This window comes from Lissotriton helveticus, chromosome 11 (assembly GCF_964261635.1).
Source record: "Lissotriton helveticus chromosome 11, aLisHel1.1, whole genome shotgun sequence".
NCBI lineage: Eukaryota > Metazoa > Chordata > Amphibia > Caudata > Salamandridae > Lissotriton > Lissotriton helveticus.
Window position 1 is genome coordinate 1,167,576,896 of NC_136072.1, and position 72,089 is coordinate 1,167,648,984.

General features: G+C 43.2%; 1 long non-coding RNA gene across 2 annotated transcripts; it reads right to left on the minus strand.

The window, feature by feature from the left end:
• Positions 1-6,108: 6,108 nt before the first annotated feature.
• On the minus strand, positions 6,109-59,084 carry LOC144791609 (uncharacterized). 2 transcript variants are annotated; one of them, XR_013602436.1, is made up of 6 exons: positions 58,986-59,084; positions 48,951-49,013; positions 48,652-48,847; positions 40,931-41,103; positions 23,419-23,507; positions 6,109-6,231 (listed from the first exon to the last, which is right to left on the minus strand). It is a non-coding gene; the product is annotated as an uncharacterized LOC144791609 (long non-coding RNA). The 2 variants fall into 2 exon arrangements; XR_013602437.1 differs by lacking the exon at positions 40,931-41,103.
• Positions 59,085-72,089: the final 13,005 nt, after the last annotated feature.

Consider the following 72,089-nt stretch of genomic DNA (forward strand, 5'->3'; position numbering starts at 1 on the left):
ATAAAATTCAATTGAAGAAATCCATGTAAGTTGGGTGAAAACGTGGTATGCATATTGTCACAAAATATGTGAACAGACTAGAGATTGCGACAGTGATGCCTGAGGCTATATGGCTCACGTGTTTTCAAATGATCTACTTTTCAGAAGTACTTGCCTGAAGTTTGAGATCCGCTGAGACTGAAATCAGATTAATTTATAACATTGACATGATTAGACTGTATCTGCTTATAGGGTCAATATTTACTTCAAGAGTTAGAACCAGAATTCTAATTTATGTGGTGGCATATTGAGAAAGCGCCTATCAGGACAGTAATTGTTTACAGCAGGAGTAATAGTGGTACACTATTTGGTATTTCAGTGTTATTTATCCTCTGAGCCTTTATCACAGCATTGCTTTGCTTGCTATTCCAGAGTCACATCTTCTAAAGGTCACTTCCTGTTTGTTAGTTTGTTGTGTGATTGCTTCTGTAAAGGAATGTTGCAGGTCACCCTGAGATGAAGCACCTCTAACATCATCAGGAGACAGTCGATGCTGCGAGAAGGGGAAACAGCCTTTACAACGCAACCATTACAACGCAGGCATTTACCCCGCAATGCCATTGTAGTGAAAAAAGTGTGTAGGAGTGTGTAGAAGGTGTTGCATTGAACTCCAACACCTTCCCTACTATTGCACACACTGGAGTTGGAATAGAAAATTAATTTATTCCAACTTCCAGCACTCCCCCGACGGCAGGTCAGGGTAAAGTTTGGCGCTGCAACAGCATGCGGGGTAATGGCATGCGTTGTAACGTCACATAACCGTGAGAAGAGAATGTGAGGCCGTTGGATGAAGGAGGCTTGAGAGACTGGACTCAACAGCGAAAACATGAGTGTTGGAGGTGAGTAGACACAGTTTAATGAGGTAACCCTGAAAGAATCCCTTATACAGCCTGGAGTAACCTAGGAATTAAGAGTGACCTGACGGCTGTCTAAGAAGTCTCCTCAAAGATTCATTTGTTTAGTTCTACATTTAAAATAAATATATACATTTCATTTACATTAATATTTAACTGAAAAATATGTTAATAGACTTTTTCTAAGTAAAACAAACTTTTTTATATAGTCCTAAATATTTACCATATGAAGATCTCTGAACTGTGGAGTCTACCAATGGTAAGGTATAAGGAAAAAATAACACAACTTTATTAAATCTGGATAAAAATATTAAAGAAATTGTATGTTAAATATTAACGTAAATTAATTTTGCGTGTTTATGTTAAATGTAGAACAAAGGAAGAACATGCCTCAGCTATTAACTTAATTAACTTAATTTTGAACAAAAAATTACATTAATTTAAATATATCAAAATAACTGTAAAACACTCAAGCAAGATTTCATTAAGTATACATTCCCTCCTAAAATAAAAAATAAAAATTGAGTATGCATTAAAAATGGTGTATATAATTAATTAATAGTAATTTTTACTATTTTATTAAAATGTTATCATAAATCATTTGTTACGCATTAAAGTTTATTAAACAATGTCATAATTAAGTAATACCTTTTTACTATTTTTTGCAACATTGTTATAATAATTTATATATATTTTAATTATTTTTAATTATTTTAATATTCTTTCCTTTGTGATTTTATTTGAAGTCCCTGCCTCTATTGATTTCTATGCAAGTGTATTTCAGTACCAGTGGCTGGCTTTTTATGGTGATGGACTTGTTTCAGCTCTGAGCTGGAGTAATGTACTGTCATTTTGGGTCCCTTTTTGGCTTTAAGATCTTTAGAGTAGCAGTTTGTGATCACCAATGGACTTAGGGGCTGATTTACAAACCCCTTGCGCCACCGGTGACTCACTTTTAAAATGGAAAAAAGTGACGCAAATGCGGCGCAAGGAGTTTGTAAATAAGCCCCTTACTCTTTTGTGGGTGTATATAGCTTCCCCCAAATCTCTCAATAGCCCTCCCTTAACCACTCCCTACTCCTCCCTAAGCCCCTCCCCCTTAGTAGTAATATTCACAAATTTCCAGCCACACCCCCAGTGCCGCTCACATTTACTCCTAAAACGCATACTCAGGTGTGCAGGGACTCTACAGTTGGAGCAGGGATCTCCTCACAGAAAAAGTTAGGACAAGCGGATGTAGAGCCTCCACATGTTTGTTAGGAGGAGGTGGAACCTCCAAGCGTATGTTTCTTTAATAGTACTCTGTGGTGCTATTGTAGTACTACTAAACAAACCACAAAGTGCAGTTTGTGAATAGGCCCCATTGGGTATGTAAAAAAAGCAGGATGTGGAATTTCAAATTTTAATGTCTGTGGATAGCAGCGGCTAAGGATGTTGTGGTGTCGGATTCCATGAAGATATCGTCACAATGATGACAAATTCAGCCTTTATTCTATACACCTCATCCAACAGTAATAAGAGTCAAACTGCGGTTCCAACTTCAATGTTCTCCCTCAGTGTTTTCTCTAACATATTTACATTCTAGGTGTCAGAGTTGCATTGAGCTATGTTAATCTCTATGCCAGACTTCTCCCTTAATAAGCAAACCACACAATAGTAAGTGAAACCCTCACCCACACCTTGAACAGATAAAAAGTCAATATTTTAACATTAGAACTAAAATATTCTATGTAACACACAAGTACATCGTAACAAGCTGGTTCCAGGGGGATGCTTCAGGAAAGCATAAAAGAGGAAGAGCAACATAACAACAAATTGACTACTCCACACCTCACTACACAAAATCTTTGAGATATGTTGGTTTCCTTGTTCAGTAAGTATTGAAAGAAGAGGACACCTATGACTAAAAAAAGTTTAGATATATAGGTGCAAATATAAGGGTAATGCTGATCTAAAGGAGAAGTAACATAAAATTGTCCTGAGGAAGGTGGTTAAAATCATTCATAGACCGCCGAAACGCGTCGACGCTGTATTGGAAGTTAAATTTATAAGTGGTCAACACCCATGAGGGAATCAGGAAATGTCACCAAACCTTTGTTGAACCAACTGTGTATAAATTAACTGTACATAAGACAGATTTTATTGTCTTTTTAGTTGTAATTTCTCCTGCACTATTGTATGTTGTCGTCAGATCATCATTTTTATTATGTTTGTTTATTGATTTGTTGTATAAATTATTGTGTATTGAAATATGTGTTTTTAAACCCGTTGTTTTAATAAACTACTTCATATATACATATGGTTACATATATATATATTTGATTTTAATTTTTGCCGACAACCCACTGGTTTGTGAAGTTTTCACTATAGATCATCAGAACGTATGACTGCAACTGAATGACCCATGGTTTAGTGTGTGGATAGGACCTCATAATACAAACTCTTTTACCTTAAGGGATAAATTTGTGTTTACTGAACGTATACTGATGCTCCATTCCCTTTGGGTCAACTAAGGAGCACCTCTCATTTTTTTTGAGGTTTCCTTGTTCTCCATTACTTCCCCTCTGTCTTAATGGTACATTTGTATGTGACCCCATGTGTTTCTCCCTACTTCTTCAGACACTGGCTTACTAGAAGGAGAACAATTTGGCATTTGGTTAAGAACAATCACCTTGCTCTTGTTCCACCTGCGACCATCATGTGTCTTGATAGCATTCCTGAAACTTTTAATCACTTCCAGTCTCTTAGTAAATTTGGACCAATCAGTGCAACCATTAGGCGCTCGTGCTTTTATAAAATCAACCACCTTGACCTCCACATTCTTCACTTTCTTATTCATGTCAAACATTTCCTTTGTCTTCTTGTGAGCAATAATCTCCCTCTCTCTGCATTCTCCTTGTGTATTATCCACACAGCAATTGTTCCAGTACATCCAACCAGGACACATTTTAGTTGAAGGAGATCTTCCTTTAAACAATTTGAATGGGAATTTGCCAGTGGAGGCGTGCAGGGACAAACAGTGACCAGATAACCTGTTAGACAACTCTTTCTTCCAATCAACATCATTTACTCTTGCCAACTGTATTCCTTCCTTTAATGTTTTGACAACTCCCTCTATAGCACCATTCGGTTCAGGGTGATACAAAGCTGATTTCTTGTGCACAATTCCACATTCCTTCAGAAACGATTCAGTCTCTTGAGAACAAAACTGTACTCCATTGTCTGTAAGTAAGCATTTTGGAAAGATTTCATGTTTAAAAATGTTCTCTAAAAACCTTATCACTTCTAAGGAAGATATATCATGCACACACGATACCTCGACCCATCTAGAATATAGATCTATCAACACCAATACTTAAGGAGTGACATGTTCACCTCTTACTGATCCCAAAATACCCATGGCTACTTCTTCCAATGGATATTTTGGTAATGTTCTGTACACCATGGGCATTTGATTTGTCTTCAAACCTTTATCACAGACTACACAATCTATGCAGTCTCTAATCATGCACTCCACATCATGATCAAGCGCCGGCCACCAAAAACCTCTTTGGAGCCTCCCTTTGGTTATGACAATACCCATGTGACCTTCATGAGCTGGCTGTAATAGCTTCCATCTCAGATTCTTAGGTGCAATTAACCTTGTCCCTCTCAACAAGAACGCTCTGTTGACTGCAAGTTCATTAATTATCTTCCCCCATTTTCGTTTGTATTCTCCTAATCCAGCTGTGTTTGGTTAACTTGAGTTTACTACTTGTATCACCTGCTTCATTTCTTCATCGGAATGAAGTTCCATCGACCCTTCAACTTCACTTATTGTGCCATCAGTGGCCTCCCACACACTCACTACTTCTTCTTCATCTATGTATTCTTTTCCCTTCAAGTCCATATTCATCTTAATAATAATCTGGACAAGCAATCTGCAGAAACATTGCTTGCACCATGAACATATTGTACAACAAAACAAAAAACTTGTAAATTCACAATCCATTTCCTGATACGTAAAGAGATTGAATCATGCTTCTTACTGGTGAATACTTCTACTAATGACTTATGATCCATTGGAACAGTGAATTTGATTCCCCAGAAAAACTGTTTGAATCTATTGATGGCCCAATGTACTGCAAGTGATTCCCTCTCATTGACGGAATAATTACATTCAGCATCCCTCAATGTCCATGAGACACAGGCAATCAAATGTTCCATACCATCTTTGGTTTGAATGAGACAAGCCCCAAACCCTTGGCACTGGTATCACACCCCTCCTTGGTGTCGCTCTCTGGATCATAAACCTGAAAGGAAGGTGCATTATTCAATTCTTGTTTAACTTTCGCAAACTCCTCTTTGCACAAAGTATCCCACACAAACTCTGTCCTTTTTTTGTAATATTCTTATGTTGAATGTTTTGCTGGCAAAGTCTTTGATGAATCTATTATAATATTCCACCATGCCAAGAAATGATGACAATTCCTCTTTCAAGGGATTTAATTGTCTCTACCAGTTCTTCAAGTGGTTTGATTCCCATTCTTGCACCCTTAGATCCCAGATAACTGACTTCAGCAACACCAAAATTGCACTTTTTAGCCTTGAGTGTAAGTCCCGCATCCTGCAATTTGCTAAGGACTCTCCTCACCCGATGATCATGTTCAGAATTAGTGTTTCCATAGATAAGAATGTTGTCCTCATAACACTTTACTCCAGGTAAGCCTTTCAAGATTCCGACCATGATCTTTTGGAAAACTGCAGCTGCAGAAATTAAACCAAATGGCATTCTCTTAAATAGATATACCCAAAATGATGTTATAAATGCTATAGGATCTTGAGAGTTGATCACTTGGCAACGTTGTGGATGATTTGGCAGCTGAGACTGACTCATCAATATTCAGCCCCCTGTCTCATGTTGCTGTGAATAACTGGCCAACTGATGTTGAGGCACCAATATTCAGTCCCACTTCCAATGCTTGGGGCAAAATCTGAGACTGCATAAACCCCATGCATGTAGGTAGAGATCCACTAATGTTCTATTCAAAAAGAAGACCTAAGTTGTCAAGCTCATATACCCTACATCTCAAGACCATGATGAACTGAAATGTACGCAGAAAACCACATAGGTGCAAGCTCTTAAGGTTTGGATGAGAGCATGTAAGGCAAAAGAAGATGCCAAGAAACCCCAAGGTTTGTAAGCAAAAGACATCAACATGATTCTCTGGTAGCAAATATGGTGGCTACCATGAATTCCTGACCCTCAAAGCTTTTGCATTGATGAGCAAAATGATGGAGTATACATCCAGAGAGAGAGGTTACTCTCCCAAGGTTTTCCAACATCCTTGTACCAAACCTTTGGACACAAAACAGAGCAAAGTCAAATTCATCACAATGTCAGGAAAATACTTTACAAACACTGGCATGTATTGAAAACAGAAGACATCCTGAACCGGTATGTGGGCTTTTACCCAAAGGTCACATTTAGGGGCAGCCACTCATTGAGAGACAATTTAAGCTGGAATTCCATCACAACTACACTACCCAGAAACACCACTCAATGGGGGAGTTTCATTTTTGCAAAAAATGTAACAGCGACATTGCTATTAGCTTAAATATTCCCAACTAGGGAATTAGAGATTAGGAAATTCTTAGCCTGTAGCACAGAATTTGGTGTATACTGTTCCAGTTGTCCCTGCAGTATGATGTATATAGGGAGCACAATACACAAAGTCGTGAAATCTGTGCTTGAACACATTAGGGTCGTAAGACAAACCAAGCAGCAATATCCTGTGGCCAGGCATTTCGCTGAAACACATTTCAGCAATGAGAATCTACTTTGTTTTGTGGTTGTAGACAATACCATGTCCAGTATCAGGTGAGATAATAGAGAAAAGGCACTACTAAAATTGGAATCAAGATATATTTTGATACCCTGACAACTTTTGGTTTAAATTCCGACGAGGAAATGGCAGTAAATTGGAACTGATTGCCTGTTTAGGAATCTATATGTCTCCTTTGTTCTGACTCTATGAGTGTTCTGTTTTCAACCCAGTTTTAATCACAGTAACTTTTGTTTATTTCACCTAGGTCTCTGAACATTGCCTCTGATGAGCATAGTCAGAACTTTACGAAGAGCACTTGCATAAAGAGCACCCACTTGGGAGAGATTTCAAGCAGATGCATACTTTGCTTTTCTGCTCTGGTGGTACTCTATGTTTAGTCGGATAGATCCCATGCGTCACCTGCTAGGTCCTTTATCTGATCTGACTTTTGTTATATCACGTCCGTATGCCATGCAACTTTCTCAGATTTTTGGTGTCCCTTGCAATAATGCCCACTTGGCCTTGATTGAACAGTACCTAGCTAGGAACCTGTGCAGCATAACCCAGAGGATTATGCAACCTTTCTAGTTTACGCTACTTTGTGTTGACCATACGCACTCTGTGGGCCACCTTGGTGTTTTGACTTAGACTGTCGCAATCTGAGTGGCCTTTGCTCAGCTGGGATGTTATGAGATTGTATTCACTTTTACTAAACTGTAGTATTTTTTTGTATTTTGTCTCTCTCATCACACACCTGAACTATCCAACATGGCGTCCATCTCGCACCACACTACAAAGCCAATTTAAGCTGGTAACAGACACCCCTGACAGCGTGTTAGTTATCATTATTTTTAGACAAGCAAAGATTGGCACATATAGTCAGTTGTTTCAGGTGTTTCAGTAAGATGTATGACACTACAACGCATGCCTTTACCACGCATGCTGTTACAACGCAGTTTTTACAACGCATGCTGTTACAACGCATAGCGCTTTGGGGTGCTGGATAGTGAATAGTTTAATTTACTATTCCAACTCCAGTCCCCGTGGATTGTAGGGAATGTGTTGGATAGTAAATTAAATCTATTCCCTATCCCAGAGCGCCCCCCAGTGCAATGCGTTGTAATGGTTTTCGTTGTAAAACCTGCGTTGTAATAGCACTGCGTTGTAAAAGTTTTGTTGTAAAGGATGTTTCCCGTTTCACTTGCACTGCTCTGACAGTGTACTTTTGGGTCGTATTTTCGGGTACCCTGGAGAAATATTTGTAATCCATTATTGCAATGCAAATGAATTGCTTATAATATGTACACATTCACCTTGAAACATGGTAGGGTATGATACCTTCACTGATAATGTATACTTTAGCAATGTACTATGTCTACCAAGTCCATTCGGATTGCATTATTATTTGGGAAACTGCAGGAGCGTCTGTTCGTATATTCAGGTGTGGAGGTTTTACTTAACTTATAATACATACCGTGCATGGTAAAGACATGTGTGATCAATGCATCTGTGGGGAAAAGGCTGCTTGGAAAGGGCTCGTATGATAAAGTCTTATGTTGTACTGACATACATCCCTCCATGGAATTGGGAAATACCTGTGCAGGACCAGATGTATTGAAAGGTATTCCTCACAGTACACCCTTTCCTATGGAGTTAAATGCACACATTTGCCCTCTGCGCTGAGCAGATGGGAAAGGTGCAGTGGGGCTGGTGTGAGGCAGGGGTTGAATGCCGTTGTTGGGGACGGTGGAGGACGGAAGGGGTGCACGTTAGCATCCTTTCCTTGTGCCTTGTATGCTGTTTCGGTGGGAGCCAGCGAACTGCAATGCAGCATTTTCCTAAGGCAATTTTACCAGCCGGATTTCCAGCCCCCCACCTCAAATAGTGCTGAAAAGAAATGCATATGAGAAATCTGTTCCACACAGCTCGTTATCAGGACCTCAGAGTCCTATTTACAAATTGACTTTTTCTTAAAAATTGTATAAAGTGCTCAGAGGAGAAGCAGCCTTTTTACTGCTGGCAGAGACGTTATTGTTTATTGACCACAGTGGCACCTCTTGGGGTCAAACTCCTTGAGCTCATCCAAGCTACTACCAGGAAGAGCTAAGGTAGAAGAACACCTCATGTGAGTCACCTCTATTCAGGAAAGGTTGTTTTGGGGACAGGGAGGCTCTATTACTCTGCATTAAAACCCTTACCCTTTGTTTGGGTCCAACTAGGGACTTCCTTAAAATGTTCATTCAAAATATGTATTCATATGTCTGGCATGTCACCTTTCAGCCTTTTCACAGGGCTTTGAGACTCAGGGTATATGTGTACAGAATGTTCACCAACATAGTCAACTAGAATTAACATATCCCAAGAGGAGGAGATTATGACGTTTCATGTAACAAGGTCGAGACATGTTTTATTGTGAACTACTTTCTTCACTATGTAAATGTTAACTTCCCCTGTGGCACTTCATACAGGGATTAGCACCTCGTAGGCCCGTGGGCTGGGGGGCAGGGGGGCAGGGGGTCATAACCAGTCTGCATGGCTTCCCTGGTCCTGTAGGCGACATCCTATGTACCGGAAACGTGCTTATTTCCTCCAAACTTCTCAAATTTCATAGGATATTAGGATGTGTGCGTCTACATGAACTTAACTCTTGTCCCAAGATGACACAACTTGAACAAAGAGTAGCCGTGATGAAGGATGTGCTGTTTATTAAATGGTCCAAACATCAGGGACTTGCAAAGCTAATTAAAAACCCGTTCATGTTTAAGGTCAAGACCCCTACAGCCAGTGCCTGACGTCTCTTGTGGGGGAGCCTGTCACCTTTATAAAAGTGTTGAGGAAACTTGCAGACCATGAAGTAATTGATAAAAGTAAAGGCTCAGAGATGTTACTGAAACCTCACTTATTAAGGAGCATGTACCGCAGTTGTGTAAGAAATATGTCTGCAGATGGGAGCGCGGGAAGTCGGGGGCTTTCTATCTCAATCCAGCACTCGCCTGATAAATGCTTGTCCCCCATTACAGCTGAAAATGGATTTTTATTTCACATTTATTGCCGCTATCCGCAAGCATTTTACCGCTCCGGATGAAATAAAGGACTGTTTTATCACACTGTGGCCGGAAGGACTTTTTTTCATTATCTGCACTTGTCAGGAAATCCGAGCTTTATGGGCCCCTCGCGGGGCCTAGAGGGGGTGTTTCTTTAACATCAGGCCAGGTACAGATTCAAAGGCAATAATATTTACTATTCCTATCCTAAGATTCCTCCTTGGACAAGTTATAAGCCGGGAGATACTTCTAAAGTGATATTCTAGCGCATGCATCTTTCTGCTGTGAGGTTTACCTTTTTCTGCTTCGAAACATTATAGGAAATATTAGTTCAGAAAGAATGCACACCACATATGTCTGGTCTCTCAGGAATATGTGGGGGAAAGAAGAAACATGTCTGTTGAGGCCCTCTCTCTCCCAGGGGTGACATGTTTGACAACAGTGCCCCCCTCACGCCAGGGTCAGCAAAGAACTGGTGTGGGTACAACTCTCCAATGGATAGACCCAGTGGTGTTTGGGATTAGAGGAGCTATACATTCAGAGGCACTCATTTATGAAAAGTGATGCATCGCTGTGAGAAAACAGCGATGCGTCACTTTTCATTGCGCCCTCCTTGCGACATGCTCAATGCTTCATATTTACAGTATGACGCATCATGTTGCAAGGAGTTACAGATACTCAGTATTTCTGACGTATCTGTAGGTGCAAAAATGATGCATTGCTGGGGTGTGTCACAACAGTGACGCAACTCCAGCAATGAGTCATTGCAAATGGGCAAGTCCCAAGTTAAATGTGCCTGCGTCAGTCTTACACCTGCCATGAGGCAGTCGTAAGATATTGACACATTTGCATCCTAAAAGTGGTGCAGTGAAATCTCATAGATTTCACTGCATCACTTCTATGACCCTCTCTTACGTCGGAACGTCCACCCTGCATACATTATACCTGGCGCAGGGGTTAACAAAGTGACACATCTACCTAGATGTGTCACTTTGTAAATATGACGCAATATGGCGCATTTTTTACACCGCTGGTGCATCACAAGAAGTGACGCACCGGCGGCGCAAAAGGGACGCAAGGGCCCGTAAATAAGCACCAGAGTGAGGGGCAGAGTGCAAGCAGAAGGAAAAAGTGGCATGGTTAAAAGTATCTCCTGGTGCGCTGTGTATCAGTTTTTATTCTGGTGCCCCAAGTGCAAAGGAATAAAAAGCAGAGGCGGGCAAGAGGTTTAGAAAAAATGCCCCTTTTATAAGGTCAACATGTTCTGCAATAGTATAGTAACTCTGCACATATAATAAAGAAACCGGCCTCAAAAGGTCAAGCCAGGAGGTACAGAGATGGCCCACAGTATAAAGTTGTACAAAAGGGGGTGGTGATGGACGGAGCATCTGAACCAATCAAAAACTCACACCCAGTCAAAAGATCTGGGTTTGATACATCACCGTTCTTTAGCCCACTCTGCCACCCCAGTTCAGACATGGCTATATGCAAATCAGTCTGACCCTGTGCATCATGGGAACAGTCCAGCCCGAACTGCCAAGCCATGCCTTCCCTGGACCGGAAACAAGCTTCCGAGGACCGGTTTCTGGCATTCCAGCCGTCTTCAGCCCGGCTTGCTTGAATCCAGTGGCAAGGTGAGCAAGGGACTCACGTCTGAGCACACCCTGCCACACTTATGGCGGCCAAAAGCAGTACAAAAGGGGGTGGTGATGAACGGAGCATCTGAACCAATCAAACACTCACACCCAGTCAAAAGATCTGGGTTTGATCCAACACCGTTCTTTAGCACACTCTGCCACCCCATTTCAGACATGGCTATATGCAAATCAGTCTGACCCTGTGCCTCATGGGAACAGTCCAGCCCGAACTGCCAAGCCATGCCTTCCCTGGACCGGAAACAAGCTTCAGAGGACCGGTTTCTGGCATTCCAGCCGTCTTCAGCCCGGCTTGCTTGAATCCAGTGGCAAAGTGAGCAAGGGACTCATGTCTGAGCATACCCTGCCACACTTATGGCGGCCAAAAGCGGTACAAAAGGGGGTGGTGATGGACGGAGCATCTGAACCAATCAAACACTCACACCCAGTCAAAAGATCTGGGTTTGATCCATCACTGTTCTTTAGCCCACTCAATATGCTCAGACTGATTTGCATATAGCCATGTCTGAACTGGGGTGGCAGAGTGGGCTAAAGAACGGTGATGGATTAAACCCAGATCTTTTGACTGGGTGTGAGTGTTTGATTGGTTTGGATGCTCCGTCCATCACCACCCCCTTTTGTACCGCTTTTGGTCGCCATAAGTGTGGCAGGGTATGCTCAGACATGAGTCCCTTGCTCACTTTGCCACTTGATTCAAGCAAGCGGGGCTGAAGACGGCTGGAATGCCAGAAACCGGTCCTCGGAAGTTTGTTTCCAGTCAAGGGAAGGCATGGCTTGGCAGTTCGGGCTGGACTGTTCCCATGAGGCACAGGGTCAGACTGATTTGCATATAGCCATGTCTGAACTGGGGTGTCAGAGTGGGCTAAAGAACGGTGATGGATTAAACCCAGATCTTTTGACTGGGTGTGAGTGTTTGATTGGTTCGGATGCTCCGTCCATCACCACCCCCTTGTGTACCGCTTTTGGCCGCCATAAGTGTGGCAGGGTATGCTCAAACGTGAGTCCCTTGCTCACTTTGCCACTGGATTCAAGCAAGCCGGGCTGAAGACGGCTGGAATGCCAGAAACCCGTCCTCGGAAGCTTGTTTCCGGTCCAGGGAAGGCATGGCTTGGCAGTTCGGGCTGGACTGTTCCCATGAGGCACAGGGTCAGACTGATTTGCATATAGCCATGTCTGAACTGCGGTGGCAGAGTGGGCTAAAGAACGGTGATGAATTAAACCCAGCTATTTTGACTGGGTGTGAGTGTTTGATTGGTTCGGTTGCTCCGTCCATCACCACCCCCTTTTGTACCGCTTTTGGCCGCCATAAGTGTGGCAGGGTATGCTCAGACGTGAGTCCCTTTCTCACTTTGCCACTGGATTCAAGCAAGCCGGGCTGAAGACGGCTGGAATGCCAGAAACCGGTCCTCGGAAGCTTGTTTCCGGTCCGGGGAAGGCATGGTTTGGCAGTTTGGGCTGGACTGTTCCCATGAGGCACAGGGTCAGACTGATTTGCATATAGCCATGTCTGAACTGGGGTGGCAGAGTGGGCTAAAGAACGGTGATGGATTAAACCCAGATCTTTTGACTGGGTGTGAGTGTTTGATTGGTTCGGATGCTCTGTCCATCACCACCCCCTTTTGTACCGCTTTTGGCCACCATAAGTGTGGCAGGGTATGCTCAGACGTGAGTCCCTTGCTCAATTTGCCACTGGATTCAAGCAAGCCGGGCTGATGCCAGAAACCGGTCCTCGGAAGCTTGTTTCCGGTCCAGGGAAGGCATGGCTTGGCAGTTCGGGCTGGACTGTTCCCATGAGCACAGGGTCAGACTGATTTGCATATAGTCATGTCTGAACTGGGGTGGCAGAGTGGGCTAAAGAACTGTGATGGATTAAACCCAGATCTTTTGACTGGGTGTGAGTGTTTGATTGGTTCGGATGCTCCATCCATCACCACCCCCTTTTGTACTTCTTTTGGCCGCCATAAGTGTGGCAGGGTATGCTCAGACGTGAGTCCCTTGCTCACTTTGCCACTGGATTCAAGCAATCCGGGCCGAAGACGGCTGGAATGCCAGAAAACGGCCCTCGGAATCTTGTTTCCGGTCCAGGGAAGGCATGGCTTGGCAGTTCGGGCTGGACTGTTCCCATGAGGCACAGGGTCAGACTGATTTGCATATAGCCATGTCTGAACTGGGGTGGCAGAGTGGGCTAAAGAACGGTGATGGATTAAACCCAGATCTTTTGACTGGTTGTGAGTGTTTGATTGGTTCTGGTGCTCCATCAATCACCACCCCCTTTTGTACTGCTTTTGGCCGCCATAAGTGTGGCAGGGTATACTCAGACGTGAGTCCCTTGCTCACTTTGCCACTGGATTCAAGCAAGCCGGGCTGAAGATGGCTGGAATGCCAGAAACCGGTCCTCGGAAGCTTGTTTCCGGTCCAGGGAAGGCATGGCTTGGCAGTTCGGGCTGGACTGTTCCCATGAGGCACAGGGTCAGACTGATTTGCATATAGCCATGTCTGAACTGGGGTGGCAGAGTGGGCTAAAGAACGGTGATGGATTAAACCCAGATCTTTTGACTGGGTGTGAGTGTTTGATTGGTTCGGATGCTCCGTCCATCACCACCCCCTTGTGTACCGCTTTTGGCCGCCATAAGTGTGGCAGGGTATGCTCAAACGTGAGTCCCTTGCTCACTTTGCCACTGGATTCAAGCAAGCCGGGCTGAAGACGGCTGGAATGCCAGAAACCCGTCCTCGGAAGCTTGTTTCCGGTCCAGGGAAGGCATGGCTTGGCAGTTCGGGCTGGACTGTTCCCATGAGGCACAGGGTCAGACTGATTTGCATATAGCCATGTCTGAACTGCGGTGGCAGAGTGGGCTAAAGAACGGTGATGAATTAAACCCAGCTATTTTGACTGGGTGTGAGTGTTTGATTGGTTCGGTTGCTCCGTCCATCACCACCCCCTTTTGTACCGCTTTTGGCCGCCATAAGTGTGGCAGGGTATGCTCAGACGTGAGTCCCTTTCTCACTTTGCCACTGGATTCAAGCAAGCCGGGCTGAAGACGGCTGGAATGCCAGAAACCGGTCCTCGGAAGCTTGTTTCCGGTCCGGGGAAGGCATGGTTTGGCAGTTTGGGCTGGACTGTTCCCATGAGGCACAGGGTCAGACTGATTTGCATATAGCCATGTCTGAACTGGGGTGGCAGAGTGGGCTAAAGAACGGTGATGGATTAAACCCAGATCTTTTGACTGGGTGTGAGTGTTTGATTGGTTCGGATGCTCTGTCCATCACCACCCCCTTTTGTACCGCTTTTGGCCACCATAAGTGTGGCAGGGTATGCTCAGACGTGAGTCCCTTGCTCAATTTGCCACTGGATTCAAGCAAGCCGGGCTGAAGTCGGCTGGAATGCCAGAAACCGGTCCTCGGAAGCTTGTTTCCGGTCCAGGGAAGGCATGGCTTGGCAGTTCGGGCTGGACTGTTCCCATGAGCACAGGGTCAGACTGATTTGCATATAGTCATGTCTGAACTGGGGTGGCAGAGTGGGCTAAAGAACTGTGATGGATTAAACCCAGATCTTTTGACTGGGTGTGAGTGTTTGATTGGTTCGGATGCTCCATCCATCACCACCCCCTTTTGTACTTCTTTTGGCCGCCATAAGTGTGGCAGGGTATGCTCAGACGTGAGTCCCTTGCTCACTTTGCCACTGGATTCAAGCAATCCGGGCCGAAGACGGCTGGAATGCCAGAAAACGGCCCTCGGAATCTTGTTTCCGGTCCAGGGAAGGCATGGCTTGGCAGTTCGGGCTGGACTGTTCCCATGAGGCACAGGGTCAGACTGATTTGCATATAGCCATGTCTGAACTGGGGTGGCAGAGTGGGCTAAAGAACGGTGATGGATTAAACCCAGATCTTTTGACTGGTTGTGAGTGTTTGATTGGTTCTGGTGCTCCATCAATCACCACCCCCTTTTGTACTGCTTTTGGCCGCCATAAGTGTGGCAGGGTATACTCAGACGTGAGTCCCTTGCTCACTTTGCCACTGGATTCAAGCAAGCCGGGCTGAAGATGGCTGGAATGCCAGAAACCGGTCCTCGGAAGCTTGTTTCCGGTCCAGGGAAGGCATGGCTTGGCAGTTCGGGCTGGACTGTTCCCATGAGGCACAGGGTCAGACTGATTTGCATATAGCCATGTCTGAACTGGGGTGGCAGAGTGGGCTAAAGAACGGTGATGGATTAAACCCAGATCTTTTAACTGCGTGTGAGTGTTTGATTGGTTCGGATGCTCCGTTCATCACCACCCCCTTTTGTACCACAGTATAAAGTTGACAGTGTCTCAGCCTTTTAGGCTTGAGAGTGAGGTGAGCAATTCAGTTACAGGTAAGACTGCCCTTCATTCGCCCTCCAGCACAAGTATCACACCATTTGACACAAGCATACATATTTCACCTTAGAGGTAAGCATTGTATATTTTTTGGCATGTTGTCCTAATTCTTAAAAATACTCCTTTTTTTATCCTTTAGATTGATGGCGGACCCCGTGAACTTTATACTGTGGGGCATCTCTTGTACCTCCTGGCTTACCTGTGTGAGGCCGGAATCTGATTTCAATATATGTGCAGAGTGAGAATACCATTTTGGTCCTGAGTAATGTCTATGAATCCTAGACGGGGTCTATAGGTAGAAACATGTTGACCTTTTTAAAAGGGGCATTTTTTCCAAACCCCTTCTAATCCCCTGCTTTTAAATCTTATCCATTTTATCCACTAGGGGCACCAGAATAAAACTGGTGCATGGTGCACCAAGAGATAGTTTTAACCATACCACTTCTGCATCTGCTTGCACTCTGCCCCTCACTCTGAATTTATAGCTCATCTAATCTAATACACCTCTGCTCCTATCCATTGGAGAATTGTAGCCCACATCAGTACTTTGCGGCCCTGGTGTTAGGAGGGAACCCAATGATGAAACATGTCACCCCTGGGTGAGTGAGGGTTCTAGTCCTAAGAAAAGCTTCTTCCAACAGACAACCTTCTTCTTTTACCTTTCTTTTTGTGAGGGGCCAGACATACTTATTGTGAATTCTATATGGCTATGCAGCAGTACGCTTCTAGGTGGTTTTCGTTCACCCATTAGACACCCTGTGTGCACTGAGTCTCTATTAGGTCAATAGCCTGCACAATACCCCTTTCTAAAACGAATGTATATTGAAAAACAAAACAACAGAATGCGACCATGAGCCTTCTAGAAGTGTGCGGCACACCTATATGTCCCAAACCTTGTTTCCCCAAATCAAGGAACTATATAATTCATGCCCTTAAGTGGAAATCAAAGGAGCATTAACAATTGTTTTCATTTGTCTTTGCTTGTAAATATGAAAAGGAGGAAACATCCTTTACCCCGTAGTCAGAACAACGACCTGCCTTTATGAAGCTGTCACTACCCCGGCTGCAACGTTACAACCCGTTCCTTTACCTTTGCCCTGCAAGTAATTGCAACAACTTAATTTAAGGGGCACGTTGTTGGACTGGTGTTGGATTTTAGGTCCAACACCTTCCCTAATGTTGTGTAGACTGGAGTTGGAATAGCAATTTATACTACTCCAAAGTCCAGCCCCACCTAAAGCAAGTCGTTGTAACGACTGGCGTGATAAAGTAACACGTGGTAACATCGCAATTGTGGTAATGACTGCGTTGTAAAGGCATGGGGGTAAATGCATGCGGGGTTCTGTCATTCAACTATGAAAATGAAATATTGGTATATACCACGTATACACCCTGCAAACCCTAAGGGTTGGTAGTAAAAAAACATTTGAAGAGCTCTGTGAGAAAAATAAATAATAAAACACCAATTTTCTATCACTTGATTGGAAACTTGAATAAGTCAATTCGTTTTAGCCAATTTTAGCTCAGATTTGTAAGGGCAGAACACACACTGCAAGACTTAATCTCAGTGTCAACAAGCATAAAGTCAGGAACTGGTGCTTTATCATTCGCTGGCAGGATTCTAGATGGATGGATGTTTTACAGCATGGCAGATATCGATTTAAAGGGCGAAGCAGTGTAAGTTTGTATGCTTCATAATCTTTATTAATCATATGTTAATCCATGTGTTAATGTGTGGCAACGTGTCTATAACGAAGTCACACTTTGTATAATCATTAGCTTATAGTGTATTCAAGTTCATCAAATGTGCATTCTAATATTGGATTACTGCAAGTAGGCCTTGGATGCTCAGAAGCTTTTAACTGCTCAACATAATGTTGATTTCAGAATGTGCTTTCACGTTTTTCTTCTCGTTGCAGGAACAAGATAACCTTTACTAGCTGGAATAGTAGTTCATTGTTTGCTTTTAGAAATGTTAAAGTAGATCATTTTAATTAAAATTCTATTTTGATTGATTTCATGTGTGGGGATAAGACAGAGCCTCATGTCCCATTCAATCAGGACTGCTGATACTGTCAAGGTCATGAAGCTCAGTGTTTCTTTGCTGATGAGAACGAGGGGAGTCTACCTGTTCCAGTAAACCGTACAACTTGATTAATGCAAATTTAGAGGAGTGGGTGGGAAGACATGTTGGAGAGAATGCAATGTATATTATGTGTGTCTCTTCAGGAAAGGCCTGTGCAGGTGAGCTAGGTGGGGGCACTTCAACAGACGACGACAAGGGAACATTTATTATTTATTTAACTTCCCCTTGTTATCATCCATAGAATACCCCCCTGCCCTGCCCCTCCACTCTTACCTGCATGGGCCAATCATGTGTGTCCTAGCATAGTTGTTAGGAGATCCTGTGCTGACTTCAAACAGGGTAGACCTTTCCTTAACACTGCTGATCCCCGACATTCTTAGTTCTTGAATTAGGCAGTTGAACACTTTTTACCTATCTTTGCCATGAACTGTAATTGGATTTACTAAAAACTGACATCTTCTGCTTAGCATCTCCCATTACTAAATGTAGGTGCTTAATATAGTTTAAGGAAGTTCCTTAATGGAATTGAGACCTACTCTGTTCTTCATCTTTTGCCCTCAAATGATTTGCCTTGTCATCTATCTGATATATCTTGGTGGATTAATTAACAATATTGAATTTTATGTTTACCTGATAAATGGATTTACTAAATAAATAAAGCCTATAACTTTGTCTAATTTGCTAAGAAACCTGATGTACTGATGTTAGCTTCCAAAACACACATTCAGCAAATAACCAACGGAACATATGACCAGTGGCGTCTGTTTGACGACCACGCCATAGCCTGAAGGTATTGAACATTTCCATGAGTCAAGGCAATAAACTTTTCCTATTAGGTAGGATATAACTTTAAAGCTATATTTTGTCTGCACATGGGTTTTACATCTTTTTACGTTTGGTAATCATAGACAACATGGGCCTCATTTATGAAAAGTGACGCATCGCTGCGTGAAAACAGCGATGCGTCATTTTTCATTGCGCCCTCCTTGCGACACCAATGATGTGTCATATTTACAGTATGACGCATCATTGCACAAGTAGTTACAGATACGTCAGTATTTCTGGCGTATCTGTATGGCGCAAAAGTGACGCATTGCTGGAGTGTGTCACAAAAGTGAAGCAACTCCAGCAATGTGTCCTTTCACATGGGGCAAGCCCCATGTGAAAGGGTCTGTGTCAGTCTTACGCCTGCTGTGAGGCAGGCATAAGAAATTGACGTATTTGCGTCCTAGAAGTGGCGCAGTGTAATCTCATAGATTTCACTGCGTCACTTCTACGACCCTTTCTTGCGTCAATACGCCCCCTTGCATACATTATACCTGGTGCAGGTATAATGTGGCGCACAGGCTTACAAAGTGACGCATCTCCCTAGATGTGTCACTTTGTAAAGATGGTGCAAAAAGGCACATTTTTTACGCCACTGTTGCGTCACAAAAAGTGACGCACCGGCGGCGTAAAAGTGCCGCACAGCCTCATAAATGAGGCCCCATAATTCTATTCCACAAACGACTTTGAGTGTGGTAACATGTAGCTCCATCAAGGTTGATACACTCTATTTCATGCAGATGATCTGTCTGGCCAGGTCTCCTGTCACCTGACAGCACATGGAGTACAGAATTGGGCTCACTAGTACCAGTCTTGTGGTCCACTCATGTCAGAGCAGGTAGCCCCTGACTGGCTGATGCCACTGCTTTAAATGGCACCTGCCTTAAACCCTTTAAAATTCCTCTGGGTCTCTGAACTCTAATATCAGTGTGAATACCCCCAGACACTCCTTTCCCTGCCAGTCAGTCCTTTCAGGGACTTTGCTGAGGAGATCAGCTGTTCCATCACTAGGGTCTGTTTGGCATAGGCAGAACAATCACAACCCAGTGAGCCTACAAGGAAGTCCTGGGGGTGTCTCAGCTTTTGAATAACAGCAGCTTTTTCTACATGGCAGTACATGTTCTCTGACCTGTTATGCAGGGTTTTGAGCCAGCTAGTCCTCCATGGTGTGTGGAGTCATAATGCTACCAAAACTAGTCCATAAAAGGGGGGGTAAAACTAGGGAGGCCACAAAGAAAAAGTATCATTACTAACGCGCTGTCTAAGTGGCTGTCAATTTGGATTCTTGTAAGTTTTTTTTTCAGAACTATATGTGGGTTTCTTAGTTGCCCTGGATCAAGAGTTTCCTGATGTAAGAAAGTGCAAACAGAATGCTCCGGAAAATTGAACAAGAAAATTGTACCAAAGTGAACCCCATCACATGGCTGTAGTTGTGACTCACCTGTGACTTGTGAACCACACCAGTTTTACCAGTTTGATAAAATGTTGAAAGTTGCTTGTTATTATTATTTTTTTGATAGCTTTAGAAGGTTAAAGTGGATGTGAGTTTATTTTAAATTGCAGACATAAGGACATGATGCTCTTTTGTGAGCTATCTAAGACCTTCCATTAAAACAGTAATGAGTAACCTTCCATCACAGATTGTACCTTACAGTTTATCCTAGGATTCAGAATCAAAAGGATTACATCATTCAAGAATGAATGGAAGTAGAATGTGAAACTCTGTAAGGGTTATATACTTGCTATGATTTAACTTCACCTCTCTGTGATCACTAAATTAGCAATGCATTTGTGTCACAGACACATGCTTGAAACCTACTGAAAAGACCTTTAAAATTCCCATCACTCAACTGTGGCTAAATTGGGAATAAGTGATTTAAAGAAGCGGCTCAGTCCAGGCAAAAATTGACACAGGACCAATTGGGGACTGGTGGATCACAAAGACCAGGGGAAGAGAAACAGTGGAATTGCCTTCTTCCCTGAAAGTTTGCAGGGTCTTCTAACCCACCACACACCTATTTGGGTCTGAGGGAGTCATGCTTTTGTCTCTCACTGACAGTGCACGTGGTAAGACCAGCAAAAGATAGAGCTAATTTTAGACAGTTTGAGACCAGCTCTTATCCCCGTACTCTAATGACCTCAAGGAACAGAGACAAAGGGCTGACCTCACCTGAATGAGGAAACCCTCTAGGAAATTAAGTCCCTAGGTGGGACAGGGAAAGCTCAGAAGTGCTCCCAATGTTCATTCTCTTTGCAATCCTTTTCTAAATTTTCTAATTTGGCATTTCTGATCATTAAAATGCTTTTTCATATGTACTAATTCCATTTTAGAAGTCGGAAAAGTGTTTCTGAAACATAAAATGGGATTCCAAATGCACAGGGATTCAGTATCTGGAGGGGCATGTTGTATTCATACGTTCTAAATACTAAATACGTGTCTTATATATCAATGTTTTGTGACTGAAATCCAGACACAAATATTTGAGACACCTTTTATTTTTGCATTGTAAAAAAAAAGTCTGCTGAAGAATATGCAGTGGTAGAGGTCACCACTCTAATACAAATAGCAATATTTTCTTTTTAAGTGAAGTCCTGTGTCCTTCCAAAGTTTGCTTTCTTAAAAGAGCAATCCCAGCCATTAAGGTCTCCTGACTCCAGCAGGCCACCACCCCTGTGATGATCTCCAATTGTTGTGAGTTGTAATTTGAAATCTTCCTCATTACAGTTAAACACATTGGTAGGATTCAGCATTAGTTCATTGGTCAGTTCCTAAAATTCTATACTGTTCACCAAAATACTGGTCACAAATTGGCCTTTTTTCAAAATGTATGTATTTCACACTAAGAGATATTGCTAAATGGCAGTTTTACAATGCACAGATTAAATGACATTTCATAGAAGTTTAAGAAAAGTTTGCATCATTATGGAAAACCACTTTATGTAAATTTCCCAGACAGCTATGCTCCATTTCTCATTTCCACAATAGTTGAAGGATGGGGAGGGCCTTTGATAGGTCTACAAACTGTTTGTCAGGCTGATGAACCATCGTTTTTTTGCTCACCATGCCATTCCAGTTTGAACCCAGCCATTTTCAAATCAGTCTTGACCCTGTGCCCCATGGGAACAGTCCAGCCCGAACTGCCACGCCAGGTCCTCCCTGGACTGGAAACAAACATCCTAGGACCGGTTTTGTGCTTTCAGCCTTCATCAGCCAAGATAGCTTGATTCCAGTGGCATGGAGAGCATGGGACTCACGTCTGAGCATACCCGTCCCACTCGGGGTGACAAATGCAAAAACAACAGTTGATGGACAGAATGCAGAACAATGTCATACATTCACCCCAGTACAGATATCGGGGCCTAAATCAATCTTTTTTTTGCTCACCATGCCATTCCAATTTGAACCCAGCCATATTCAAATCAGTCTTGACCCTGTGCCCATGGGAATAGTCCAGAACGAACTGCCAAGCCACTTCCTCCCTGGACTGGAAACAATCATCCTAGGACCAGTTTCGGGCTTTCAGCCCTCATCAGTCAGGATAGATTGATTCCAGTTGCATGGAGAGCACGGAACTCACGTCTGAGCATACCCGTCCCACTCGGGGTGACAAATGCAGAACAGTGTCATACATTCACCCCAGTACAGAGATCTGGGCCTAAATCCATCGTGTTTTTGCTCACCATGCCATTCCAGTTTGAACCCAGCCATATTCAAATCAGTCTTGCCCCTGAGCCCCATGGGAAATCTGGGACACCATCACAACCCTGATCACAGACGTTGCCTCCATCACAGAAACCTGGGTCAGCTTCTCCTCGAACTCCAACAACACCACACCACTCCAGAAGGCTACAAGATGATACACCGAGACTGCGCCAACAAACAAGGTAGAGGCATCACAATCATCTTCAAGGAAACCATCAGATGCATCATCGCCAATAACGACCCCATGCCTCTCATGGAACACCTCAACTTCCTACTGCAAGCAAAAGACCACATAAGAAGCAGCCTTGCCTACAGACCCCTGGGACTCTGAGCAACATTCTGCAATCTCACACACAAGGACAACTGGAAAGTTTCAAGGGAAGTCGCTCTTCAAACGCCTGAGGGATCCACAGATATTGGAGTAGACGCCTCTCTCACTTATCGCGATGGTAGGTTGACACCCTGGCACCACCTATGGGCCAGCTGCCACTGCAGTGCTGTGCTTTTACATACTCACTCTGAAACAGAAAGAAACTACGCCATTTAGAATAGGGTACTCTGCACTAAAGAAAGTTTTCATGCATTGGAGACATTACATGTAAGCAGTGCCACTGGAATTATGTGATTGTGCGGCCCTGCCATGTTCCCATAATTATACATTTGCACATAATTCATCATCTCCTGCACAATCAGAAGAATTTTGCAAAAAATAATGTTGTTTCTCACTCACACGGTTCAATAGTTTCTAAAAACACTGCAACACATATTGTCGCACAGTGGAAGACAATCTGCAAACTTTGACTGGTCACTGTTCCTGTATTTCGGAGTTAAGCTGGTGCTAAATAGGTGTAACTAATGCCAAGACAGTGTTAATAAGTTTAAAAATTACAGAAAAATTAAGTATTACGATCACCAAATGTGCTGCATATTGGCACATTATTTGGTTTTTCTTGCAGCATAATTTTTTCTATGTCACATAATTTGGTCCTCTCCAGCCGCATAATTCCAGTGGCCCTGCCTTTAAGGAGCCTAATAGATCATAAGAACTTACTGTCTCTCAACTCTGTCAAGTGTGCCAATGGCAGACATGCTTGATGGACTCTCTTATTCTTCTCAAATCACTCCTCCATCACCAATATTCTAGGAAAAAGGGACAGAAAAGCAGATACTCTGTCACCTCAGACATAAGTGGTTGAAACATGTAGCACACCACACAGAATTTTGGCAGCAGTACCCAATAGATCAGGCACTCTTAAATGTTTCAGCTACAGTGAAGAGGAAACAGGTAAATGGTGCCCAGCAGTATACACATAATCAACTACAGAAAACATCTTGTAAGGGATATTTGTTGAATTAATGAGAAGCATTGTATCTACAAGGTAAGAGGAGCCAGCAATGGCAATGAAGTAAGGTGACAGTACCCCTGTACCAGTGTATGCAGGACACTGGAAGATGCTTGGACTAGAGCTTGATATTTGTTGTCACTTCTTCCTGCAAAAAATCATCAAAAGGTGTACGTTATGTGCACAAGCCAAGATCTCAGGTACATAACACTCGCGTGTTACAACCTCTACCCACTATAGTGAGTTCTGGAACATCTCTTCAATGGACTTCTTTGTTGACTTGTACCAATACCTGTGTGACATTACTTGTGGATTATTTTAATAAGATGGAGCATTTTATTCAACTTAAAATATTTCCTACGGCCGTAGTCCAAATAATTTTCATTTACATGGTGTACCAAGATCTTAGTTACAGTTAGAAAGTGCCTCTTTTTCCATAAATACCCCATTATTGTGGACTGATGCTGTTGAGGTTTTGAATCTGGGTTCTAGGACAGTTCCCAGTACATGTGCTCTAACCCCTATAGTATGCAAAAGTGGCTAATTTCTATTTTGCATATTTAACTTTCATATAAGGCCATAGTGTATGGTGTCTGAAATATACCCTTGGCATGGAACGGACCAATGTCTCCTCAGGAATACAGAACTACTGTGCCATCCACTTGTGGGACGAGGCAAAGATGACTCTAAACATACCACTGCAGCCAGACTGATGCAGTTTAAAACCTGTAGCCCCTTGTAACAAAATTAACCCTTTTTGATAGGTGAAAACTAGGCCTGAATGTAGTTAAAATTAAACTGGTGTAGTTTGCATAATTTAGGGAAATTCAGATTAAGCTAGTCTCACAAAATTCCCACAATTACACCATTACACTACTTTGCATAATTATGTGTCAATCATGGTAATAAATGAACGCAAAAAGCAGTATTTGTGGTAAACGTTTAAAGCAAACACACCCAAATAAAAGAATATGAGTGACTGCTGTTCACAGTGCTTATGTTAAATGCGTCCTCGCACCCCAAATTATTGTGAGGAACCATATCACAATAAAATATAGCATGAAAAGACAGATTTTCTTTTTGCGTAATTATGCGTCATTTTATGTAAGTTTTGCCAACATTTCACGTAAATACATGAAAGCAAATTACACAAATTTTGCACATCCCTAGACAAAATCTTCCTTTTAAATTTTAATAAGTGACCCATGAAGCCGGCAATGCAGGTTGCATGATATTTAAAATTAGGATATGCAGAAATGTAAAGGTAACATGTCCTTACAGTGACTAGAACCCAAAAGCTATTTTCACTGTAGCAAGGTTGGCTGACCCAATGAGGAACACTGGGAAGCGCTATTAACTATTAATTTTGCTATCTGTGGGACTGGCTAAAAATATGATGAAACCACTCTTTTTTATATTTATTAAAAGCCTAAATCAATGGTCAAGTTGGATTTTTAATAAGTATTCAGGAAACTCAACTTTTTAGAAAGTTGCCTTTTCATTGCCTTATGCTTCTGGAGGCTCATTTGGTTCAGCTCTGCAGTAGTAGCCCTGATGAGATGGGAAAATTGCTCACAGAGAAGAGACAAGGCTTTAGTGTGGGGAAGTGTTTTCCTCTTCCCCTGGCAGGAGAACAGTTGGGCTATACCTAGGTACTGAATGTCCTTTAAGGGGTCTCTCCTGTCACATAACAATGTTACATGACACCTGAAAAGGCCCTGGTTTTTGTCTTCCCAGTCAGACAGGCACCAAACCCTGTGATGGAAAAGTATGCCCAGAACAGGTTTTAGATGACTACAGACGAGGGGACTGCTCATTACCATGGACACACCTCTGGGTGCCGACACAGGCTCTGCAAAATTGGAAAAGTGCTTCACTGTCTCAGATTTAGGAGTGAAGGGCACTGGAACTGTTTACAATAGGTCAAACAGGAACTAATGTAAAAGCGGGTAAGGTTATACCTCGAATATTTACCCTATTGGTTAGGGAGGATCCAGGAGTCACCCAAGTCACTAGCTGGTGCCAGGTATAATTTGACACTCCAAGGCTCCTTGCACCCGGTATTTGTGCCCTGATAGGAGCCCTGAATGCATGGCCCTACTACCCTCTGAACTCCCTCTGGACTTCAAGGGTCAGGTGGCTGACCTCCTGTGTAGCTACAAGGCCAGAACAAGCCGCAAGAGGCCTTTTTTCAGAAGTGCCCAGTAGACCAGTCCCAAATGGACCGTACTTAGACCCTGCCGGTGGCCTTGCTGGAGTGAGTCTTGATCCCCAAGTGTTGTTCCCAAGGTCCTGGGACCCTTGGATGTGTCTAAGTGGACTTCTCCTATCACTTCTGAAAACATGTGACTTTAAAAAAATGTGACACCTAGATTTCTGGCCTAGTTTAGAGTTTGTCATAGAGGTTACACAGTTGCAAAGGTAAGCCTCATTTGGAGCTGACAAGAAGTAAAGTATGCCAGCAATGGAGACTAATCTGTCTCAGCCTCTGACATACATCTCCAATTTCACATTGGAGTAAGGACAATCAGATGTTTGTCCATTTGACAGCCCAACTGAATTAGGGTGGGAGGTTAAATGGACAGTTTTTGCTGTCCATCATCGGCAGGTAAAATCTGGCAGTAAAGGGCAGCAAAAAAGTTTTATGACCACCACACCGCTGGAGAAATCTCCCATTGTGAGGGAGTCATTTTTTTTTTTTTTATTTACAAAAATAAAATCCAGCTTTGGAATTTTGTTTTCGAAAATAAAAAAACATATTGAATGTTTGCCAAATGGCTAGGACATTTTGACACAGCTGTCCATCAAACTTTTAGAGCATTGACAGGTACCTCTGTGACTGCGGTTTCTGGCAATGGAAGAGTTGTCCACTCGGCTATTGGACATCTCAAAATTTTGCAGACTGGTAGTTGCTCAGAGTAACAGAGTAATTTACTCCATCACCCGGAAAGAGTAAATCCTATCTGCCAAGCTCTAAACCAGGAACTTAGTAGCAGGTTAAAACCTGTGACCAGATAAACCTGGTTAGTCTAGCAGGCCTGCACTCCATCATAGTCGACCCTAAGGCATGCCTAGGTCCTGGTTTACCATGACCATTTACTATCATTGTGTTTTGCTCCCTGACTATGGAACCTCTCTGTGGAACATTTTAGGAAAAGGGAAAATGATATTCAAGTTAAAAACCAATATCAAAATAATTTTTAGATGAAATATTAGTATGACTTAATTGTATATATTAGCACTATTAACTTAGGGCCTCATTTATGGCATTTTGGCATATGACAGCGCTGCAAGGCACCTTGTAGCGCTGACATTTGCCAAAGTGAAAGGTCAGGAATGCACAGTATTTAAGCAATATGGTTCATTCCTGTTCTATCTGCATGCGCTGGTGCCATTTTTGCAGCCTAGCGCCAACGTAGGTGTATGGTGCAACAGTGCCACCGTGGCAAGCAGGATTGTTTTTGTGCAGGAAGGGGCATCTTCCTACACAAAAAGGCATTTTCCTCTTTCCTTTGCAGAATGCAGGACAAATGGAAAGAGGAAAAAACAAAGAAAAATGAACATATTTCTCCTCTTTATGCCTCACCTCTTGAGGTGCATGGATCTGACGCTTCCCCAGGTTTAGAACACTTTGTAAATCTGGGGCAGCGTCAACTTCCAATGGTGTTGCGTGGGAAAACCTACCTCAACACCATTGCACATATCCCAGGCTCAGATATACGCTGCGTCGCCTTACTCATGATTTATGAGGCCACTCAAAGCCACTCAGGGTGGCTTTGTGTGGCTTCTAAATCTTCATGAGAGTGCTGCATCATGCATGTACCACTTTACGTGGCGTAAAAGTGGCACAGGTCTTTCATGAATAGGGACCTCTGTTTTGAATTACATCTTTAAATTTAAATATATTGAATGAAATAAAAATTATTTTTCTGTAGTTTGAATAACAAAATGTGTTACTTAAATAAAAAACAATCTTTATTATACAATAATCATATTAAAAGTGATATATAGAATTAATTAAAATGTTGCTCAAGTTCCAATTCCTTAGAATAAACAGAAGACAAGAGGCATTTGTCAAAACAGGACCAGTTTGTTTAATTAAACAGTGTGACCAGGAGGAAAGTTAAAGGCATGAGGTCTGAGGACTGTCTCCATTCTACATCGGGTTCATGTTCATTTTATACACTTACAAGCCCTAAAATTTTCTGGCATACCATACAACGTGAGGAATGTTGGTTGCTGCCTTAGAGTCATAAATTAATGGTCAAATAGTTATTCAGGTGGGTCTCAACCTCTTCTGGACACTGTGTAACCAGTGATGGATGTGTCCATATGTCCGGCCTTTGAGAGCGAGTGATTACTAAGTGTGCTAGGCCCTGATTGGCTGTGTCTTCCTAACTCAATGTGGCATCTGCTAGCTATGAACCCTCCCAACTGTGGCCCGTTATTGAGTAATCAAGGGGCTAGGTTGCACAGCATTGCCTGACCACATACTTGCGTGCTGAGGTACATGTGAAGTTTGGGATAGGTGATTGGATTAATAAGGAATTTTTTTTATTTCTATTAATGTACGCATTGACATCCATTTTCACATTCCTCCCTTTAGTTGATTCTTCAACTAAACTATCTAACTCATGCATTTATATCATTACTTTGTTAGACCCCTGCTGTTCCCTTTGTTTGTTTTTGACTGCAAAAGCTTGCCTGGGTACTTTCATTCTACCCAAAGTGAGGACTGCGGGGCATATTATCAAGGGCCTTATCACCGCTTTAGCAAGACTTTTTCCTGCTTAACCGGCGATAATTTCCTCGCCCTATTGGCAAGCTGTCGCTAACAGCAGCTTTGAGGCGATAGCGAGCGGTTTGGTGCCCGCTTTGCATGTCAGCGATATTTATCGCTAATGACATGCAAAGTGGGCGTACCCAACCAGTTAGCGACTGAAAGCAGTCGCTAACATCGCTATCGCCTATTATCAACGCAGGCACAGCAATTAAAAAAAATTGAGCTAAGCGCGAATATCGCCAAAAACTAACGCCTGCTCAGACCACTTCTTAACCTGTACATCCAATGGGAGTTGGATATTCAGGTAAAGACCCTATTGGCGTTAATGCCTGAATATCGCATTGAGCCGCTATCGTTGGATATTTTATCGCATTTGAGATAAATGTTGCTAATAGCACGTTATCTCTGCGATAAAATCCGGCGATGCGTGGCGATAAAAAAAATATCGCTTAGCTCATTTAGCAATAATATCACTAGTTGTTGATAATATGCCCCTGCATTTTTCCAGCAGGTGATCCCCGATTGTACAAACCTGCAAACCAACAGAAACACAATAACAACTGACGACAGTGATTTACACTCCAAAACCTCTCCTGCACAAGGGCACCTCCTTCTTCCTGCATGCTTCTGTATAGATTATACAGTGCTTGGATGGCAAGTGTTAATATTCCATTGTCCATGTCAGTCCCGGGGATGAAAGTAAAGCAAGCTGCGCTGATCTTGTCGCAGACCCCTCCCTCGATTTGAAGTCATTAAGTCCAGCACATATCGATGCTGCATTACCGTGAGGTGGATGGCTTGCATTTCTTCCTTGATCTAATTTAGGCCAAGCTCAGTGCTGTTCATCATTATGAGCATTTCCCACCTGGTTCTGCAACCAGAGGGCATTAGCTTTTTTCTTTAGGGTGTTGAAGGGTATCTACTCCCTGTCCACAACTGTGCCTCTGTGAACATTTTGAATTCTTCTGGTACAAGTCTGTTAGCTCCTCTCCATGAACTACCTTGGTCTGAGTGTGCAGCATCACCAGTGAGCCAAACCTCTCCATACTGTAACCAACTGAGTATACGCATGCGTTTCAGACACTGCCACTAAAAATTCATTAGTGTGGAGGTGCTCCATTGCATATCTGGAATGTGCAAGATCACGCAGCAGTAAGCCTTTGGCCCATCAGTAGCATTCCCTCTCCTCATAAGGCATACAGTATAAGTTGCCATACAATCAGGGGTTCACCTTTGCTATCTAACCATGTGTATTCACCCACCTCAGTGTCCCAGATTTCCAGACATAGGTGAGCTATACTTTCATTCAACCCTCCCCCGTATGACCCATTCCCCTTTCCATCCCCTAGCTGGACGGCCCTATACAGGTATTCCATATCAGGAGACCACTTGTTGTTAAAAATGACCACCCCGGACACATTACGAGCTACCCTTGGTCCAAATGTTAATACTGGAGTGGATGTATTTGTGCACTGGGTTGGGGATTTAGCTTCCTCCAAAAATCTCTTCTGTGGTAAGTCTCAGGGCCAGACAGTATCCTCCCCTGTGGTACCTTTTCTATGCATCCTGTCCAGCTCAGCTTGGATATCATTGGGTTCAGTGACTATGTATAACGTTGTTGGATTGATGTCGTATTGTGTCAGGTTTACAAATACCCTGCAAGGTTCTATCTTGTTGGGCTGGATCCTGGCCCTTATCATGCAGAAGTAAAGGTGAATAAAGCCCTTGGCTTTTTCGGGGGCTACCTCTTGGGACAGATAAAGCCTATCTGTGCCTACCGTCTGTGGGATCAGTGAACAGACATAGAATGACCTGGCTAGTGCTTAGAAGCCGACTGAGGTCATGTGTTGTTACCAAATATTACGTAAAAGGGTGCTGTGTAATGCGTGATGGATGCTAGTGTTTGGTTCAGTGCAATCGAAAGTGATATACAAGAGGTCGCTTTATTTCCCCATTAGTGACTCTCTTTTGACTCAGCAGTTCCTAAATGGTAAGTAAGTGTGGGATTACCCATGGTAGACACAGGGTACATATGCACAGAAATATAGAATAGTTTTTCATGATATTGTAGTGTAGTTTGAGGTGTGATTCCCTTCGGAGCCACCTATGCTCTTCTGGTGGCTGTGTTTCTTCTCACCAATAGGAAAAAGCTTGTAGTATTTAGTTCAGGAGTGTCATCACCATGAAAGGGCTCGATTACACAAAGGAACAGTGCACTCACGTGGTTGTTCAGCAGGCTCTGTATTTTTCCTCCTTCCATTGGTGTTAGTTTGAAAAATGTTCTTTTTCTCTTAGTTGCTTAGTGGGAGTTGATGACATGTCGCATTAGTGCGCATTTGTTGTCTTCTCTGGTAGCTGGTTTTGAAAGAGCTTTGTTGGTTACTAACTCAGATACATTACACATGCTCCATAATTAATGGTTTTTAGACTCCCTGTATATTTACTCTGGAGTTGTGAACTCCATACTCCACTAGTCGTGACTTAGTGATGCACTGGAAGGTGACCCCTGTGGGGTGTGTTTTAGTAATTTTGGGGGCACTGGTGATTATTAGTTCTCTGGATGGATTACAACTTTTTATAACCTGTTGAGACTCCCTTCCAATCCTAAATGAATGATTAAATTAGTGGTAAATATGTTTCAGGGGTGGTCTCATGAGCATAAAGCGGGGTGGAATTGTGGCTTTTAGTCGAATCCTATTGCTTTGCTAGTTGTTTTTTTTCAAAGGAACTTTGTTTGGCTGCTGTGCTGCCCCTTCCAGTAGTTATTTTCTTGTATGGAGGCTACATCTTTTGATACTACCATCTGTTGTGTTTGTTATGCCCTGCTTGGCTTAGTAACACTATCAGAGAATGTAATATGTGGGCACATGGTGTGTAACATGGCCTGACCCTCCCTCATGGCCTTAATGTACCTGACTTTGGCTAATTGACTCTGCCTTCTGGTCTAGAATCTTCTAGCTTTGGGCATTTTCTCTTCAATGTTGGTGTTTCCCTGAGTCTTGCGTAACCTATTGTTTCACTTGTCATGCGGGAAAGAGGGTTGGGAGCTCCTCAGTGGCTGCCTTTTCCCCCATTCATGCCTTGTGGTGTCTGAGGTTGGGGATAATTGCTTTCCCTGAATGGTGGATACAAGGATGGAACACCATTAGTCACCATGCTTGGTATGGTGCTTGGTATGGTGTTGGTATTCCACGGCTGTCTTGTCTCTTGTCCCCATCATTTCCTCAGTTTGTTCAGGAACTCACTTATTCTTTCCTCTGGCTTAATGGTGTCTGCCATTCGCGCCCCAACATCTGGCGGTCAGGGAATATTTCCCTCAGGGTGATCCATCGCCTGTGCTGATACTAGTTAAATGTAGCCCGTCATGCTAGTTCTCGGTTAACCTTATTGCTGGAATGCGGGCTTGGACAAACACTGTGTTTGTCTGTTCTCCAATTAGGCTGCTTAACAGACTCATATTATTGCCTATTGCTAGACTGATACCTGTAGTATTCTTCATGAAGCATGTAATCCAGTTCCATGCCCCATCTAGCAATGATGGTAACTTTGTTCTGAGTCCCTCTTTGTCCATTTGGGGCCATAGCACGTATATAATCCCCACTGCACCCTTATGCAGTAGCGGGTACATTCCCAACCCAGATAGCCCTACAAGTTTTTCCTCAACATAGCGCTCCCATTGGGTGAGACATTGATGCATGTAGGGGTAGTTCCAGTTGGGATTTCCTCCTTCATGTCTGATGCAGTCCTTCGGTACTGTCATGTCCTCAGGCTCATAGGATCCCTCCCTAGGCCAATACTGATCATATTGGTCCCTCTCTTTCATTCAATCTGCTATCAGATCATAAAATGGGTCTTTTCTTACTATTTCCCTAAGGGTAGGTCTGTCTTTGCCTTTCCCCCATGTGGAGCAGCGCATGTCCTTGTCCCTTCTCTCATTGTGTGCTCATAAAGGTGCCGTCATATTTTTACTGCGTCGTGAGTGGATGAGCACCAGACTACCTTGAGCCTTAATTTTGTAGTCAGCACTTCTTGTTTGATGAGCAGTTGGGGTGACTCTGAGCTTTTCTAGTAGCCTTTTGGCTACCTTCATTTTATCCCGGTGCTGTTCTCTGTACCTATCTCTGTTCCCGGCATGTGTGGAGTGCAATGTCATGTGCTCTTGGTCTAATTACCGGTTGTGTGCCCTTTCTCTCCAGAGTAGGAGCTCACACCTCTTTTCCTCATGCTGTCTGTCTTGTCTCTTTTGTTCTGAATTAAGCACTGCTTTGTTGACCTGGCTTCGCTTTCAAGTTCACCCTCCATTTCCTCCTCACCTACCTGGGCAAGTCCTGCCACCGCACCCTTTCCATCGGTGCCAAGGGAACTACAGCTCCCTTCCCCACCGAGCTTGCTAAATCACTTCCTAGAAGTGCCACAAATGTCCCTGACACTTGGTTATGCTTGCTTGACCCAGTGGGAATGCATATCCTACGCGCTCTTGAGGTGTCACACAACAATTGTGGTGGGTGGGGCGTTGAGCTTCTGGGGACCTTCCCTAGGAACTTGGGATGTGCTGGAGGCATATGGGCTCACTTGATTATTCTCCTCTCAGGCTTAGATCTGACTGACCTTTTTTTGGTGAGGGGCTTGTCAGCTTCTATCACTGTTGGGTTGGAGTAACCTAATGCAGGGAGAGCGGGTGTGAGCCTGCCAATCTCTGCATATGATGGGGGAGGTGCTGATGGTTCATTTGCTAACTTCATTGTAGGGCTACCACTCTTGACCTCTTCAAAGATGGCACATCGTTCTATTAATGTCTCTCTTTTGAGCTGTGTATTTGGATTGTATATGTATTTTAATGTGCTCAATTATGTTTGTGTTAAATGTTCTCCTTTTAGTCCAGGGAAATGTGTCTGCCTTCATGTGTAAATGCCACTCTTGGCAAAACTAATTACGTTTTTTAATCTGTTTGAGAAACCTAGCCTCCATATTTTTTAGCTGGCAAGTTTTAGTAATTGGGCTAATACAATTCCAAATGTTTGTGAGTTTTGCTCATTCTAATCATGAGGGCAAATGTACATAGTGCACTCCCAGAAATTAACGTTCTGGGATCTCAGCGTTATTCATAAATGCATAAGAAAGATTAACTTGAGAATTTCAACAAAAAAGCACAAAATTACAATGCATATAAAATACTGCAACATAGAGTGAAAATGCAATATAGGAACTGTATCTGCACAATATCAACTTTGGCACATAATGCAGTTTGCAATTAACAACAGCACCACAACATCACATACACACTACACCAACTACACCAATATTTTTTTTTTCAGTCCAGTAGATAATTTTATTGACAAAAAATAAGGTAACATTATGTAAAAGTTAAGTACAATATCAATAAGAAATAATATACAGTACAGTAAATTGAAATGCAAAATGGCAAGTATATAAACCAGCACAAGAAAACAGAATAATGTGTCATGAAGACCGGTATCATGTAATAATAAATTAAAGATACATAAAATGATGAATGAAGTATAAAAAATAGAATCAGAAAAGTATCAACATGAAGGAAGTCATGGGGGTTTAGGTACTTCTTGCTGAAGGGGAGTTTGGAGAGAGAGCGTCGAGCGCTGGTATCAATGAACAACGAAAAGGGGTTCCCAAAGGGCTTTCCGTTTTGGTGCTAAGTGTAGTGGGTAAACAAAAGTCGTGTCAAGACAATGATTATAGCAAACGGCGTACCACCACGCCTGATGTGACAACTTGGTAACATCTTTCCAATTAGTAGTTATTTGTTGGAAAGCTACTGCTAATAGCAGGTCTAGTATTTTAATGTTAAAGTTACAATCTATCCAAATAGGAGAGATGCTGCCTAAGAAAATATGGGTATTAGAAAAAGGATGGTTGGAAGAAAAAATTTAATTGATTTGAGACCACACTTTAATCCAAAATTGACGAGTGAGACTGCATTCAAAAAGTAAGTGAAATGAGTCTGCATGGGGTGGGGAGCAGGTCCAGCATTTTATCTGAGGTGTCAGGGTGTCTTGTGTGAAGAGCAAGTGGTGACAATAGAAGTCGATTATATACATAAAAGAGTGTCTGAGTGTGTTTGCAGCCCTGGAGGACTTACGTAGCTTGAGCCAAATTTTATCCCAGAATTCCACAGGCCAAGAAGCTACCAAGTCTTCTTCCCAGGCAAGTTCAGTCTTGGTTTTGGTCTTGGAACAGATGAGCTGTTTAGGAACCTATAAATCTTAGAAGCACTAACGTCGTGAAGTAATAAGGACCGTAATGCAGTTATATGCGTAGGTTCAGGGGAAGAGGCCGAGGAGGGAGTAATATGATTTGTGTGAGCTAGTTGAAGTGTCTGTTTTAGCTTCAGATATTTGGAGCAAAAACTGGGTGGAAGGTGAAGAGAAGCTGCAATCTGAGAAAAAAAATTATTTGATCTTGAGTATGGTTATATAGTTGGTGCACCCAAACAAGGCTATGTTGTCTCCAAGATTTCCAAAAGATTGGTTTATTGTTTATTAGAATAGAATTATTGTGCCATATAGGATGATCGAAGAAAGAGAGCAAAGGGGGAGATGGGAGAATCTTAGATGTATACTTAAGGATAGGGGTAGACAAGGATTGTGGCTTGCGAGAAAAGGAAAGGTATTCTTCAAAGGAAAATGGAGAAATAAATGATTGTTCCAGTTTAATCCAGAGGGGATGATCAATTAAAGATTCAGAAATCCATTTTGACGCTTGGTTTAATAAGAACGATCTATGATATAAGATGAAGTCAGGAAAATTAACCCCACCCTCTGTTTTTGGCCGAACTAATGTTGAATTGGACATTCGTGATTTTTTATGACCCCATAAAAAAGCAGATAAGACAGAACTAATTTTCTTAAAATACTTTAAAGGGATAGAAAACGGAATATTGGAAATTTTATATAGGACGATAGGTGAAAGCATCATTTTAATGGTGTCCAATCTGCCCCACCAGGATAAGTATAGAGGGTGCCATTTCGTAGTGAGAGTAGTTAGTTTTTGTATGCATTCTTCCATACAGCGGGCAACTGTGCCAGAAACTGAAGGTGTAAAATGGAGGCCTAGATATTTGATAGATTTGGAATTCCAAGTAAAACCTGAATTAACAAAGTCTGTTTTATAGGTGTATTTAGTGAGAGGCAAAATTTCACATTTGGCTTTATTCAATTTATAACCCGAAACATATGCAAAAGAGTTAACCTCTTCTAAAAAGGCAGGGAGAGACGATTGGGGTTGAGATAAGAATAATAAAACACCCTCGGCATATGCTGCCATTTTAACTTCAGTTTGCTGAAAAGTAAAGCCATGGAAGTTAACATTCTGGCGTAGTCGTATCAGGAATGGTTCTAGGGCGAGGTAAAAGAGAAAAGGAGAAAGTGGACACCCTTGTCTTACTCCTCTTCCAGGAGAGAAATATGAAGAAGTGCCTCTATTCGCTGCTCTGGGTGGGAATACAAAATAGAAATCAAAGCAGAGCTTTTTGGGCCAAAGCCAAACCAGTCAAATGTACGGAAGAGATCGGGCCATTCAACTCTATCGAACGCTTTCTCTGCGTCAAGAGCAATGGCTGCCAAGGGATGAGAGGAATGTAAAGTCTTGGAGAGGATATCAAAAAACAAACGAGTATTATCCGTAGGCAATCTACCTTTAACGAAACCAGATTGTTCCTTACCCAATAATTCAGGTAAGAAGGATTCCAAGCGTAAGGCTAATGCTTTAGAGAAGATTTTATAATCAATATTAACCAGGGAAATGGGTCGGTAATTTTTGCAAAATTGCGGATCTTTACCTTCCTTAGTAATGAGGCAAATAAGAGCATCTGAGAAAGAGCCAGAGGAGGCGCCAGATTGTAGGTAAGTGGATAAAAGCATATGCAATTTAGGAATTAGCAAGTGTGAGAAATGAGTGAAGAATTCTACTGTAAAGCCGTCCGGCCCGGGAGCTTTGTCCTTTTTAAGAGTTTTCAGTGCAAGGAGAAGTTCTTTCTGCGTAAGATCAGTTTCCAAGGATGAAAGATCAGGACGGTCTTCAGGGGAACATTGGATCTCGGAGAGGAATTGAGATATGCAGGAATCAGAAGAAAGAGTTTCGGAAGAATAAAGTGACTTGTAGAAGTGGAGAAATTCATTTAGAATTTCATCGTCATTGCGTTTCAATGAGCGATCTTGGCCGTAAATAGAGTCTATATTAATTTTATTCTGTTTGACTTTTAAATAGTTAGCCAATAATTTCCCAGCTTTGTTTTGGCCGCCATAGAATTTAGTTTTAGATTTTAACAGGAAGTTGGAAGCATTGTTAGTGGTGTCTTTGTTGAATTGGAATTTAGTTTGAATAAGTTCAGATAAAATATCGGTCTACTTAGAAGAATATTAAGACTGTTCCAGCTGATTTTGGATAACAGATCATTTGAAATTTGTTGCGCCTTTTTCCGCTTGCGTGCCACATATCTAAGGATGAAATCCCTAGCTGATGCTTTAAATGCATCCCAGACAACAGGAAAAGAAACAGCGTCTGTTTGATTGAAAAGAAAATATTCCTGAAAAAAAGAAGCAAAAGATGTCGTAAAAGACGAGTCCAAAAGTAGAGAATTATTAAAACGCCATTTATGAGTGAGGGTGGGTTTCTGCAGTATATCCAGATGTATGGTGACAGGAGCATGATCAGAGATCAGGATGGAGCCAATATTTGCAGCTGTAAGTGATTGGGAAAGGTGATGAGAAATGAAAAAATAATCTAACCGTGATTGGGTGAATAAAAGGAATATTCTCTCAGAGTAGGATTACATAGCCGCCATGCATCAATAAATTTATATTGATAAATAAGTTGTGTAAAGGATTCATGAGATTTATGAGGTAAGAAAGGTCTGGAAGAATGTCTATCTAAAAAATGGTCAAAAACCTCATTACAGTCACCTGCTAATATGAAGTTGTCCTCGTAATGCTGCGTAATGTGTGAGGCTAAAGAAGTCCAGAAGGAGGCGTCACCAGTCGTGGGAGCATACAGATTTAAAAGGGATGTTATCCACCGTAAATTTAGCAAGAACCCATCTTCTAATGAGGTCTATAGCATGTGTTATTATCTTGACTGAAAGGGATTTCCGAAACAACATAAGGACACCATTTCGCTTGCCATCACCCGGGGAAAAGAGAACCTCTCCAACCCAGCCTCTCTTTAGTTTGACTGATTCTTCATCAGACAAGTGTGTCTCCTGTAAACATGCAATATCTGCATCAAGTTTTACGAGATGTGTTAAAACTCTCTGTCTCTTAATAGGTGAGTGTAAACCACTGACATTCCAAGATACAACTTTTAAGGGCATACAAGAAAATTATAAACATATCTAAAAAGCCAATGAAAGCAATAACGTAAGATATAAAAACTGTAAATGCATAATAAAAGCCATTTGAAGCAACATCGTAAAAAACTAAAGCTGTATTTAGCTACATTTGAACTGTATGTAATGAGACGTAACAAAGAAAAATCGAAGAAGAGAAAAGATAGAAGAAAAAGAAAGTAAAAATGTACCCAGTGAGAGTTGTGAAGAAGGAGTAGAACAGAGAAGAATATGAAGTCAAAGAGATGTTCAACGAAGTTACATGATAGAAGAAAGAGGCAAAGAAAGAGAGAGGTGACAGAATATAATAGAATAATGAGAAGAATAAACAACGTACATAACGTCCAAAACATACAAGGGGTGGGAGGGTGGAGGCCACATAGAACAATGACGGGTCCAAAAACTCAGGAGGGAAAGCGTGAAGGGAAAGCGACTCCAGCGGACGCCAAGAATATAAGGAAGGAAAATAGCACGTGGGAGGAAATCTATATGAAGGGAGACAAAAACAATATATAATAATATTAATGAACAAATAAATAGATTAAATATACATCATAAGACGATTCCTATAAGTAACAATCAAAATCAACAATCATGAGCTCAACAAGATCAAGAACCCTCAGCAGAGAAAAATTATTTAGAATGCGATGGCAGTAGAGTGGGAGTAAAAAAAACTCTTCAGCTTCAACGGGTCATCATAATCATCATAAGTTATGGTTTTGTTGTTGAGAATCACTTTAAACAGGCATGGATGAAATAGACCGAAACGTGCTCCCAAAGAATGAAGCTTTGGTCGGAGGGATAAAAACGGTCAGCAGTGGATTTAGCATAATCCTGTGAGAAGGAGAGAGAGTTCCCTGGCCAGGTAATTCGATTCATGGCTCTGGGTGCTGACAAAACCATAAGTAGATCAGTGTATTCAAGGAAGAAGAGGATAACACCCCTCGGCTTTCTGTTTGCAGAGGCAGACAACGCATTGTATATTGAGATTGGTGCTTCCAGGTAGCTGAAGACTATTTGGCAAGAAAGACTTGAAAAAGGCAAGGGGGTCGGAGCCTTCTGATCCTTCCGGAAGACCATAAATGCAGAGGTTATTTCTCCTGTTTCTGTTTTCCAAATTTTCAAGCTGCTTGTGTAGGGCTGAAACTTGTGCGCACAGCGGGTCAACCTTGGATACAGAAGAATTTAGAGAAGTGACATTTTGTTCCAACTGAGTAACACGGTCGTCAACATTTGACCACTTCTCAGAAAGCATTTGAAGTGTGGTTTTAGTCTCTTTAATAAAAGGGTGCAAGGCTCTGCTTTCATCTAATAGAATATCCATTGTTACCAAAGTAGGCAGCTTGGGAGGGGAGGGAGGACCTTTTTTCAACCTTTTGATGGCGCCTTTATTAGCAGAGGACACTGATGAAGCCAAATATGCCGAAGAGCTTTTAGGCGATACATCAGGTGAGTCCTCCATTGTGAGGCACTGGTATCGAGAGCTCATGCGAATTAAGAATTTGCGTGAAGAGGAGGATGGTTTAGGTAAGTCTTTGGATTGCCTGTCCATAAACGGTGTAAGCGGTTCAAAAGGATATATGTGAGGAGCAATGAAATCACAAATCACAACAACTCAAACACGAGTGCAACTAAGCAATTAAGCAATGACTGAAATAATATATCTATTACAGAGGACGAAATAAACATATAATAAATATAACAGTAGTGATCATAGGTCAAAAAGCATAATATAAATGCCGCTAGTACAGAGTAAGAGAAAACGGCAGAAGTGGGTATCAAATGTAGAGTTCTGATATAAAACCCACTATGACAAAGAGTAATAATGCTTGTTGAACATTTCCATATGGAGAAAGGCAGCGCTAGATATGGATAAATACCAACTCAATGGCGTCGTCAGCAAAATGTGGAAAGCCGCGCTGAGACGAGAGTTCTTGTAATGTGAAGCCAGGAAATGACGGCAGCTGCCCAAGGGTGGAATCACAACGCATGAAGTAGCACTTATAGCAGGCAAAATGAGGAGTGAGAGTTAAGGCAGGGCGTAGAGGTGAGAGGAATGCGGCATTGTTAAGGCGTGAACTGCAGCGGTCATGAGATAATAGGAAAATCGCTAGGAGCGGAGCTCCGTCAGCGGGACTCCCGTAATGGTGGCCGCCACCTCACAGCTGTACGCGCCACTCACGTCAGGTAAAAATGCCTGCAGCAGTCACGGAGGTTCCTGAAAAGACACGTCCGTCAGTACCTCAAGGCTTCCCACAGCCCCTCCCGCAGTCCGTCATCATTCCGAAGTGTGAGGAGTCACACCGGCCCCGTCGCCGTCCCCGCTTCCACGGAGAGTCAAGGGAATGCCGCCATCTCCTGCGGGCGCAAGCCACGCCCCCCTACACCAATAGTTAACAGAGAGAAAATAATTACTTTGTAGAAATGTTTCTTCGCCCTCTCCTAGTGCACCCTATTCAGTAAGTAGAGATGGTCTGCGTGATGCACATACTAAGTGAGCCAGATAGTCTGCCACTATCTGTTCCCAGACAAAGGCTGTAGTCATAGACACCGAAAAGAAATAACTCAGGAACTGCAGGCCCCTTTTGGCCACACACAAATTACACCCAGTTTTTTAGGCCAAAATTCCCTAAAGTCCGAATCACACCCTGTGTCCTACCCAGATGTCAGGTGAACACTTTGTGTCAGACCCAGTGGTCCAAGCGACCACACCTCTCACTCCTTTCAGATGCTAATGGTGTTAAGAAACCAGTTTAGCACTGAGAACTTCTTTAAGTTAAAAATCTATGAGACTGAGGTGCCAACTCCACCCATACAGGATAGCTGTATCACAAAAATAGCACCCTGGGAGCCAGAAAGGGATTTACAAAAACTATTCACCTTTTCTAACATGCTGACTATAAAAAAAAAGTGACTTCTATTTATTCACCTCCGAGGACGCATTACAACTGAAGCAGTTGGAACAGATAAAATAGGTAATTTGCCAGACCCTGTCAGTGGCAGGGAACTCAGGTTATCTTTTTATCATACACCAAATGCTTTAGAAGACAATCTTTCAGGTTTGGATGTGGTGTCATACCCTCTGTGATGCCTGCTTCAGGATCGACATTTGGATTTAGCAGAACTTCCAATCAATTGTGGAGTCTGTCCACCTTTGTCATTGCACAGGGTCACCTTCATCCAGCTGCAGTCTGATTCCTTGGTCCCAATGCTCTTGGCTGACTCACCTAAACGTTGCTTGGGTTTGAAATCCTTATAAAAAACAGAAGACAAGAAATGTTTGGCCAAACAGGAAGAACTTGTGTATTTAAACAGTGCAGCCGGGAGAACAGTTACAGGCACAAGGTCTGAGGACTTTCTTCATTTTATATTGGGTTCACGTTCATTTTATAGACAACGTACAACAAGCCATAAATGTTTCTGGCATACCATATGTGGTGATGAACATTGGTTCCTGCCTATGGGGTCTATTAGGATGGCAGGCGGAACGCCAAAACACCCCGCCGGGCGGCCTTTTATCCCCCGCCATGCCGCGATGAATGGAAAGACCGTCCACCGCTTTTCTGCCAGTAGGGGGCCCATTGCGGGTGGGGGGCTGCACTTGTGGGTACCCATGGTACCCCCCCAACATTGACATGCACAAGGTGGCAGGCACCGCGCGGTGTCTATCACGTTGTGCACATAATGCATTGTGGCGGGTGCTGCTTACGGCCCGCCACAATGTTCTATATGTGAGATGCCACCACCACCGTGGCGGTGGCATCCTAATTGGTGGAGTGGGACCACTGCACCACCGGTAGCCAGTCCCAGCACCGCTAGGGTGGTGGACGGACTAGAGTCCGCCCACCATCCTAATAGACCCCTAAGAGTCATAATGTAATGGTCAAATAGTTACTCCAAGTGGGTCTCGACCTTTCTTGAACAATGTGTGGCCAGTGGTGGGTGCATCCAGATGTTCTGCATGGGGAGCATGTGATCACTATTTGCAAGGTCCTCATTACTTATGTGATCCTAACTCAATGTGTCATCTATGTCTACTGGGTGATTCTATTAATGGGGATGATTGTTCAGTATCAAAGAACATATCGAAAGCCTTATTAACAAAAATGAATGCTACTTTAACCAAACATGTTTTATTTTTAGATTTTTTACATTAATTTATATTTATAATTATAACTATCTTAAATAATTTAACTCAACATTATTTCCTAAGGGGTTTTATTTTAAGTCTTAACTTCATTATTTTTTATTGGGGAGGAATGATTTGCAGTACCAGTGGTTGGCACTGTGTTGTGCTGAACTCATTGCTGGTCCTTTTTTTACAGTAGACACAAGCATACATCTGGTTCCACCCCCGTTTTGAGGGGGCGGATGCATGCATGTTTACACTCTGGTGTACTTGTACATTCAGATTTTGTGAATAGCCCAAAGTAGTAAAGTTACATAAGTATAAGAGTAAATTTACACATGAAAATTACTCACTAGTGTCTGTTACTTTTGTGAATAGGCCGCCAGTTTCTAAACATTAAACAAGGAATTATATTATACAGAGGTTTTATGAGATAAAGTCATATTTGCATTCAATGACTCTCTGCAAGAACCCCTACAGACAAGGGATGACCACCCGGACTTCACACTTTCCTTAAATATCACACAGTAGTGTTGCTATTTTATATTACTTAAGATATATTTCTCATTAATAACATATCAGCCCCATTATTAATGTTATTTGAAGACAAATTCAATAAACACACATTTAACTTTCTAATTAATAACCAGTATTTGCTTTGTAAAAGTTATTCAGTTTCATTCTGTTCATTTTCATTATCTTTTCTCGTTTTTCTTATTGCGTTATAATGCAAATCCAGCCTCATTATTAGTTTTGAATACATATAATTAAAGTTCAATTCGTATTCTGCAATATTTCTTAATAATTGCGCATCAGTCTCATAATTGCTTTTCAATAATGAAAATAAATCAAAACACCGAAGTTCACTTGCCCTTTTAAGCAGTAAAGCCTTTTGTCCAGAGTTCTCAGGATACTTTAAAATGAGTCATTTTTATCTCATTACTTTTAATTAAATCCGAAGAAACATAAATACCATTTATACTGCTGTTCATCTTTGGAACACAATTACAGGTTCGTTATTTCATGCACCAATTATCCTTTATTCTTTTTTTGTACTTTTCTTTGCAATGTTCTATTTTGCCTATTCATATCCATTAAACCTAAATACACTAGGGCTCATTTATGATCCTTTGCGACACTTTGGCGCCGCCGGTGCATCACTTTTTGTGATGCACCTGCTGCAAACAAAATGCGTCATGTTGCACCCTATTTACAAAGTGACACTTTTAGGCGGATGCATCACTTAGTAAACCCCTGCGCTACATTTGACCTGGGTCAGGTATAATGTCTGAAGGGTGGGCGTTCACACGCATCCAAGCCTCGTGGAAGTGGTGCATTGAACTCTATAAAATTTCAGTGGACCACTTCTAGGACCACATTGCATCAAATCCTTATGTCTGCATCATAGCAAGCAAAAGGGTGCTCCAATCTCCCTTCGATTATTCAGTGGAGAATACTTATCCGGCGTCTTCTCAGCACTCGAACCTTCCCCACTTTTTTCATGTGTGTTAAATGTTTGTGGGTCATGTGCTGTTTCAATGTATATGGATCAGAGAGGGGCTATTTTATTAAGGCGTTAGACTGAGACAATTTGAAAAGTCTCTAAAGGTTAGAGTTTTCCTGGAAGCACCTTTGGTTTATCCAGTTTTGTCTACAGATCAAGAACTGAGAAACGCCGCAAAAACTATGGCATTGGATGTGTAATGATGTATTGAGTGGAGGGCGCCGTAGTTTTGTTTTTCCCTCTATACTCCTTGGTGTTTTCTCAATTTCCTTCGAACCTGATAATTCTCGCCTCGGTGCCTATTCTAATCATGAGTCCCACTCTGTAACTCTGGGCAATGGCTTGCTTAATCTCCACAACTGCCCCAACAACTCTAGGATGCCTGGCTTCACCTTGGGGGTGCCCATGAGTGGGCACTTCACAGGGAAAGGCCAGGAAGGGATCCTCAGCGGTATTCGTACAAGAGCTGAGAGGCCTCCGGGTAGTCGTGCGCTATACAAGTACCTCTACATTTACATCTGTTATACTGACGTATCTGTCATTCCTTGCAACATGATGCGTCATACAATAAATATGATGCATCCATCACGTCACAAGAAGGGCGCACTGGGCTGTTTTCACATTGCGATGCATCACTTCTCATAAATAAGGCCCATTTTGTTTAATAAAATAAATGTTTGTTTAAAAAGAGTAAAATGCATTAAGCATAACTTAAAAAAATACTTATAGCATCTTTGAATCATTACTTATTCATCCTACCCTTATACGAAACCCACAATGGATAACACTAAACACAAGACTACACTATGTAAAACAATATTTATTATTTTATTTAAATTGATATCCTCCATATATTGTTTTAATTTATTATTAAGTAGTTTTGTGATGCAATGCATGTTTCTTTTTGGTGAGTTCAGAGCGCTTGATAGTGGAGAGAGTTAAAAAAATGTGTTATACGTTTTGCAATCGTAGCCACTGTCCTGTTTTGAACTCAGTTAAATTCAGTTCAGTTTTCAGAAGTTTCCCAAACTACATGCAGGGCCTAATTTACAAAGATGTCAGGGAACACAGTGCATCACCCAATGTTGCTGCGAAGTGCTGTGTGACAGGAAGAGAGGAGGAATTCATCTATACTACTATTATAAAGAGAGAACAGAAACCTTTTGGCAAGGTAAACTCGGGAACCACAGCGCCAATCCACACACCCAATACATTGTTGTAATCCTCAGGGTGTGTAGATGTACATAGGCTGCATAAAAAAAAAAAAAACGTAAATTAAAAAATTAAACTTTAAAAACAAAGTAGTCCCCTAAAAGTAGCGCTGGCCGCGACATAGCGCTGGCCGCGACCTAGCGATGTCCGCAACGTGCGTGATGATGACAGGCGGGGAGGAGCAGTGACGAGCAGCGAGGAGTGGCGGTGAAGTCCGGAGCGCAGGGAAGAGCGGTGGCTCAGGTAAGGCAAAGGCAAAGGCCAAGGCGAGGCGGGAGGCGGGAGGCGGGAGGCGGGAGGGTGGCGGGAGGGAGGCGGGAGGCGGTCTGGGCAATGTCGGGGCGGGCGGGGGCCGGGGAGGGAGTGCACCCAAGCCTGAAATGTTGCCCTCACCCCCCTTCTGCCCCAGGCAACGCTGGGGCGGGCTGCTAGTGATATATAAAGAGATATGTCACTCCCCTCCCCTCTCCACAGTGCCAGCACACAATTCACGCTATTTACAATTAAAGCAATTTATCAACACGATCGTGTCTCCAAACGGGGTGGTGTCCTAGAGATATTTTATTGTGAACAATTGCGGATCACGTGTGAGCCAGTAACTGAACTGAATTGCAAAGCACTAATTTTTAAATGTAGACTCACCAATAACTAAGGGGCATATCTACAAGGAACTTGCACCACCACTATGTCATTTTTTTTCACGCAGTGCAGAGCTTTCTTTGCTCCATACTTACACGGTGACACATCTCGGCAGATGTATCACTTTTCTTCAGCCTGCGTCGGTTTTTCGTCTATTTGCAATTGGCCTCGTTGCCTTAGTTTTAATGTATGCAAGGTAGGCGTTCTCACTTAAAATCCTTTGTAAAACTGACGCAGTGGTATTTATGACATTTTGCCAATGCAACGCATCTTTGGCAAGAGGGCCTCTGTGCTCGAGATGCATTAAAATTGCTACGTCTCTAAAACCAAGGCACAGGAATGACACATTGCCTCTGGCATAGGCATCTGACCAGCTGAAGTGACTTGAAACAGTGTCATCTGCAATCAAGTAACATCCCCTCAACAGGTAAGTGCACACATTAGGTAGGTAACACAAAAAATATCACATCTGACACCATCGCAGACTTGCATGCACTCGCATTGTATTTTCACAAAATATGCCATACATACGTAGGCATAGTGGTATACATAAGTACACTATGCCCACTTGTATTTGTGACATTCAGGACCAATGTAATAGAATGCAAGGTGAGTTTTTCACCTTTACACACTCTAGTACATTGGTCCCCACGCATGAGGCTACTTGCATCAGTCAAAACTGATACAGCGCCTCTGATTTCTGATGCAATGCTGAAGTTGCTTCAGACCAACTACAGCAATGCGCCACTTTTAGTCAGAATGCCTTATGGCATAATAACTACAGATGAGTCAGAATTTCTGATGCACCCTTGCGACCTTGCTCCGTGGAGCCCTGTATTGAAAAATATGGTTTGTAGATAGGGTTTTGCGTCAAAAGGCATGGGTGGGTTGCATTGGAATGCCCATGTACCACCCATGTAACGCTCTTTGGGCGCTAAGTAACGCAAAGCAATGCTTTGCGCTGCTTTGCCTTACATCTGGGGTACTTTCCAAAGCAAAACAAGTTGTGTGCTGGAAAGTAAATTGATAAAAAACATTTTGTGCTGGTTAGCATCACCTTTGTGATGCTAACCCCTCTAGCAAAAGTTTGAAAATCTACCCCCAAGACTTACAGTTGGATGCAATACACCCAATCACCTGGTCAGATCATTACGCTATCACGTTCACTTTAAAACTCCCTTTTTCAAGCACTATGAGGGATGCAACCACAAAGGCCATTAAATATCCTGCCTGAAACAAAATCAACACAAATTAGAACATTGGAATGTTGGGAGCTCCATTGAAAACAATGGAGTGCTCCGGGCTTATAATGGCTGGTAGAAGCCTGGAGCTCCAACATTCCAATGTTTCTTTGTTCACAGCTCTGGCTGTGAACAAAGGCTTCAGGGAACCTGAGGGGATTCCAATCCCATCATGGTCCCAAAAGGCTTTGTTATTTTTGTAAGAACATTCTGTCCTCTAGTGACAGAATGTTCTAATAGCCTTATAGCCCTTCGTAGATGGGCAATACCGCTATTAAAGTCCCTCCCCATTGTTAAAGGCCCTCGCCTTTCGGCTCGGGCCTTTAACACTGGAGAAGGCCTTTAATAGCCGGTATAGCCCTCTACGGCGGGCTATAAGGCTATATTATATACCCGCTTTTTTACATGCTTCACAGCCCTCCTTGGTAACCGATCCTGATCTTGACTCCGTGTGCTACTCCATCTGAATCAATCAAGCAGCTAAGAAGCAAACCCTCACTAAAAGTTTTTTAAAAATCATAGAATCCAGCCGTTCACCCCATGGCTCTCTTCCAATTTAAGATCCTTAAAACAGTAATGCCACAGGCAGGAAAAAGAAATTAACAAAAATGTATAATCCTCACGAAAGAGACTAATAAAAAATATGTATTCTGGGTTATAGAAATCTGATTATTTTAGGGAAAACACACTACTACACTGAAAAAATTACCTCAGCAAAAGATTCAGTCAAGGAGCTCTTTAACACAGTTCAAACCCTTTCAAAACCAACTTTCACCAAATTTGTATCTCATAGTCAATCCTTATGTGACAAACTGGCACTCATTTTTCACACTAAGGTAGCAGATGTGTATTACAAATTCTATGCTAGCCAATAAAAGTCAGCCTAATGAGTTATTTCTATTGACAGAACAAAGTGATCAAACTAATAGAACATACTAAGGGCCTCATTTACAAGTTTTTGACTGAGGGCAGTGCAGTAAGTTACTGTCCTGTACTGCCCTGCGTCAAAAGGAAAGGGCAGTAATGTGTAGTATTTATAGTATATGATGCATTCCTGTCCTTTCCTGCTTCCTTGCGTCAAGGCAGAAACCCTTGCATTGTGGTGTCTGCAAGGGTGTCTGTTTTGTAGACAGGATTGTTTTTGTGCAGGGCCACCTACTTTCACAACAACAATTAATGGAGGCAATTTCCTCCTTACAAAGAAAGAGAAAAAATGAGGGAGAAAAAGTTATTTCTCTTCGTTACGCCTTCCCTAGGGAGGCTTTTGATGCATTTGCAGGTTTACAAGTCCTTGCAAATCTGGGAATGCGTCACAAACTATGGGTGTTGTGTGGGTACACCCACTGCAATGTCCATGGAATGCCTCTTTGATGCAGAGTAAGGCAATACAGAGATTTGCACTGCTTTGCCTTACTCCATACCTACAAGGCAATGAAAAGCCATGCAAAGTGGCTTTGTGTAGCCGCCTAGATATGGGTCTGCACTCTGCACCATCGGTACATCAAAAAAGGGTTACATACCAGTGGCTCAATAAGCTTGTAAATAAGCCCCTAAATTGGGAGATCCCTCCAATCCCTGCTCCCCCAAAAACTGTCCATAAAATAGCAGATTCTGTAGTAGGTCCTCTTACCAACCATTTGAACAATCTGCTTCTTAACCCCTTCGGCGCTCATGACGAGCCCAGCTCGTCATGAGCGAAACGTGCCCTACGCTGATGACGAGCTGGGCTCGTCATGTAACGCGGGTATTTCAAAATCGCAGCGCGCAGCGGGAAAACCGCTAGCGCGCATGCGGTAAAGGGTCAATTTCCCAAGGCCTGGAAAATAATATCCATCCTTCTGATAAAAAAACCTTCCCTTGAGATCCATTAGATTTAACGTTACTGCCTCATCTCCTAGCCTACCCATGCTTAATAAAATACTTGAATACGCCTTAATTCTGAGCTTTCCATCTTCCTAGAGGACAATAAACTTTTAGATGTGGCACAATATGGGTTCAGAAGAAATCACAGCATGGAGTCTGCTATAATAGCTGCCACCGAAGCAATCAGATCAATAGTCAATGTTAACTCTCACCTGTTTTTCCGCAGGAATGATATGCAAGTTCAGAAGAAAAGGTCTCAACTTCCTTTACCCACCAAGCATGTCCAATAGAGTCAAAGCAACAGTGGTGTGATGGGGGAATGTGGGGAACAAAGGAAGAGAAATGAAGAAATGTCACCACAGCATACCCACTGAAGAAAGTACGGTTGAATGCAGTCATATGTGTTCCCTGTATGTAAAGAGCAGAGAAGGATGATTACTGTATGTACTAGTTTTATATAGTGCTTTAAAATTCTATTCAAGTGTATATGTTTTGTAAAGGTCTTCACTACCTGCTTAACCTCCCCATTTATATTATAAATCAATCGCAGAACATACAGGAACATTGGTGCCATCTGAAAGCAAGAAAATAGAGATATACTTTGTAATCCCAGTTTGGTAGAGCAACTATGAGAATGAACATACACGCAACAATGAAACACTCACCTGCTATAGGATGTAGCAGTTAACTCATAAGAGAACAGAAAAGGAAGTATTTAACAGCATGAACTGTTCTATTAAAAAATAATAAAAAGAAAAATATGCAAAAATATGCATGCTATATGATACATCTCACTGACTTCAGGAAACACTAACAAGCTGTTTATATTTTAAAACTTACTCAGCGTCCACAGAGAGAATATGGAATCTTCAAGGCTGTAGGTACAACAATCACTTAAGCAAATTGTATATCTTTTTAACTTGCCGCGCTTTTACCGCATTTCAGATCCTGGTTGGTACTTTAGAAGTTTTCGCCTTTCTTTCTTTTTTCTTTGCAGGGGTATCCAAATGATGGGTACAGAAGTACAGATCAGGAGGACAAAAGCAGGATCTGGAGAAAGCGGCCACACTAGACTGACGAAAGAACACCAACCAGAGCATGAACCCAGCATCTCCGAAGCAACAAGGTGAGTGAACCGGACGCAGAAGAGCAGAATGCGATCACTAGAATGCGAAGCTCTCTTGTGCGGTCACAGGGCCACCTTATGTCCACACTTCACCGCCCCTGCTGCAGCCAGCAGCGGAGGAGTATTCCTGAAAGTAAACAATGTTGAAATGGCTGCGGTTATCCTGTTGGATTTATCTGCAGTCTTTGACACCATTAGTCATACAGTGCTAATCAACCACCTCGCCTCTATAGGCATGGGTGGACCAGCACTTGAATTGCTGTGTTCCTTTATTCTCGACAGACAACAGTCCGTATCCTCAGGAGAGTATACATCGCAAACCTTCTCTCTATGCAGCGGCATCCCACAGGGACCGTCTTTGAGCCCCACTCTTTTTAATGTCTATATTGCCCCCTGGCTGCACTGTTCCATTTTTTTGGATTCTTCGCAATTGCATAAGCCAATGTAGTGCAAATTGTGGTGTCAATTTCTACATACATTGATGGCACCACTAAATGTTTCATCAAATATATGATTGAGGTTGTTAGTTGGATGAGACAAATTTGTCTCAAACTCGACTCTGAAAAAGAAGGAGGTCGTTTTGTTTGGAACAGAGACCACCTTTTAGAAATTCATCCTGGTGGTCCCATTGTTTGGTTACCCTGTACCGGCACAGAAAGTCAGGAATCTAGGTGTCACTTTAAATTTCAGAATGACCGTCTCTGGCCACATTGACAAGTTTACCACTTCCTCCTTTCTTCTTCTAACATCACAGAGAAACTTGATATTAATATAGAGCTACAGAAGTTGGTTATCATTGCTCTGCTGTTGTCCAGACTTGTATATTGCACCACACTTTGCATGGGCGCCAAACAACGGATTTTGAATGAATTACACATTCTCCAAAATGTAACTGTCCACCTCTTAAGAAGAATCCGAAAGTTTAAATCTGCCTCAAATGCCCTGTTCACAGCTACATGGGCTTCCCATTAGGAAACAAATTGCCTTCAAGGCAATATGCACTGCCCACAAAGCAGTAGATAATACAAGCCCTGAGTACCTCAAAACTAAATTCAAATGATACACCGAGTCTGGCTCTATCTGTAACCTCTAGAACAAAATGACCAGGCATCTCAGAGATCAAAATACCCACCTCCATTTTAGAAAACAACTCAAAACCTGGCTTTTTACATCTCTGCCACTCAATTACCTGAACTTTTTTTACAGCAGACAAGAGCACCACGACGCCTTTGGGCAATCGTGTTCTTTATTAACCCAATCAAAATCAATATCAGGCTGCAGTGACACACGCATGTTTGCACCATGGTGCAAAGGTATCTGTGTGAGTACAACATAAGTGTGAAAAACGAAGGGTACCGTTTCAGTCCAAAATACTATGCATAGCCAAAGTATGCAACCTTTCCTATTGTGTATGTTTTCTGTACAGTGCAGCACACATGCAAAATTTGAATAGAAAGGAGAAATACAAGTATTTCTCCTTTAAATGCATGCACCAAAGTGGTGTTATTTTGTGGCAGAAATACCTGTCCACTAATGTTAATTGATAAGGATTTGAGTCATAAAGCATCGATGGTGGCATGGGAATGTCCCAGTACCACCCATGTGACTGCTCTGTGATGCAAAGTACTTCAAAGCAGTACTCTGCATTACTTTTAGGAAACTATCCAGGGCGAAAAAAAGTTTTGCACTGGAAAGTTAATCCAACCATTGAGCAATTCCAGCTTCTCGACCTATTCCAATGGGGCTTCCGCACTGGCCGCAGCACAGAAACGGCAATCACTCACATTGTGGATGACGCCCTCAATTTACTCGACCAAAATGAAGCCTGCCTCTTAACCCTGTTCGATCTCTCATCTGCTTTGACACTGTCAAACATGACAATCTACCTCCTTGAACGCAGGATGGAGCTCTCAGGAACAGTCCTTAAATGGTTCTCCTCTTTCCTCAACAGCAGAACACAAAGAGTCAAATCCAACCAGTCTCTCTCCTGCCTGAGCCCATGCACACTGGGTGTTCCCCAAGGATCCTCACTCTCTCCAACTCTTCAACCTTTTCCTTGAACCACTGACTTCAATTCTTAAAGCCTCCAACATCCAATATCACATGTATGCGGATGACACCCAACACTACGTGAAAATCTCCTCCCCTGAAGACACCAACTCCCTCAATGGAACCCTTCTCAAAACCCTAAACTGGCTCACCTCCAACAATCTCAAATTAAATGCCCTCAAGAGGTAATTTCTCCTCATTGCACCCCCTGGTGAAAACCCCACTGTGGTGAAATTCCTCTGAAACCTCACAGCCCTCAACTGCACATCTCACATTGTGGACTCCAATAAATCACTGGGAGTCATGCATGACAAAAACCTAAACATGCAAGACCACTTCGGATCATCGACCAAAGGAGCGAACTTCCAACTCTGCATCCTAGGAAAACTCAAACCCTTCTTCCCCATGACGACTTTAAATTGGCGGTGCAAGCACTTGTCATCTCCAGACTAGAATACAGCAGTGCGGCTCTTTGCAGTCTGTCGAAACTCGGTTTAGCACCTAACAGAGCTTCTCTAAATGCTGCTACCAGACTCATCACAGGTTCTAAGAAGAACAACCACATTACTCCAGACCTGAAATCGCTCAATTGGCCCCCTTTTGAAGCAAGGATACAACTAAAGATCGCTTGTATGACACATCAACACCGCACTCTACCTGACAAACAAGCAGGAACTCTCTGGTAGTGCCTGATCCACAAGGAGCACCGGAACACTGCTGCTCAAGCCCAAGAAATGTAATAAGCTTAAAACATACAATGGTACATTCTCTGGCATCGCCCCGAGAATCTGTAACCCCCTCCCAGTGGAAACTAGACTGATTCCCTATACACTTGCCTTCAAAAGGGGAGTCAAAAGTCTACTAATGAACAATGCGCTGAACTAGATACTGTGCTCCTCTTGCTGCTAAGTTACTGTATACTGTCTTGTTTGTTCCTGTTGTTTTTTTTTTGCTCTACGTGTGCTCCTCTTGACGCTAAGTTACTGTATAATGTCTGGCTTGTTTCGGCTGTTGTTTGCCCTATGTGTCAGTCTCCCCCAACCTACCTCCTTTGTCCTCCTCCTCAATTTCATCTTGCCCCTGCTGTATTTTGTCCCACTATCTCCCTGATTTGTCTCCCTTAGCTTTTTCCTTTGTCTACTTAAATCGTATGTAAAGCGCTCTGATACCATTCTGGGTCATGTACGCGCTATACAAAACTTTAAATAAAAATAAAATAAAATAAAATAAATCAAAAACTCTGCACCATTCTACGGAGGTCCACCAACCCCTAAATAAGCAAAATATTCAAAGTAATGCTATTGCGATCAAAGCGGAAATTATTGAAAATGAGTTAGCATGTGAAGTGCAAAATGCCCGAGTGTTGTACATCTATGATATGATATGATATGATAAAAAGTATTTATACAGCGCACGTACACCAATGGATTCTTGGCGCTTCAAGGACGAGCTGGGGACATGCAGCGAAGTGTGAGACAATCAACTGTAGGCTTGGGAAAAGAGAAGGGTCTTCAGAGCCCTCCTGTAATGAGGATAGGAGGATATTGGGCGAAGAGTTGGGGGAAGTGAGTTCCAGAAGAGTGGGGCCTGGGAAGAAAATCGCAGGCCACCGTGTTTCCTGTGTCTGGAGGTGCATGTAGACAATAGGTTAGAGCCCGAGGATCGAAGGACACGGGAGGGAACATAACGGTGGATCCGAGAGGCAATGAAGGCAGGACCTTGCAGGGAGAGGGCCTTGTGGATCAGGCAACCTAGTTTGAAAAAGCTGCGCTCGGCCACCGGGAGCCAGTGGAGGCTCCTGAGAAGGGGTGTGGTGTGACTAGACCTGGGCTGGCCAAAAACAGGTCTAGCAGCTTGATTCTGGAAAAGTTGGAGTTGGTGCATTTGGTACCTAGGTATTCCGACCTATAACAATAGTGTTGCCTTGTTAACAGGTTGATAGTAACATTTATAAAACGAGCCAACAGCTTGAAGTTGACACCATCCACATGCCTCTAAGCTCAAGAGTGTCTCCTACACCACCCGCAAACTGCAAGGCACATAATTATAGTTTTGTTAACTTGTCTCCCAGCCTCCCGCCCCCAGGTCTGTGCATGATCAATGAAGGCGACCCTTCCAAAAGTCAGTGCCTGTCCTGCAACTGCAACCTGTCCATAGTACATATTTCCACTTTCCTTTGTGTACACTGTCAATATAAATTACAGATAATGAAATAGCATTATATTCATATTTGCAGAACAATCATCTGTTGAGCAGCCCTCCATGATTAAAATGCTGGAATATTTGATTACATTTTGTTGTCTGACTAAACAGGGCACTTCAGTGAGAGGAAAGTAAACCCATCCATCAATGCACAGTGACAACCAACCACCCCTTTCAGTCAATAGCTGCCAGTGTAGGGATCCTGCCAAAAACGTTTAACAAACAGAAAGGGGGAATAATGAAAAAGCTAAAAGACAGAGAAGAGAGAGGAGGGACTAACAGGCACAGAGCAGCAGGGAGTGCACCATGCAGCCCTGACTTGAAGAAAAAGGGTGTCCAAACTAACAGCAACAGCAACAGGAGAAAGTTGGGAAAGGCAGGAAAAATGACTGAGGCATGACAGGTTTTCTTTTCTCAGTGCATGTCCGGGGGTAACCAGGGCTTATAACAATGCACGTGCCAAGGGCGGCTTTAGGCATGTGCAAGCTGTGCACCTGCACAGGGCCACCAAACCCCAGGGGCCACCACGCCTATATATATCCTTAATAAAATAATCCACTGAGGATGGATACATATTTGCGTGGCGGCCCCTGGCAGGGATTTGGCGGCCTCCGGCTCTGTTCCACTTCCAAGCACCCTGACCCCCCTCTTCACTGGCCTCCTTGCTCCGCCCCGCCCGGACCCCCTCTTCCGGGGCCCCCTACCTATGCTCCCTGCCCAGGGCCGCCATGAGCCTAGCGCCGCCCCTGCACGTGCTCCCTGCCAAATCCAAATCAACCGTGGTGTTAGCCTTAGACACTCAGCCTGCCTTGATGCCTGGGTTACTCCAGGAACCAGTGCTGCAGCAGGAGGGCAGCCCAAGTGGAGAGCCGGGGGCAGAACAAGGAGGCGGCACAGAAGAGCAGCATGCTCTTCTGCTCAAGAAACCTGTTGGAGCTGGAAATGTTCACGTGGGAGACTGGGGAAGGCTTCTGCTAATCCATTCACATCCAGGTCGAATTAGGGAGGGCATCAGGTCAGAGAGAATGCAAGAACGAAAGGGAAAGGCTATATTGTGTCAATACAGAGCCACATTGGCGATACAGAACTGGCCAGTGACATTATCTGGAAAAAAGTTGAAATCATCAATAGACGGGTGGGCGGTAAACTCTGCTACGTGGCAGAGTTTTTGCCAAACTCCACTCGCCAAGCGGAGCATGGATTTGCAAAACCTACAAAATGTCTGCCGGTGAAGCGGAGTTTAGCGCTCGCGCCTAGTATCCACCATGTTTGTGATGGAGGAACCCATCAGCTAAACTCCAAATCTGGTCCGTAGTCCTTGTATGAAAATAATCTCCCTCCACGTTTTTTTCTCCTGAATAATGTTGGCTGATCTCATGGGCAGACATTAGGCAAAGAGATATAGTTGGTGCTGTATTGAGCCTTGCCCACAGTAAGCTGTACAGAGAGGTCATGGAACCTTGAAAGTGATCTTTGTGCCAAAGTGTAGACTGTGGGGTGCTTGAAGGGCAGGTCTGGCCTGGTCTCACTTGTGAAGGCAAAGTCCAGGTAGCTCTTTATGATGTTTTTGAAGTCCAGGAATGAGTTAATGCGGATGGTCAGAGTAGACTATGAGACGCATTTAGAGAATGGTGGATGGGATACTCTATCACAAACGTGACAGATATCCTGTATGCTGTATTACGAATGCACTATAATCTATGACACATAATATAACGGACAGGATATGAGTCTTGTTTGTGATGGAGCAACGTCCATCAAACTCAAGATCAGGCCCAATTTTACTTACATGTCAAAAAACATGTTAGAAATATTGTATATTCACCACCTATATTCTCAAATAGAGAAATGTTCTCTCGAGCAAGAAGTTTAGGTTTCCCTCTTACCTGACAAGGAGCTGCCATTGATAAATATAAAAGAACTTCAAAGATTTCTTAGTTTAGTGAAGTTTTATAGGAAGTGTACTGAGATGTTTTCTCAGTTGATACTGCCCTTGGCCAAACTAATATAAAAAAGCACCATGTAAATGTACTGAAAACAGATCAAATGCTTTTGAAATACTTGAATTCATGTTCACTAAAGCACGTATGTCAGTACATCCCTAATGAAAAAGAACACTTCTGTGTTGAGACAGATCCTTCTCTCTTAGGGCCTGATTTATATGTTTGTGGATAGGGCTGTCTGTCGCAGTGGCAATAGGGTAATCTACCTGCCAATCTGAAGGTCTGCCTGCCTCATTTAGAGTAGGGCAATCCTTCATTGTGCAGACGATGAAGACTACTTTGTCTCCTCCACCTACACACACCTCTGACTGCTCGATGGAGTAAGGGCCGACGGAGGTTCTGGCCATGTGTCCACTCACATTATTTAGAGTGGGAGGACACCTAGCCAGGTTTTACTACCTGTCACCACGATGAGAAATGTGGCAGTAAGGGGAAGTGAAAATGTTTAAATGACCCCCACACCATCAGGGAGCCATTGGTATATTTTTCTTCAAAAAGCTCAGAATTAATTTCCAGGAACAGCAGTTTCTGCAAATGCAAGAGATGTCCGCATCTCTAAATATAGCAAACAGAGTACTCTCACTATGGTGGGAGAAAAGTATTCCACCATCGCAACCAGTGATGACTCCATCTCCCAAGAATGAAATCAACCCCTTAGTTTCTTGTGCTATTCTGTTAGAGAGAGAAGAATTAGTTAGGAAATCTCACCTTTGTCCACTATTTCTGGCATCTCCCCTCTGTGGTAATAAGTTAAACAATCTCATAAAAGAAATTATTGTCTCTTCAAACATCATTCAAAGAGTGGAGAAACTTTTTGAACAGATCAAAAATGAGCAACATCTTTGAATGTTAAAAAGAGTGCATTAATGAGTAAGTACAATAGCTACGTTTCCAGTGGGGATCTTGAGATTATCTGTTTTCCCGGTGAGACTAATCAATGTGGAAACACTCTCTCACATTGTGGAGAAGACTGAGATACCAAATACTCCTACTCTGTTTTACCTCAAATGAATATAGTCACACTTTTGATACTCATTTCCAAACTTTAAAATAACTGGCATTTAAACATGAGCATGTGCAAACATGAAGAATTTTATATCCTCATCAATTATGATTGCAAGAAGGTAAGTTCATGATTGGAAAACTTATGATGAGTTTAGAAAAGTAGCTCTACAACTGTGTCATGGCTCACCTAGTATATGTCATTCTGGACTCCAGAAAATTTTATAACTTACTAGCTTACCTGTTGCTGCGATCTCCGAAGAAAGGACATTTAAGGAAACTCGTTATGATAACATTCATTTTACATTGTGTCATTTTTATTGAATTGTATTCATTTTAATATGGAAAACATTTCAAAGTGTTGTTTTAATTCTATTTATTTATTCTAGTGCTTGTGGATCCACGATTTTCTTTTTTTGGTCTGGTGCGTACATCACTATTCGAAAGATTATGAGGGCCCTGGGGGGCTGAGATTTAAAAAACAAATTATGCCAGAAAGCTTTGCGGGAGTGTACTCAACAACTTCCCAAAGTTTCCTGGCGATCGGATGAATGCTGTTTTAATTCTATTTATTTATTCAAGTGCTTGTGGATACACGATTTTTTGTTTTTCCGTCTTGTGCGTACATCAGTATTCGAAAGATTATGAGGGCCCTGTGGGGCCGATATTTAAAAAATCTCTATGCCAGAAACCTTCGCGGGAGTGGTGTACTCAACAACTTCCCAAAGTTTCATGGCGATCGGATGAATGGTGTTTTAATTCTATTTATTTATTCGAGTGCTTGTGGATACACGATTTGTTGTTTTTCCGTCTGGTGCGTACATCAGTATTGAAAAGATTATGAGGGCCCTGTGGGGCCGATATTTAAAAAATTTCTATGCCAGAAACCTTTGTGGGAGTGTACTCAACAACTTCCCAAAGTTTCATGGCGATCGGATGAATGGTGTAGTAATGCATAAAGGGCAAGCAGACAGACAGACAGACATACTTTCATTTTTATATATGTAGATAGATATGCCAATATTTTGGGGACTTAACATGATGATTGATGTCCATGATCATGAAAACAAGCCTGCATTTTGCGAACTATCTCTGAATGCAATCAGAGGAATGATAGATTGTTACAAATTATTCCATTTTCTGAACAACTTAGGTCCCAGGTATCTGTACATTTAGTAACAGATTTATAACCCTTTGCAGAGATCACATCCATTAGTGTGATAGCAAATTACTTCTAAGATGGCTCATTTTTTTAACTCGCAAACACGACAAGATGATGGATGGAGTGCTGAAACTTTTCAACCACTCACACCGGGTCAAGTGATCTTGGTTGTATCCATTGTTCTTTTGCTAACTATGCTATTCCAGTTTGGGCCCAGCCATATGCAAATCAGTCTTGAGCCCTAACTGCAAGGCCAGGTCCTTGTTGGACCAGAAACAAGCATCCTGGGACCGGTTTCGGGGTGTCACCCCTCATCAGCCAGGCTAGCTTGAGTGCAATGACACAGCGAGCAGTGGCAAGATTTAACAGAACTTCTATGGATCATGTCTTCCAATGTGTCATCATTCCATCCAAAAATGGACTGTCAAACTGACCTCAGCTCTGAGCGCAGATGTTTTCCACATGATCAGGCAAATAAATGGTGTGTTTTACCTTTAGCAAAATTTGCATAACATTTAATGTCTTTTTGGGAACCTATATATGTCATTGTACTTATCCTCCTAATTTTTTACCAGAAAAGCCTAGTTCAGCCTAACAGATTCAGAGTATACTCTTTCAATTCATGAGAATTATCAAAAACTATTCAAACATTTGCAACAAGAAGAAAGAGCATATATGCATGAGGAGAATAAATGTAGAATGAAAAAACCTACATAGCTAGGCAATGCCCATGTACTGATTTAACCTGAAAAATTTGATTATTGATGAAACATAGTAAACTTAAACCCACATATTGTACAATAATGGTTATTATTTCCTACCTATGGCCATTAAATTTAGAGTTATTGCAAACTTGGACCAGTTTTCAATGTTTTTTCAACTACCTGCTTCTATAGGCAATGAACTAGAGGAGTGAGTGTGTTTCACACTCGCTGGAAAAGAGATTGGTACAGACGACACTGAAATCAAGTAATCATATAATGTTGGTGTGAATGTACTTACCACTGCTTTGTTGAATAGAGATTTGATTTCACAAAATGTCCTTGCTCAGCCGGATGCTTGCAGAAGAGTAGATTCCTTCATATTCCCTTTTACATTCATTGTAAGAATGGGGCCAGTTGAATGTTTGGATGCTTTCTTTATTGTTTTTGGGCATGTGTGTAAAGATTAGTATTCCTTCTCGATCTTCCGCACATGCAAAGCATCCTTTCACGTTTATGCAGGCTCTTTGTTCTGGGTCTCTTTAAAAAGAGATCCCCTCTCTACCAATCACTGCAAGTAAATGTTGCTTCTACAGTGCCGGAAGTTCCACCTGTAAACCAAAGATCCAGTCTTGTAGAGTATGATTACAACATACTCAACAAGACATGATTGTTCCACATTACTTCATACATTACAAGGCACAAATGTTCCACATTACATCATATTCTACAAGAGATACATGCTCAATATTACATCATACACTACAAGGCATAAATGTTCTAAAGTACATCAAACACAGCAAGGCATGAATGTTTTAAATTATACATCATACACTACAAGGCATGAATGTTCTACAGTACATCATACACTACAATGCATGAATGCTCCACATTACAAAATACATTACGAGGCGTGAATGTTTCACATTACATCATATTGTACAAGGCATGAATGTTCTATATTACATCACACACTACAAGGCATGAAAGTTCTACATTATGTGTCATACACTGCAAGGTATGAATATTCTACATAATACACCATACACTACAAGGCATGAATGTTCTACATTACATCATACACTACAAGGTATGAATGTTCTACATTTCATCATACACTGCAAGGCATGCATGTTCTACATTGCATCATACACTGCAAGGCATGAATGTTCTATATTACATCATACACTACAAGGCATGAATGTTCTACATCACATCATACACTGCAAGGTATTAATGTTCTACATTACATCCTACACTGCAAGGGATGAATGTTCTACATTACAGCATACTCTACAAGGCATAAATGTTTTAAAGTACATTATACACTACAAGGCATGAATGCTCCACTTTACAACATACATTACAAGGCATGAATGTTGCACATTACATCATATTCTACAAGGCATGCATGTTCTATATTACATCATACGCTACAACAGCATGAAAGTTCTACATTATGCATCATACACGGCAAGGTATGAATGTCATACAGTACATCACACACTAAAAGGCATGAATGGTCCCTATTACATTACACTACAAGGCATGAATGTTCTACGTTACATCAAATACTGCATGGCATGAATGCTCTACATTAAATCATACATTAAAAGGCATGACAGTTCTATATTACAACATACTCTACAAGACATTCATGTTCCACATTACATCATACATTACAAGGCATGAATTTTCCGCAACATCATATTCTACAAGGGATGAATGCTCTATAATACATCATACACTACAAGGCATGAATGTTCTACAGTACATCATACACAGCAAACCTTGAATGTTCTATTTAATACATCATACATTACAAAGCATGAATGTTCTATGTTACATCAAACACTATGCGGCATGAATGTTCACAGACACTGCCTTTGTCCCTCCCATATGAGCCCCCTATGGATTTGACCTATAGGGGAAACCAATAAATTATATACTAATGTTTGTACATGTATAACGGATGCATATTGGCTAAGGCTACATTATAGTCAAATACTTCTGTCTCCGGGTAATGGTGATATATTCATCCAGGTGACCAACATCAAGTGGTTTGTTACTGTCTCAAGAAAACTGAGGCTTCTTTAATTAGGCTATCCATTATTCATTTTCTGTTAGTTCCCTTTATGCATATATTTATTTACTTAGCATTTTGTTTTATACAACTGTTCTACCCATGATGGGTGTTACCAAGCTTGACTTAATAGCAACCATAGAGGAGGTATTTCCCTTTACTTATAAGCTGTGTGTTAGAAATGTAATTCCTAGTTGGCTGAGTTATGCATCCAAACCAGTCACAAATCACCACTCTAGTCAGCATAAGCTACATTCACACACAAAAATAACTTTTGCTCAGCCTCTGGTAGATTGGCACCACAGAGCAGTCAGGCTTATCTAAAGAAGCAATATGTAAAGTATTTGTGCAAAACACACACACAAACACTAACACTAGAAACCCCCACAAAAATGTTTCACATAGGTTATTATATTCTGAGCAAAAGTAGATATAAAAAAAATGTGTAGATATTGATATATTGAATTTTAAAAGAATGAGGGGAAAATAGCACTTAGAAGCAAATTGAGCTGGACCGGAGCAAAGTCAAAGTTTGGGCCAACTGCGATGGAGTGTCATTCAGCTACAGAACCCATGCAGGCCCTGGTAAACAAAGTACCTTTACTGGCCGCAAACAGTGAGATGCTTCATGAAATGCATCAATACTGGTCCTGCAAGTCAAGGAGGCGCTAATCTTTTTTATGTGCTGATGGCTATGCGTGGGTTCCGTAGATGGGTTCTTGAGTTGAGAGGCATCAAGCAATGCACCGGGTTTCTCTATTCAGTTGAGGGGATATATTGATCACTCTAAGCTGGAGCTGTGGAGACACGCTGTCCTATGTGTCACTCTCGGGAAGCAAATTGCTGGTTCAGATGCTATATGCCGATATTACTTCCGCAACCGGGTTGATGAGGCGGTTCTGCTACACGCAGACAGGAAATGAATTGAAATTGATATTACAAGTATCAGGGCCCATTCCAGTGAGCCAGGCACAGGAGCACGGGTAGAGACTGTGATATCACTGAGCCATAAGCAACAGGGGGCAAGCCAACAAGCCCTTGGAACACACTTAGAGTGAAGGCAGAGTCAAGCTCTTCTTCAGCAATGTCAGAGAGGAGAAGGCAGAAGAGCAACACACAGAATAGCAGTCCTTCCAGATTAGCAGTCCAGTTAAGTTATTTAAGCAGAACAGCAGTTCTTCTGGTAGAGCTCCAGTTCCAAGTCAAGTACTGTCTGTTTTTGGGGGTCAGTGACCTAGTACTAATACCCAAAAGTGTCTTTGATGTGGAGGCAACTTCAATGCGGCTCCTTGGAGTGGACGGGTCCTCCTTTTAATCCAGCGATGTCTGCCAGGCTACCTACAGAGGGTATATCAGTCCTGGGACATGACACTACCTTTCAGTAAAGTGTTAGCCCCTCCCTTCCATCCTGCCCAGCCAGGGCCATCAGAATGCAGATGTTTGTAAATGGCTACTCAGACACACCTATCTTCCTGTGTTTGTTGCTGTGTAGAGGGAATGCATAACATGTCGCTGCCACTCACCCCAGACTTGTATTGGAGACAGGCTGCAATGCACAGTAAGCAGTAAGTGCACAGAAAGATCCACTTTCTAAAAATGGCATTTCTAACAAAGTTATATTAAATTCAACTTCACCAGTAAAGAGGATTTATCATTATCATTCCAAAGATATAAAAGATGAAGTAGCTACTCCTTTCTCATCAGGAATTACAGATTAAAAGTGTAGAAGGGTATTACCAATGCTAACCAGTGAGAGGAAAAGTCCTCACAGTATTGAACGTCAAATGTGGGTGTTTTTCACTAGCAGGACATGCAAAACATAAAAGTAAGTACCTTTTTCTCACATAGCACCCTGCCCTTAGGGCTACCTAGAGACTATCTTAGGGGTGACTTATATGTAGCAAATGAGGAGAGCTAAATAGTTTTAAATGCCATGGGGCATGGCATGGCAGCGGAAGATTGCGGACGCGTAAGCTGAGAGCTCTTCTCCGGCCAGCCAAATTATCGTGTTTTATCGGGGACGGCAGGGGCCTGGGGAGGCCTCGGTGGGGGCCTGACCCGTCCGGACAGAGCCGGTGACTGGATTGATTGGCCTGGAGCCTGGGAGGAGCCCGGGAGCAGCCGGAGGAGCAGAAGCAAGGAGGCGAGCGTGCGGCTGGAGCACACGAAAAATGGCGGCCTAGGTCTAGGAGGTGAGCACTGAAGGGAGAAGAGCCGGGCCTGAAGAGCGCTTGCAGATGCCCTGCTGACGAAGGACCAGAGACCCCGACTGGGGTAAGCAGAGGCGAGGCCAAGAACAGGTGGGAATTGATCAGCTAACCCCGTATGGGTGTGAATATGGGAACCGAGAGGCAGAGAAGCTGGCAGTGACCCGGGTAGTGAGGTGGGAACCCTGCACAAGAGCACAAGTTTGAACATTTGTGGTTGGCAGAGATGCCCAGTGGAGGAGCACCCACAAGACCAGCAGCAGGCCTAGGTGAGGGGGATGACCGGGGGCAAGTCAGAGGCCCGAGGTATATACAGAAAGAGAGCCGAGACTCAAAAAGAACGCGGGGGAAGCCCCAAGAAGAGGCTCAGGGTGGGGCCAGGAGAAACTTTGTTGATGGGAACAATAAGTAAAGAGGACAGTGGACACAACCCAATGGGCAAAAGTGTAAAAAGGGTCTCGCTGAGGCCAAAACCTGAACACCCAGAACGTCACAGAGCAGGGGGCCTATATGATTGGAGGAGAGTGATGTGCCAGGGAACTTTTGCAAAGAAGAGGACTTGGTTTCTCTGACGGAGTGGCCAGGGAGAGAAAGACACATGCTGGGACCACTGAAAGTGAGACCACAAGGGATACCGTGGTATCAGTAATTTGAAGGGGCCCAGAGTCAGACTCTGAAATCCCAAGGGGGATATGGGCCAGACTTTTGGGCAGACAACACCCCCTTCATAAGATGGGAAAGCCTAGGGGGAAACAAACAGGGCCCACCCTGGAGGATGAGGACACCGTGCCAGAGCAAGTACAGAAGGAGCCAGGAAGCAACTCCTCTGCCAACGGGGTTCAGCAGCAATGGTCCAAAATATTGGAGGCTATAGCTGACACTAAGGCAACACTCCACCAGGGCAGTGGGCCTGGGCCTGCTGAGACCGAAGCATGCCAATCTGGTGGACAGAGTGAAGCTGACCAAAACCTCCCTGGTAGATATGGCACTGGCACAACAGGCACTGACATTCCAAATGGGGGTCTAAATAGCAGAGTCTGCATGTTGGTGCGGAGAGCAGAAGATACAGAAAGGCGGAATAGAAGGAACAATGTGAGGGTCCTGGGATTGCCTAAGGTAATGGAAGGAGACTACATGAATAAGTACTTGGAGGGCTGGCTCCGTGAAGTGGTGGCTCCAGAGGGTTTGTCGCTGTTCTACACATTAGAAAGGGCACACTGAGTACCGGCTAGGCCCTGTGCCCTGTGGTGGCCAGACTCCTCCACTTCAAAGATAAGGATAATCTGCTGTAAAAGGCATGTGTTCAGGGGCTGTATAAGGTCAGAAACAGTAAAGTTTCTCTCTTCCCGGACTATACCCTGGAGGTCCAGAGGTGGCATACATCCTTCCTGGAAGTTAGGAGAGTGTTAAGGTAGGAGGGAATTCAGTACTCATTGATGTTTCCGGCCCGGTTGCGAGTTATGTTGGATAGGCAGACGCCTTTCTGTGAAGATCCAAAAGCACCATGGAACTGGATTGAGGCCTACAGAACGGAAAGCTTACCTGCTATGCAGAAGACAGGAGCACTGACTAGGGAACAAGAACGTTGGAAAAGGGTCAGGCGGTGACAGGGGAAACCAAGCCTCTTGCAGACAGAGAGGGAAAGAACTGAGGCGTTGAAGGCTGTGACAGACACGATGCAGAGCAGGAGATCATCATCAGAGAAGGGTTCCGGTTCCAGGAAGGGGTCTGATAGGTCAGACTCGGACTCGTCCCATAGCAGTAGTGTTAAATTGCCGGTAGTGGCCCTGAATACAGCAGATGAGATTATTTAATATGCTGTCTGGTGCCTTTCCTTTCCTCTTTTTGTTTATCTTGTTGCCCCTCTTGGGCTCGGGGCTATGGGAGAGGAGGAGGAGGCTAGCCGGGTAGGCCCCTGTGCTCAGGCTAGTTCAGCCTCTCAAGGCTGATGCGCCACATTCAAATCTTATTGTTTTGCTTTGGTTACCTGTGGTGACTGCTGCTCTCTCTTTAGGTCCTTACATTTATGGTTAGGGACTTTTACTTGCTGATGCAGTCCTATCTGCAGTTTGAGTGGATGGCCGTTGCCAGACTGTTCTGGGATTGGGGAATTGTCCTATGAGGATTTTTTTTGTTATCATTTTGTGTTCTAAGTGCGGAGGGGGGTGGGTAGGTGTGACAGGGAGAACTAATGGCTGGAAGCGCAGCAGGGAATGACTTGGGGGGATAACCATTCACAATGCCATCCGCACATAATGCATTAAAGTTCATAACGTGGTACATCAGAGGGATGAGATCTATGGGTAAAAGACACAAGGTGTATGCATACTTAAAGAGGAGGGATGTTCATATAGCCCTACAGCAAGAGACCCACCTGATTAGTAGTGAAGTTGAAAAACTGCACAGGAGATGGAGGGGTCGGATATACACTACTATCTTCTCAGCGTATGCCAGAGGGGTGTTGATATGGGTGAGACTGGGTACAGATGTGGCCGCGACCCTTCGACCACATCCGTACCAAGATCGACAGTTAGGGCAGGAATGTCCGGGTAACTGGGAGGCTGGCAGGGAGGGATGTGATGCTGGGCAGTGTGTATTCACCTAACACAGAGCAGGTGATGTTCCTTAATGCCCTTTCAACTCAGATGGCTGGCTACACAGGGAGGTATTTTGTGATCGGGGTGACTTTAAGTTCATTGCTGACATCACAGCGGACCATTCAAACCCACCTCTCCCAAGGCCCACCGCGTAGAAGCAGGGTTATGAGCACACCAGACTTTAGTGCCCCCGTTACACACACAGAATACCTGGGAAGGTTGAACCCTTTGATGTTGGAGGATGCGCCCTTCTGAGAGTCCTTTGGGCCCTTATTGACACGGTTTCCCGATAAATACCAACTCAGCGTCCTCGGTGTTGGTGGAGTGGGAGGCATTTAAGGTAGTGGTGAGGTGGCACTGCCTGGGCCAGTCGATCAGCCCACAGTGGGAAATTAGGCAGGGACTCTTAGATCTGACAACTAGACAACATCCAGGTGCGGGATGATGCCTCAGCGGCGCAACTGTGGGAGGCTCATGCAAGCTATAGTTAAACATTGGAAAGGCTGAGATGCCGCAGCTGTAGGGAGTACCTAGACAAGGTGCAGAGGGAGGAAGGGAAGGCTGGCTGCCTGTTGGCGTGGTTGATCAGACCTGAGCGTAGAGGGTCACCTCTCACGCAAACACAGACGGACACCGGTGAGCGGGTAGATGACCCTGATGCCATCAATGATCTGTTTCGTAGGTATTACGAAAATATTGCAGCTCAGACTGCTTCCACACATGCACTCTATTATACACGCAGACTAAAATTGTTTAATTCCCTCCGCATTACACATTATCATTTACATACGCTGCTCTCTGTTCTTCTTCATGATTAGAGGAAATCTATGCCCTCAGCAGCTGTACTTTTGGTCGACTTGAGAAAGCCTTCGATACGGTCGACGGGGACTACCTTTTTGAGGTAATGATATGGCTGGGCCTAGGAGAAGGTTGGGTAAAATGGATACAACTTCTTTATTCATCCCCTGCGCCGAGGGTTCTGACGGGGAAGACTGTGTCCTCCCAATACTCTATATTGCGGGAACCCGGCTAGGATGCCCCCTCTCGCGTTTATTGTTTGCCCTAGTGATTGGACCCCTGGTGGAACTGTTTCGGGAGGGCCGGGAGGGAATGGGACTTAGGCTGGATGGACGGCTACACACTGTCTCCCTATATGCTGACCACCTGCTGGATTATTTGAGGTCAGAATGAAGGGCACTGCAGCTGCACATACTCTCTTGGAGCGTTTTGAAACCCTATCGGGCTTTCGGGTAAATAAGAAGAAAACGTACCTCTTCCCACTAGCGGGACTGACGCCTAGGCCGGAGGAGCTCCCAGCAGACATTAACTGGGCCCCACATTCATTTAAATACCTAGGTATACAAGTCTTTCACATCATGGAAGATCTGAAAGAAGGGAATTTGGGAAAGGTGCTGCGGTCAGTCCGATCCTGTGTGTCTTTCTGGTGCACTTCGCAGTTGCCCATTCTTGCACGGGTTTCCTTGACTAAGATGGTGCCTCGGTTACTATATTTCTTTGTGAATTGATGGACCTTGGAGGGTTTAGACCATTGAACTCCTAAGTGCGATTTGATATAGGGAGATGGGAGACGAAGAGCATCTTTGAAGATGCTATAGCGGCCCATGACAGAAGGTGACTTAGGAGTACCAGACTTCGAGCTGTCCATTCTAGCAGCCCAGCTGCAATGGCTAACGCAATGGGTGGAGGGGGTGAATGTGGAGGGAACTTGGCTGATGGACCCAAACGATAGCCCTGAAGTACTGTTATCCAAATTCCTGAGACTGACGACTGTCACTCCCTATCAGTCGGCGCTACAAATTACAGTCCAACAGACTTGGAAGCTATGCGTGCGCAGACTGGGGGTTTCCCATGGTACACCCCTTTGCTGCCACTAGTTGGACTTCCTCATAGGGATCCTGTAACGACGTTCAGAACTGAACATATTATACAATGGACGTAGGTGGGCCTGTATTTGGTGGGAGACAGTTACCAAGATGGCTCTCCAGTCCCGTTCTCCGACTTGATGTACAGCAATGGTCTTCCCCCAGGACGGTTTCTACAATATGAGGCTTTTGTCTGTACTTTCGATCAATTGTTGGGCAAGGGAAGGGAGGAGCCGGCGACTCTCCCGGTGCTACATGTACTCCTCACACTGGGCCCAGCGAGGCACAAAGTGAAGTGGCACCATGAGGATTTAGTCTCCGTGTTCACTACCCCATTGGGGGAGCTTCGTAGGAGATGGGAGAGGGCGGTAGACAGAGCGTTTACAAATGGAGTAAGGTCCTCTGATCCCCAAGAAGATATCACGGATCACCAAACTCAAATATACACAGTTTAATTACATACACATTGTCAATATGATGCCTCATCGACTCAATGTAATGAATGGTAGAGAATTGAGGAATTTGCCGAGATGCGAGCATGTGGATGTTGACTTTATGCACATGAATTGGCGCTGCAGTACCATATGCACATATTGGGAGGAGATTTTAGCCAAGATCAAAGATGCACTGGGGAGGGAGCACACCCCCTTGATAGAGACTTGCTTGGTAGGGCTTTTCCAAGACCAATTAAGCAAAAGGTGGGGAATAGATTGAATGAAGTCCTAATTTGGGCCGAGGGTAGCCAGCTGGAACAGGGACATTATTAGTGGGCAAGGGCAGAGAGCAGAGCCCTGAGCTAGGAAGAATTGAAGGGCTTAAGGAGACGGCCCATAACAGACCTTTGGAAGGAGGCCTTGCTGGCCTGAGAGAATCCAGAACCAGAGCAGGAAACTGGAGGAGAGATGGGGAGAGAAAGTGGGTAGCCCATATTATGCTACAATAGATGGACACTCTTTGGCTGGGACTGGTGTGCGCAGACAGCAATAAAAAGAAAATAGACACCCTTAAGCTGAGACAAGGCCATAGGCTACGATATGACCAGAAGTAGAATGACAAGGGAAACCCCCCTGGGAAGTTACGCAACGTTTGGCGTTTAAAGCTTGGTAGCTACGAGTAATGACGCATCCCTTTAGTCCGGCACTCTGCAACCCCACCCCCTCCTCTGCACAAAGTTGGGTTAATTGTTTAAATTTAAAATATTGAGTTAGACCTGATGAGGACATTACCAAGCCCAGGTCTGTGGCTGGAGTCCATTCACTGTGATGGGACCGGGAAGTAGCGATAGGCATTGTCCAGGGAAAAGATGGTTACAGTGAATCCTTGACTGGTAGACAAGATTTAGGAAGGGGAAATGAGAAGTGGTTTTAAGATGCGATACCATATTAAAATATGTATGGAAATGCCTGAATAATAATGAATTAGGATTGTAAAATGAATAATTGAGACATGTGTATATAAATGTCTCAAATTACAAATGTCAATAAACACATTTTAAAAGAAAAGTAGTTTTAATGCCATGTTGAAGTGGCAGCAAACTGCAGACACTTCAAAGGCAGGCTTGAGGCAGGTTTAAAAGTCTATTTCTGTGGGTTACACAATCAGAGGTGCAAGCCCACTAGCAACATTTAACTTACAGGCCATGGGTATATGGTATACCACTTAACAAGTGACTTATATGCAAATTAAATATACCAATCAGGTAAACCAATTATACCATGTTTAGAGAAGGGAACGGAGGCACTTAAGCACAGTTTAGCAGTGGTAAGGTGCTCAGAGTCCTAGAGCCAATTGAATAATTCAGCTAAACGAGGGGGAGGAAGGCACAATGCTTCAGGTGACTCTTCGGAGACGGCCATTTACCAACACAACCCCCCTCCAGCCAAAACCTCGGGTAGTCTAATCAAAACTTGTTTGGACTTCCCTGCTTGGGGTGATAGAACATGGACAATGGCCCGCTACTACACGTATACTTGCCAGTTATACGACTGTCTGAGCCCAGTTCAATCCTTCTGTCTGTGCTCTCTGGGTACACTGAGCTAGCCCATGGGGACTCCTTCTCCTTACCGATGGACCCCATCTGTACAGCACCTAAGCTCAATTTGCTCACAGATGCATCCTGGTAGGTAGACAGTACCACCATGACCAACAAAGTCATGATGCTCATTCCACCCTTTTGGTCTGACTTCTGTTCCCATCCACAAGGACAGCTACCAACCGAGACCACTGAAAGCTGTCGGGGTTAGGAGTCAGGTAACAGGACATTCACGGCTCTCTGTCCTCTGTGGTGTCTGTCCTCTGTGGTTTCTCAGAGTGGGGGGCAGTAATCACAGGTGCCTTGCATCCTTTCAACACTCTCCCTCCCACCAGTTCAGGGGTGATATCTTGAAACTGGTTCTTAAACCCAGGGTCTGTACCCTTAGGCTGAACAGGTGCCTGGCAAGCCAGGACTTCCAGGTGAGTACAACTACCCCCCCCCCACCTGAGGGAAACACATTTTGCATGTGTTGTGAAAAGGTCTCCCTGGCACAGGTCTCTTGCCCTCTCTCCCAGTGACAGTGCATGGAGCCACCACCAGGCCAGAAGTGGCCTCACTAGGGTCAATATGGGGTGCTCTGATCTCAGAGCTGTCAGTTCCTGGCCCCCTGCTATTAAGTATTAATTCCAGTCTCTTTGGATTGGGACTGGCTAGAAATATGATGAAACAGCACTTTTAAAGATTTTTTAAAATCTCAACTCAATGGTTAAATTTGATGTTGATGAAGTATTAAGGAATATTAACTTTTAGAAAGTTGCCTTTTCCTTGCCTTAAGCTCGTAGAGGCTCATGTGCATAGGCTCTCCAGTAGCAGCTCAGTGAGAGCTTAGCCTTGACTCTAGTGAAGTTTTTTCTTTTCCCCTTGCAGAAATGCCAGCTGGGGTGTACCCAGGTAGTACATTTTCTTCAAGGGGTCTTCACCTGCCAAACACGAATGTTAGGTGACACCTGGAAAGGCCCTGGCTGTTGTCCTCCCAGCCAGAGGGGCACTGAACACTGTGATAAAAAGCTGCTTTCAGAATTGGGTTTTAAATTACCACAGAGGAGGGACTGCTCATTACCTGGCCCCAAACCTCTAGGTGGCCACACAGTCTTTTCATAATTGGAAAAGGGTTTCACCATCTTGGATTTAGGAGTGAGAGGCACTGCAGATTTCTTTGCAATAGGGCAAACAGGAACCGCTGCAAAAGTGGGTAAGGTCATCCCTGGAAGCTTTTACCCCACTGGTTAGGGAGGAGCCAGGAGTCACCCCCACTCACTAAATGGTTCCAGGCATAAATGTGGCATCCAGAGGCAGCATGGACATGCTGTTTGTGACCTGCCAGGAATCCAAGGACTGAGCATACTACCCCTCAAACTCAGGACCAAGAAGTGGACTCCAAGACCCTGGTGGCTGACTTCCGGTGTAGCTAAAGGGCCACAACAAGCATCAAGAAGTGCCCATCTGATCAATTCCAAATGGACCTGACCTGGACCTTGCTAGTGGCCTCTGCTGGAGTGAGTCCTGACCATCAAGTGTTGTTTCTGAGGTCCTGAAGTTCCTGGTTGCATCTAACTTGACTTCTCCTATCACTGCTGAATACATTTGACTACAAGTATTTTTTGACTCCTAGACATCAGCCTGATTTTGAGTTTGGCATAAAGGTTACTCAGTCGCAAAGGCAAGCCTCATTTAGAGTCAGGCGAAACTTAAGTATTCCAGCAACTCAGACTACTTTATCTCCACACCAGACGTACAACTCTAATGGCACGACGCAATAAGGGCCAAAGTATATTTGGCCATTTGACCTCCTGCCTGATTTACAGTGGGTGGACAAATGGGCAGTTGTCAGTGTCCTTCACCCGCACGAAAACCTGTCAGTAAGGGTCCGTGAAAACCTTTGAATGATCACCACAACACCGGAGAAATCTCCCATGAAGAGGCAGGCATTGCTTTTTTATTTTCAAAAAGAAAATCTTGCTTTGGGATTTCGTTTTTGAACATAAACAAATATTGAATGTTCGCCATATCACTCAATTAAGCTGATGGTTGCCAAACTTTCAATGTATTGACAGGATCCGTGGTGTTGGTGGTTCCTGCCGATGCAAGAGATGTCCGCTATGCCGGTGGACATCTCAAAATTCAGCTGGTGGGTACACTCTCGGAGTGATGGAGTCCTTTACTCCATCGCCCTGACAGAGTAAATCTGCTGAACTCTAAAGCAGCAACTCAGTCTCAAGATAACACCTGCGACCACATGAACCTAGTTGGTCAATCTGACCGACACTCCATTTCAGTCGGCCTTAGATCGTGCTTAGGTCCCAGTCTAGCATTAACATTGACTATCATTGCATTTTGCTCCCTGACTGCTGAGTCTCCCTGTGGTAAATTTTAGGGAAAAATTAAAATGTTATTTTGCTCAAAAACATTATTACAAATATTTTTGGGTTAAATAGTAATGTGAACTAAATGTATATATTAGCATAGCTATCTTAATTTTGAATTAAATCTTTATATTTAAATATATTTAATTAAATTAACAAAATCCTGAAGTTTAAATGGAAATTAAACTGCACCTTAATTAAACTTTGTAAATTATTTATTATGGGGTAACAATTTTT